At 44.0% G+C, this 60731-nt stretch overlaps 1 protein-coding gene across 1 annotated transcript; it reads right to left on the reverse strand.

The window, feature by feature from the left end:
- Window positions 1-21308: 21308 nt before the first annotated feature.
- cavin4a (caveolae associated protein 4a) lies at window positions 21309-31350 on the reverse strand. Its single transcript, XM_014139138.3, has 2 exons — window positions 30621-31350; window positions 21309-24751 (listed from the first exon to the last, which is right to left on the reverse strand). The coding sequence occupies exons 1-2, from the start codon at window positions 31026-31028 to the stop codon at window positions 24080-24082; spliced, it is 1080 nt and encodes a 359-aa protein (XP_013994613.1). The 5' UTR covers window positions 31029-31350; the 3' UTR covers window positions 21309-24079.
- Between the last annotated feature and the right edge of the window lie 29381 nt (window positions 31351-60731).

Consider the following 60731-nt stretch of genomic DNA (forward strand, 5'->3'; position numbering starts at 1 on the left):
AGAGCTCAAGCAAAGGGTCTGAATATTTATGTAAATAAGGTATTTCTGTTTTTTATTTTTAATACATTTGCAAACATTTCCAAAACATGTTTTTGCTTTGTCATTATGGGGTATTGTGTGTAGATTGCTGAGAAATTAGATTTATTTAATATGTTTTAGAATAAGGCTGTAACGTAACAAAATGTGGTAAAAGTCAAGGGGTCTGGATACTTTCCGAACGGTACTGTATATTTTGAATTCCCCTGCATATACTGTGCTATGTGTACATAAAATACATCATTTTTCCGTATGGGTGTGCTACAAGGGCACAGATAATACCAATTGTTCTCCTTGTGCAGCCCTTCAGGCCAAGAGCTGGTGAAATTACCCCCATTCCCTCCTCCTACTTCAAGTCCCATGTCACCTATTGTTTCAAGCTTCCATCCACCCCTGTTGCCTTTCCCTTGCATTCACTCCTCTTCCTTTGTTCCACCCACATTCTCTTTCATTGCACTTTCTTCACATGCTTTGTGCTTGTTTATGCTCATTTGCTGTGTTTTTGTGTTTATTTCATGCAAATGCCCATCCTACCCCTGCCTTTCGCTGCTGCAGATGCAGCACCTTTTCTCGCTTGAGAGCTCAGGGAGTAGCTAGTGCTTCAGGTCATTTTTGGGGAATTCTGAGCTGCCTGGATTTGTAACAGGTTGACTGGTGGTGGCTATGTGTAGATCATTTTCCATTTCCTTTTTCTATTGACCTATCACCACTGAGCTACCTCTTCCATAGAAACCTACATTTTCTTAAAGTGTGCAACAATAGACATAGAATGCTGTGCTTTTTCCAGGTTCTCCTCTGTCTCCTTCTCTCTCCCTCTCCCTCCCCTCTCTCTCTCCCTCTCTCTCAGATGAACTTATCTATTGGAGCATACAGTAACACACATGACCGCACATGATAGTATACAATCACACAGTCTCCAGCAGTGCCTTCACCAGACCTTGTGCTCTTTCCCACCCAACATGAACATATAACTGCAGTGCACCCACACACACACACACACACACACACACACCATATGTCAAAGGCAGGCATGGGGGGGGGGGCTTAGCTGTAAATAATTAATGTTTGCACACATACTCCCGTAGTGAGGCAGACCGTGCCAGATGAGAGGATGCGAGGCGTGTGTGTTTGATCTGCATGCTGGTCCATGTCTGCAATGCACGGACAGGTGCTCCCCCATGACTGACCTTTGAGTGACAGCATCTGTGTGAGAGAAACATTGCTGGGCCGCATGCATATACCGGTAGGCTGACTGCATCTGCAGATAAAGCTTTGCAGCACATTCAAATTAATTGTAATGTAAGTTTTAGTAGGGGAGTTCAGTGGATAGTGTCTTCTCCCATGTTGGAACTAATATTATTTAAGTCTTTTTAAGAATTGTTTGTGGTTGGTCCGGGATCTGAACCCATGCAATCATAATAAAGTGCATGTATGTGTTGAAGGTAGTGGCGTTAACCACTAGACCACTTTAGGAACAAATATTATGTTTGTGTTTGATGGACATCTCTAAATCTGACAACAGATCAAACTAATCAGAATCCAGGGCCAGAATTTGTTAGTAATGTGCAATAACAACAGCCTGCAAATTCAGTATTTCTCCTGAATCGGAGTTGAAGAACCTAGATTTTGTCTAAATGTAACTCCCATGGTGTGCATGTTGATAAAGAAACAAAACATTCTGGGATGAGAAGGCTTCAGGAAATGACTGGTCAGACTCGGAGGAACAGGACTGTTAAGGCGTCTGCATGCTTCCCATCAGGAACCGTCCGGAACAGTTTGTGCATTATATTATGACATTCTGTGATGTTTTGTCTTCTGCAAAGGTTTTGTCGGTTGTTCGTGCACAAAACATTTTTTCTCGAGGCAAGCCGAAGTCGGTAGCTGAAGTCTACGACTCTTCGTCGGTGATTGGTCAACAGAAGGGATTCTTCAATAAAGTGTGGTGGTCATTCAATGAAAGACGAATCGTTTTCCTGCAAAATCTTTGCACTTGATAAATACTGCACCAAACATCTTAGTTAGATGTAAAATTGCGCAACTAAGATCTCCTCGGCAAAAACGTCAAAATTAATAACAGATTTCTTAGGTTTGATTAATTCTGGCTATGGCGTCGGCTAGGCACCAGCCGAACTGAAGCATGCTGATGTCTTTAGAGTAGGCACTACACTAGGCACACAGTGGTGTGTGGCTGTTTGTGTTCATGCCTACGTACAGTATGTGTGTGTGTATGCTCATGTCTGTGTGTGTACATTAGTGCGGTCTTTGTCAGTGCAGAGGAATAATGTATTATTGCCCATACCATAGTGTTAACAAATATAGTTTTAAAAGACTCACCAGTCATTATACTGTGTCTGCTAACAGCGTCCATTGCATCCTATTCTACAGACTGAATAGCGGCCACACAAGACAGACAATGTAGTCTAGTCTTTGGATGTGTATGAATATACCTGTGACCATCCACACACCAGTCACTGTTTTCAGCACCATTAAACACACTGAAGAGCCTCATTTCCCCAACACTCTTTATTATAGGCTTTCTCCCGCCAGCAAAAAACATGTCAATTGCAGGCCTGCCCTCCTCGGCCCTGACAGTATTGTGGGGGCCGTTCCATAGAGAGGTAATTGGGAGGACAGACAGAGGTGGATCCACAGCTCAGCCTGACTGACACCCTAATGAGAACTCTCTGCTGAGATGCTAATGCCGTAGGGGCGGGAGGATACAGGAGAGGAATAGAGGGGATGGGGAAAAGGGGGTTGGTTTGTTCGCCGCTATACTCAAACCTCAAAGGGAGTCTTTCTGAAACCCTGAAATTGGTGTGGACTTTTATGGATCCTTCAGTGTCGGCCCAGCCAGTAAGCGACATAAGTGGTTGCTTAGGGCCCAGCGGCTGCTAGGGGGCCCCCAATTATATACTGCTCAAAAAAATAAAGGGAACACTTAAACAACACATCCTAGATCTGAATGAAAGAAATAATCTTATTAAATACTTTTTTCTTTACATAGTTGAATGTCCTGACAACAAAATCACACAAAAATAATCAATGGAAATCCAATTTATCAACCCATGGAGGTCTGGATTTGGAGTCACACTCAAAATTAAAGTGGAAAACCACACTACAGGCTGATCCAACTTTGATGTAATGTCCTTAAAACAAGTCAAAATGAGGCTCAGTAGTGTGTGTGGCCTCCACGTGCCTGTATGACCTCCCCATAACGCCTGGGCATGCTCCTGATGAGGTGGCGGACGGTCTCCTGAGGGATCTCCTCCCAGACCTGGACTAAAGCATCCGCCAACTCCTGGACAGTCTGTGGTGCAACGTGGCGTTGGTGGATGGAGTGAGACATGATGTCCCAGATGTGCTCAATTGGATTCAGGTCTGGGGAACGGGCGGGCCAGTTCATAGCATCAATGCCTTCCTCTTGCAGGAACTGCTGACACACTCCAGGCACATGAGGTCTAGCATTGTCTTGCATTAGGAGGAACCCAGGGCCAACCGCACCAGCATATGGTCTCACAAGGGGTCTGAGGAGCTCATCTCGGTACCTAATGGCAGTCAGGCTACCTCTGGCGAGCACATGGAGGGCTGTGCGGCCCCCCAAAGAAATGCCACCCCACACCATGACTGACCCACCGCCAAACCGGTCATGCTGGAGGATGTGGCAGGCAGCAGAACGTTCTCCACGGCGTCTCCAGACTGTCACGTCTGTCACATGTGCTCAGTGTGAACCTGCTTTCATCTGTGAAGAGCACAGGGCGCCAGTGGCGAATTTGCCAATCTTGGTGTTCTCTGGCAAATGCCAAACGTCCTGCACAGTGTTGGGCTGTAAGCACAACCCCCACCTGTGGACGTCGGGCCCTCATACCACCCTCATGGAGTCTGTTTCTGACCGTTTGAGCAGACACATGCACATTTGTGGCCTGCTGGAGGTCATTTTGCAGGGCTCTGGCAGTGCTTCTCCTGCTCCTCCTTGCACAAAGGCGGAGGTAGCGGTCCTGCTGCTGGGTTGTTGTCCTCCTACGGCCTCCTCCACGTCTCCTGATGTACTGGCCTGTCTCCTGGTAGCACCTCCATGCTCTGGACACTACGCTGACAGACACAGCAAACCTTCTTGTCACAACTCGCATTGATGTGCCATCCTGGATGAGCTGCACTACCTGAGCCACTTGTGTGGGTTGTAGACTCCGTCTCATGCTACCACTAGAGTGAAAGCACCGCCAGCATTCAAAAGTGACCAAAACATCAGCCAGGAAGCATAGGAACTGAGAAGTGGTCTGTGGTCCCCACCTGCATAACCACTCCTTTATTGGGGGTGTCTTGCTTATTGCCTATAATTTCCACCTGTTGTCTATTCCATTCGCACAACAGCATGTGACATTTATTGTCAATCAGTGTTGCTTCCTAAGTGGACAGTTTGATTTCACAGAAGTGTGATTGACTTGGAGTTACATTTTGTTGTTTAAGTGTTCCCTTTATTTTTTTGAGCAGTGTATATATTTTTTATTTGAATTCGAACAGTAGAATACACAAGTTGCAATTTCGAAATTTGGTAGTATTATGTCACTCACTAACAGACCATAGCAAGCTATTATCTACCAGGAGGCCCCCAGTGATTTGTTATAATGTTTAAAGGACAACTCTATACCCCAATTTTAGCCTTTGCTCAACGCTTTCATATAAAAAAAATGCATTCAGGTGAAAAGTTGTGAGTGGGGGGAATCGCTCATTAATATTCCGTTTTGGAGGATACGCCCAATTTCTATGTGGGTCAAATTTCTCAGTGTCTGATTGGCTCTGATATCTGCACTAAGTCAAAGATGGAGAGTGCTGGTGAGTCCGTGCAATCAAATGCAACCTTTGCGACTGTTCGTATGAGGTCGAGGACTTCTCTCAACCGGAATCCCCCAGTTCAATTGATGGCCAAGGCCCAGCTGGTCTAGAGACGTATCAGTTCGAACTGTTGGCACCGGCTCTAGCTCAACCTGACGCCAAAGACGGAGCGGCTGGAGTCAAGGCAATGGAGGAGGCAGAGAGGATGGGGGACGTGTCCGAGTGGTACTTTATTTAGGAGTCAAAATATTACAGCTGTAGTCACCCAAGCACTTCGTTTCCCCATAATATACAAATACATTTTTTAGAAGGTGTGCTTGTGGGCACTACAAAAAGCTGTAGGGAAGTCGCAAAGGTATGTTTGTAGACAACAGTGTACGTCTAAACCCAATTTGAGCCCCTGTATAATATGCTGATAATATCCATTCACTTCTCACTTCCCATGTCACGTCTACTCCTGCTCCTCCTCTCTGGCGCTCGTTTCGCCAGTTAACTCATTATTACGCACACATGTCACCATCGTTATGTGCACCTGCGCCTCATGAGACTCACCAGGACTCCATCACCTACCTGATTACCTTCCCTATATCTGTCACTCCCTTTGGTTCTTTCCTGAGGCGTTATTGTTTCTGTTTATATGTTTTATGTCTGACGCTACTCGTGTTTCTTGTTTTGTTCTATGTTCATTTATTTATTAAATTCACTCCCTGTACTTGCTTCCCGAATATTAGCGTACACATTACAGAATAACGCCTCACCAAAGGGAAGCAACAGGGATTTTTTACTAGTGATGTTGGGTCCAAGGGTGGCTGTTGAAGCAACTGGGGATGCCTCAGCTGGCTTCCATGCCTCAGCTGGATCGACAGGTTCACAAGCCTCGGTTGGCTCGTCAGGTTTCCATTGCCAAAGCTACCGGGGATGCCTCAGCTAACCCGTCAGGCTTCCATGCCTCACCTGGCTCGACAGGTTCTCAAGCCTCGGTTGACTCATTGGGCTCCTGCGCCTCAGCCGGCTTGACAGGCTCCCGCGCCTCAGCCGGCTCTACTGGTTCCCGTGCCTCAGTCGGCTCTGCAGGTTCCCGCGCCTCAGCAGAAGCAATTGGCCCGCTCCTGGTCCTCGAGACCGTCCCTCTGGTCGGTATCCTGCGGCTGAAGCCGTGCGTCAGGGAGGGGATACTGTCACTTTTACTCCCGCGCCTCAGCCGGCTCTACTGGTTCCCGTGCCTCAGCCGGCTCTACTGGCTCCCGCGCCTCAGCCGGCTCTACTGGCTCCCGCGCCTCAGCCGGCTCTACTGGTTCCCGCGCCTCAGCCGGCTCTACTGGTTCCCGCGCCTCAGCAGGCTCTACTGGTTCCCGCGCCTCAGCAGGCTCTACCGGTTCCCGCGCCTCAGCCGGCTCTACCGGTTCCCGCGCCTCAGCCGGCTCTACCGGTTCCCGCGCCTCAGCCGGCTCTACCGGTTCCCGCGCCTCAGCAGGCTCTACTGGTTTTGCGCCTCAGCCGGCTCTACTGGTTCCCGCGCCTCAGCTGGCTCTACCGGTTCCCGTGCCTCAGCCGGCTCTACTGGTTTTGCGCCTCAGCCGGCTCTACTGGTTCCCGCGCCTCAGCAGGCTCTACAGGTTCCCGCGCCTCAGCTGGCTCTGCAGGTTCCCGCGCCTCAGCAGAAGCGCTCGGCCCACTCCTGGTCCTCGGGACCGTCCCTCTGGTCAGTGTCCTGCGGCTGAAGCCGCACGTCAGGTAGGATATACTCCCACTCCTCCTCTCTGGCGCTCGTTATCACCAGTTTACTCATTATTACACACACCTGTCACCATCGTTACGCGCACCTGTGTCTCATGAGACTCACCTGGACTCCATCACCTTCCTGATTACCTCCCCAATATCTGTCACTGCCTTTGGTTCTTCCCTCATGCGTTATTGTTTCTGTTTCATGTCTGTACGCTACTCGTGTTTCTTGTTTTGTTCCATGTTCGTTTATTTATTAAATTCACTCCCTGTACTTGCTTCCCGATTCTTAGCGTACGTGTTAGATCCCCCGTGCTGCTCCCCCTATGGACATTCCCCAACAGACTCTTCCCCTGCCCCCATCACCCAACGATTCATATACAATTTTGAACCAAGCTTTATTAGCTACATCTTCGAGTCAAGCCATGTAGAGTCAAGTGCAGGCAGGCTGCCAGATTGGCTAGCCTATAGCTACTTAGTTGCAGAACACTTTTATAAAACTGAATAATCAAGTTGTGCCTTTATGCCATACAGGTGGTCGCACGCACGCACGCACGCACGCACGCACACACACACACACACACACACACACACACACACACACACACACACACACACACACACTTCTTGCAGATAAACATACCTCCTTTATGATTCACTGGGAAATCTGAAGTGGGTCTGGTTGTCAGGTCTCTCGAGTTGGGCACAGAGCACAGGAGGTTGGTAGCACCTTAAATTGGGGAGGACAGGCTTGTGGTAATGGCTGGAGTGAATGAGTGGAATGGTATCACACACATGGTTTCTATGTATTTGATGCCATTCCATTTGCTCCGTTCCAGCCATTATTAGGAGCTGTCCTCCCCTCAGCAGCCTCCACTGGTGCAGAGGTATTCAGGAATAGGCACCTTCTCCAACAGCTCCTGATATCTTGTGGAAGGCCACGCCCCTCTCGAAAATGCAGGTCCAGGAGGGTGTTAAGAGAAAGCAGAGTTGAGACATTTTCTTGTCATTGACATGCCATTTGTTATGACCACTGGTGTCAATAACAACTCACCGTAAGTTGGATGTCTCTTCAAGGCCTGCACAGTGTAGTCTCCCTGCTTGTATTTCGGGTACAAGATGGCGTATCGCAGTTCTCCTTTCAAGGTGGATGCATGGGCTCGCTCTGCATTGTCGTTATAATGCATCGCCGCCAGATGCAGTTTAAAGGGAAACACAGCAACCGCTGCAAAAAGCATTGTACTAATGGCCTTTGTTAACTGCAATGACCCTCTTATTACATACCTGCACAACATTCCAAGAAAGAAAAAGGCAAATTTTTTAGGAGCAAACTACAGAATAATGCTATGGAAGGTCTCTATGCATGAAGTCTGGTAATGTGGACTCATATTCTCGATGTCCTTCAGGAGTCTTGGTGCCAGGAGTATTGCGGTCAGCTTCTTACATGTGTCTGTACCTATTCCAAAGAAGACTAAAAGAGGCTGTCAATTTCTGTAAAAAAAATATTTTATATCATAATACAGAAGTACACAGGAAATTGAAAAACAGTACAACCGATTAAATGCAATGAATTTCTCTAAATTATACTTACTTGGCTTAAGCCAATGCATGGCCAGTTCACTTGGCCACTGCCTCCTTCCCTGAGATTGATGTTGAGGCTGACCAGTGAACCTGATTCACAACACTTTTCCTCCAAGGCCTTACTTCTTCACAGTTCTTCACCTTCGCCAGTCCATCAACTTTCTTACCTATCCCTTGACACCAAAAAAGAAAGAAATCACCAACTTCAAAGCAGAAGGGTATTAGGGGTCTAGTGGTTAGAGTGTTGGGCCAGTAAACGAAAGGTTGCTGGATTGAATCCCTAAGCTGACAAGCTAAAAATGTGTTGTTCTGTCCCTGAACAAGGCAATTAACCCACCGTTCCCCTGTAGGCCGTCATTGTAAATAAGAATTTGTTCATAACTGACTTGCCTAGTTAAATAAAGGTTAAAAAAATAATAATTAGCTCTTCGGGAAGGATTTTACAATGTGACAAATGGTAAACGGTACATTTGTGAATTTAATAGGAATGTACTTGATATTAGTCATATGAATGAGAAAACACATACCCTTAGCCAGATGCCATGAGTCATAGCACTGGCTAATCAAGGGTCTCTTCTCTCACATGAACTTCTGCACAGAGGGATGTCTGTCCGTAGCAATGGTCCTGATTGTGACTCCCCCTACTCTCAAGGACGGCGAGGCCACGCTCAAAGCCTGCCTTCTCCATCCGCTGGCTGTTTCCAACCTCGTTGCTCAACAGGACATAAATTAATGTTAAGAGTTATTGGTGAGTGATGATGCTATATCAAGTTCTCATTTTACATGCACTAGTTGGATGTCAAGGATTTTGTTGGCTTTTAGGTTCAGCATTGTGTAACTGTAATACTTTGCGCAATGTCCTAAAACACAATCATATGATTTCTGCACTATCAGTAATTTGACAGTGACAAGATTATCGTATGGAATAAAACATTTTAATCAAAAAAAAAAAAAAAAAACCTGGAGTGTCTAACCTCATATTGCCACCAAGAACCACATCTCCACCGTCAATTAGTAAGTTTACATGCACACTAATCATTTAATGTTAAACTGATTATGGGAGTAGGCAGATTATGCAATAGTAATACAAACACCTTACCCTGTTTATCTTAATCGGCCTAAGGTCAATATCGAAGTAAGTATGCCAATTAATACACCGCTCTGTAACAGCTGTCAAATGGAGTAGACCAAGGCGCAGCGTGGTTAGTGCTCATCATGAATTTATTACACTGAGAACACAATAAACAGAGAAACAAAAGATGACAGCCAAACAGTTCTGTCAGGTAAGATATACAAAACAGAAATAAACCACCCACCAAACACAATGAGAAAACCCCTACATAAATATGGTCTCTAATCAGAGGCAATGAGATTCAGCTGCCTCCAATTAGAGACCAACCCCAAACAATTCCAACACAGAAACAGAAAAACTAGATATTTAAACATAGAAATAGAATAACATAGATCAACCCAAAAACCCCAAAACACACAAAACAAACACCCCCTGCCACGCCCTAACCAAACTATAAACAAAATGACCCCTTACTGGTCAGGACGTGACACGCTCGAACACCAATTAAGGTGTTTACATGTCCTAATAATTAGAAAGACTTCTCAGAAAAAATTGGGTGTTTTAATCGGCATACTTACTTCGATATTGACTTCATGCCGATCTGAGCATATGCTAGCACCAGCCAAGCGAGCCTCCCTAACATAAGTGAAGTGTGTTCGTAACAACTGAATATGTGTGTCGGATATACACACTTTATACTGTATGTCCGAACTTTACTGTATGTCCGAACTCATAATAAAATATGCTTCCCAAAAATAACATGTTCGCTGTGGTAGAACGTTTATTTTGATTGCCGATTTGCCGTCAGGAATCCTGATTTCAGAGTCCATGTAAACAGGATTATTAGGGAAATCGTTCTTCTTGCAAAGCATGTACATATTTTAATCAAACTATTATATTAATCTGACTTTCCACAATAATCGCATTATTGTGTGCATGTAACAGCATTCAATGGTATGTTGGATCAGATTAGATGAGTTTATTAGTCACATGCACCGGTTCGGGGCGTAATCCCCGCTCCCCCCGCTGATCCCTGGAGGTTCTGGACTGCAGGCCGCCGCTGGAGGTTCTGGGCTGCAGGCCGCCGCTGGAGGCCCTGGGCTGCAGGCCGCCGCTGGAGGCCCTGGGCTGCAGGCCGCCGCTGGAGGCCCTGGGCTGCAGGCATCCGCTGGAGACTCTGGGCTGCAGGCCGCCGCTGGAGGCCCTGGGCTGCAGGCCGTCGCTGAAGACTCTGGGCTGGGGAACTTCTCAGGAGGTTCCGGACTATAGACCGTCTCAGGAGGTTCCGGACTGTAGACCGTCACTGCAGGCTCCGTGCCATGGATCACCACTACAGGTTTCGTGCCATGGATCATCACTGGAGGCTTCGTGCCATGGATCCTCTCTACAGGCTCCAGGCCATGGATCATCCCTACAGGCTTCTTGCCATGGATCATCTCTACAGGCTTCGGACCATAGATCATCACTGGAGGCTTCATTCGTGGAGCTGGAATAGGTCTCACCGGACTAGGGAACGTCTCACCGGACTACCCCTCCCTTAAGATGAGAATGGAGCACGTTTGCGAGGTACCTCCATGCCATGAATTTCAATGGCAGAGTTGAACCGCAAGGTGCAAAAAGAGCTCGATTTACTATTAAAAGACCAAAATATATCACTTTTGCAATGAACTGTTAAAATGAAGACCAGAATTGACGTGTTTCATCATAACTAAGCCTAAAACATTTGGTGTTTGTTTTTTAATGTTAGTTACTCTTTAAAGATGCACTATGCAGAAACTGTTCTGCCATTTCCTGGTGCCTAAAATTCTAATAGTTCACTTAATTTCAGTTTATGTGACAAAGCAAGCAAGTATAGTGTAGAGAATCACTCTACCCTCTAAACCTCTGTTGTAGAAAACTGAAAGTAAAAGACGCAAACACGAATCTAAGGATCCGCCCTTTTTTTCAATTTTCGCCTAAAATGAGGTACCCAAATCTAACTGCCTGTAGCTCAAGACCTGAAGCGAGGATATGCATATTCTTGATACCATTTGAAAGGAAACACTTTGAAGTTTGTGGAAATTTGAAATTAATGTAGGAGAAAATAACAGAATAGATCTGGTAAAAGATAATACAAAGAAAAAAACAACTGTTGTTTTGTATTTTTTTTTGTATCATCATCTCTGAAATGCGAGAGAAAGGCCATAATGTATTATTCCAGCCCTGGCGCAATTTCGATTTTGACCACTAGATGGCAGCAGTGTATGATCCAATGAACCATTGCATTTCTGTTCAAAATGTTGTATCAAGACTGCCCAAATGTGCCTAATTGGTTTATTAATAACTTTTCAAGTTCATAACTGTGCACTCTCCTCAAACAATAGCATGGCATTCTTTCACTGTAATAGCTACTGTAAATCAGACAATGCAGTTAGATTAACAAGAATTTAAGCTTTCTGCCATTATCAGATATGTCTATGTCCTGGGGAATGTTCTTGTTACTTACAACCTCATGCTAATCGCATTAGCGCACATTAGTGCACATTAGAGAATGACAGATCTATAACACATTTCTACGTGAATATGGTCAGTCGCCCAAAAAGTTACATACTGCAGTTTTAAGTCACTCTACACAAAATGTGTAGAATTGCAGAACATTTGCTTTAAAACTGCTAAATGATCCATGCACCCCATGGATAAATCTGTAGAATTGCAGGAAACATTTGATTTCTTACAGCAAAAAAAACAAAGCACCCCATTGCGAAATACACTGAGTATATAAACATTAGGAACACCTTCCTCATATTGAGTTTCACCCTCACCTCAGTTCGTCGGGTCATGAACTCTACAAGGTGTCGATAGTGTTCCACAGGGATGCTGGCCCATGTTGACTCCAATGCTTCCCACAGTTGTGTCAAGTTGGCTGGATGTCCTTTGGGTGGCGGACTATTCTTCATACACACGGGAAATTGTTGAGTATGAAAAACACAGCAGTGTTGCAGTTCTTGACAGCGCGCCTGACACCTAATACCATACACCGTTCAAAGGCACTTACAGGTCTTCCCAATTGTTTACACACTAAAACTGGCCCATGAGGCACAATGACCCAAACCCGCCACTCATTTAGCAGAACCATACACCAAATCTGCAATAATACTGGTACATGTTTTGCTTTACAATCAGATTGTAATTCTATAACAAACATTTTGGAAGAACACAACACACAATTCTCTCCCTTTGGCACAACTTTCACAACTAAAATCTATTGTGTGCAAATAAAAAGCAACACGCTTCAACAAGCTAAGCTCAATTACCAATTGATCACTTTCACTCTTCACATGTGCAAACACTAATTGTGTAAATGTTCACTTTGCAATCAGACCTTTGGTATGGATAAAAAGGCAACAGGAGAGTCCTCCTGTGTTTGGAGAACAATGGAAGCACACTTGGCAGAGGTAGATGTGGAGGTGGAGGTGGGGGTAGAGGTGGAGGTTGGGGTAGAGGTGGAGGTGGGGATAGATGTAGAGGTGGAGGTAGAGGTGGGGGTAGAGGTGGAGGTTGGGGTAGATGTAGAGGTGGAGGTGGGGGTGGAGGTGGAGGTGGGGGTGGAGGTGGAGGTTGGGGTAGAGGTGGAGGTGGGGGTGGAGGTGGAGGTGGAGGTTGGGGTAGAGGTGGAGGTGGAGGTGGGGATAGATGTAGAGGTGGAGGTGGAGGTGGGGTAGAGGTAGAGGTAGAGGTGGAGGTTGCGGTAGAGATAGAGGTGGAGGTGGAGGTGGAGGTTGGGGTAGAGGTGGAGTGGGGGTAGATGTAGAGGTGGAGGTAGAGGTGGGGGTAGAGGTGGAGGTGGAGGTTGGGGTTGGGGTAGAGGTGGAGGTGGGGGTGGAGGTTGGGGTAGAGGTGGAGGTGGGGGTAGAGGTGGAGGTGGGGGTGGGGGTGGAGGTTGGGGTAGAGGTGGAGGTGGGGGTAGAGGTGGAGGTGGAGGTGGGGGTAGAGGTGGAGGTGGAGGTGGAGGTTGCGGTAGAGGTGGAGGTGGGGGTAGATGTAGAGGTGGATGTAGAGGTGGGGGGTAGAGGTGGAGGTGGGGGTAGATGTAGAGATGGAGGTGGGGGTAGAGGTGGAGGTTGGGGTAGAGCTGGAGGTGGGGGTGGGGGTGGAGGTTGGGGTAGAGGTGGAGGTGGAGGTGGGGGTAGATGTAGAGGTGGAGGTGGAGGTGGGGGTAGAGGTAGAGGTGGAGGTTGCGGTAGAGGTAGAGGTGGAGGTGGAGGTGGAGGTTGGGGTAGAGGTGGAGTGGGGGTAGATGTAGAGGTGGAGGTAGAGGTGGGGGTAGAGGTAGAGGTGGAGGTGGAGGTGGAGGTTGGGGTTGGGGTAGAGGTGGAGGTGGGGGTGGAGGTTGGGGTAGAGGTGGAGGTGGGGGTAGAGGTGGAGGTGGGGGTGGGGGTGGAGGTTGGGGTAGAGGTGGAGGTGGGGGTAGAGGTGGAGGTGGAGGTGGGGGTAGAGGTGGAGGTGTAGGTGGAGGTTGCGGTAGAGATGGAGGTGGGGGTAGATGTAGAGGTGGAGGTAGAGGTGGGGGTAGAGGTGGAGGTGGGGGTAGATGTAGAGATGGAGGTGGGGGTAGAGGTGGAGGTTGGGGTAGAGCTGGAGGTGGGGGTGGAGGTTGGGGTAGAGGTGGAGGTGGAGGTGGAGGTGGAGGTGGGGGTAGATGTAGAGGTGGAGGTGGGGGTAGAGGTAGAGGTGGAGGTAGAGGTGGGGGTAGAGGTGGAGGTGGAGGTGGAGGGGGAGGTTGGGGTAGAGGTGGAGGTGGGGGTGGAGGTTCGGGTAGAGGTGGAGGTGGGGGTAGAGGTGGAGGTGGAGGTTGGGGTAGAGGTGGAGGTGGGGGTAGATGTAGAGGTGGAGGTAGAGGTGGGGGTAGAGGTGGAGGTGGAGGTTGGGGTAGAGGTGGAGGTGGAGGTAGATGTAGAGGTGGAGGTGGAGGTGGGGGTAGAGGTAGAGGTAGAGGTGGAGGTTGCGGTAGATGTAGAGGTGGAGGTGGAGGTTGGGGTAGATGGGGAGTGGGGGTAGATGTAGAGGTGGAGGTAGAGGTGGGGGTAGAGGTGGAGGTGGAGGTGGAGGTTGGGGTAGAGGTGGAGGTGGAGGTGGGGGTAGATGTAGAGGTGGAGGTAGAGGTGGGGGTAGATGTAGAGGTGGAGGTGGGTGTAGAGGTAGAGGTGGGGGTAGAGGTAGAGGTAGAGATGGAGGTGGAGGTTGGGGTAGAGGTGGAGGTGGAGGAAGACCATGAACAAGGAGAGTAATATCTGATGAAATTCAGGCGACTGTGGTGGACCATGTGGTCAACCATGGTTTGTCCTTGAGAGAGGCTAGGAAGAGAGGGCAGCCCAATCTGAGCCGCTTCACCGTAGCATCCATCATCCGGACGTTCCAAAATGAGAATAGGTACGTACTGCAGACATTGGACCTACAGTATCTAATACTTGACAGTAGTACAACATAAAGCACAGTAAAGACTATAGATTCCAATACATACTGTAAGGGGAAACAAAGTAAATGTTTCATGTATTACTGTATGTATGAAATTGGGAGCTATACTACTTTGTAACATGTTTATCTTGTATACTGTATTAGTGTAGTGTTTACCGTACTGCATGCTATTTTGTTTTTGTAGAACTGAACGCGTCTATTTACAGACGAACAGGAGTCTGCCATTGTGCAAATGGTAGTTGAAAATAATGCCATAAAACTGTGAGAAATCCAACAACAGATTATTGAAAACCCTGCATCCTTAAGAAACACCATCTTCGGATGAAGCAAATCTACGGAGTCCCATTTGAAAGGAATTCCCAAAGAGTGAAGGATAAACGGTCTGAATATGTGCAAGTAAGTAATGTGCTAGTATTATACTCTTGAAACATTACAGACTCATTGATGTTGCCAGTGAACTTTACTATACAGCAATTACAGTATTTATTGTCATTTCAGAGAATCATGGAGTTGGATGCAAGTACCATCCCTCAGGAACTCATATTCATATATTTTTATGTACATATTCGTATTCATTCCTTTACACTTGTGTGTACAAGGTAGTTGTTGTGGAATTGGTAGATTACTTGTTAGATATTACTGCATGGTCGGAACTAGAATCACAAGCATTTCGCTACACTTGCATTAACACCTGCTAACCATGTGTATGTGACAAATACATTTGATTTGATTTTCATAGATGAGGCTGGATACAATTTAGCGAAGACGAGGAGGAGATTTGATTTTCGCAATGGATCATTTGTTTCTTGACATGATTTAGATTTTACAATGTTTTTCACTGTTTCTTTATCTATTCTGTACAATTGATCTAACATACAATACAGTAATACAAATAGGCCTATTTTTCTTCCTTTGCATATGCAAAATATATTGACTTTATGTTAGCAATTTTACTGTATGTATGCTTACAGTATGCTGTTTGACATGTACTGAGTCTTGTTGAAATATAAAACATCGATTTTTGCATTTGTGTTCCTTTCTTGTTTGAGTACACACAAACAATATACATTATAACAACAAAATCTTAGTCTTTACACTGAAATAGGTTCTGATAGTAGTGTTTTGAATACAGACTAATGTAACATTAGTGTGATCTCGGTTGTCACTAAGTTTGATTCATTTGATGTCTAACTTGTAAGTTTCAAGTCATTGTAAATAATACTTTTTTTCTAAACTGACTTGCCTTGTTAAATAAAAAATAAAGAATATATAATGGAAAGAGCAACTGTTCTTATTGTTTTGTATACTCAGTGTACATAGAATTGGGGGTTTTTCGCAATGGTCGCGAGGTGGTTCACCACATTTAAGCTAGTGTATATTCCTCAACACGGATTTATGTTTATAAACTGTGAAATTAGCATTGAGGAGGTGTTCGTTGTCACATAGTCACATTAGAGCCAAGTTTATGTCTCAGAAAGAATTATCATAACTATTTTAATGCTCCATTTTATGACTTTTATAACCAAAAGCATATTGCAGTAATACTGTTTTTGGTGTTTTATGAAAGTGTCGCCAAGTAACCTCTTATCTCAATATAATTTGACATAGAAAGGGTGAGGATCATGAAATAAAAAATGTAGTATACCATACTACTATCCAATAATAGACTTGCATGACAGTTTAATTTCTTATCCTAAACAGACCTTTTGCTCATGAGAAGATGTATGCTTTACCATGACCCTGCAGAGGTGTGTGTGTGTGTGTGTGTGTGGTGTGTGTGTGTGTGTGTGTGTGTGTGTGTGTGTGTGTGTGTGTGTGTGTGTGTGTGTGTGTGTGTGTGTGTGTGTGTGTGTGTGTGTGTGAGACATCTACTGCTCTGTACAGACTACTGGCATTGATAACCCTGTAATAGATTAACAGCTCCTATTGTAACCTTTAAAAGGAATAGACCAACAATGCACTGATAATCAAGAGCTGATTAGAAGATAAGATATTTTTGTATTATTGTCTTTATATAAAGCCCTGCCACCACATCCTACATACTTGTTTGTCCTCTAGTCTAAACAGCACTGAAATGCACAAAAATGCCAAATTACAACTTGCAGTGGACGTTATCCGAAATTTTCCATGAAGTCCCTCAGATAGTGTTAATTAAATGAGGATTTTACATATTGCAAAAATACATTGTATGTGGTGCTTCGCAAGGTGCAGAATTGCTAACTTAAAGTGCTTACCGATCTATACTGAACAAAAATATAAACGCAACATGCAACAATTTCAAATACTTTATTGTGCTACAGTTCATATAAGCAAATCAGGCAGTTGAAATAAATACATTAGGCCCTAATCTATGGATTTCACATGGCTGGGCAGGGGTGCAGCCATGGGTGGGCCTGGGAGGGCATAGGCTCACCCACTGGGGAGCCAGGCCCAGCCAAACAGGATTATTTTTTCCCCACACAAGAGCTTTTTTCCAGACAGAAATACTCCTCAGCACCACCTCAGATGATCCCGCAGGTGAAGAAGCCAGATGTGGAGGTCCTGGGCTGGCGTGGTTACACATGGTCTGGGGATGAGAGGCCGGTTGGACGTACTGCCAAATTCTCTAAAACAACATTGGAGGCGGCTTATGGGAGAGAAATTAGCATTTAAATGATCTGGCAACAGCGCTGGTGGACATTCCTGCAGTCAGCACTCCAATTGCATGCCCCCTCAAAACTTCAGACATCTGTGGTATTGTGTTGTATGACAAAACCGCACATTTTAGAGTGGCCTTTTATTGTCACCGGCACAAGGTGTACCTGTGTAATGATCATGGTGTTTAGTAAGCCTCTTGATATGCCACACCTGTTAGGTGGATGGATTATCTTGGTAAAAGATAAATGCTCACTAACAGGGATGTAAACAAATATGTGGTCAAAATTTGAGAGAAATAATATTTTTGTTGCTTATGGAAAATCTCTGGTTTCTTTTATTTCAGCTCATGAAACAAGTGATCAACACGTTTGCGTTTATATTTTTGTTCAGTATGTTTAAAATATTTGTTGTCTTGTGCACTTCTAGTATGATTAGAAGTGGAAATTGTCAGGCTGATAGTGGCACATGCCTGATTGACAGCTTGACAGTGATCCTGTATATGCCCTCAGTGGAGTGTTCACTCATTGTCTGTAGGCATAAACAACCTTTTTACTGGCAAAACATAATCTTCATAGTGCTGCTATCAGAAACTCTATCACGAGGGTATAAAAACTTACACATGAAAACTGCATCTGACACTAGGGTTACTTACAGCCTCAAATACTCCAATGCCAGTGTTACACTTCTCTTATCCCATCTTATCCTTATCTTATTCTCTGACACCACAATATTCCAGTTAAGATCCCACTTCTGACACCAATGTTACATATTGCCCCAGATCCCACTTCTGACACCAATGTTATATGTTGTCCCAGATCCCACTTCTGACACCAATGTTACATGTTGTCCCAGATCCCAATTCTGGCACCAGTGATGATGGCATTGCAATAGGTTAGTAAGTGTTATGTCACCGGCTAGTCAAGACCCTTATACAGAGGTCAAAATCCCACTTCTGACACCACTAAAGACTTGCATTTCAAAGTGTAGTACTTAAAAAGAACATTTAAAAAAATATGTAACACATATGGAATCATGTAATAACCCCAACAAAATGTTAAACAAAATATAAATATCTTTGAGATTTTGATATTCTTCAAAGTAGCCACCCTTTGCCTTGATGACAGCTTTGCACACTCTTGGCATTCTCTCAACCAGCTTCATGAAGTAGTCACCTAGAATGCATTTCAATTAACAGGTGTAACTTATTAGAAGTTAATTTGTGGAATATCTTTCCTTTTTAATGCGTTAGAGACAATCAGTTGTGTTGTGACTAGGTAGGGTTGGTATACAGAAGATAGCCCTATTTGGTAAAAGACCAAGTTCATATTATGTCAAGAACAGCTCAAATAAGCAAAGAGAACAGTCCATCATTACTTTAAGACATGAAGGTCAGTTAATCCGAAACATTTCAAGAACTTTGAAAGTTTCTTCAAGTGCAGTCGCAAAAACCATCAAGCGCTATGATGAAACTGGCTCTAATGAGGACCGCCACAGGAAAGGAAACCCCAGAGTTACCTCTGCTGCAGAGGATAAGTTCATTAGAGTTACCAGCCTCGGAAGTCGGCAATTAACTGCACCGCAGATTGCAGTACAAATAAATGCTTCACAGAGTTCAAGTAACAGACACATCTCAACATCAACTGTTCAGAGGAGACTGCTTGAATCAGGCCTTCATGGTCGAATTGCTACAAAGAAACCAATACTAAAGGACACCAATAATAATAAGAGACTTGTTTGGGCCAAGAAACAAGAGCAATGGACATTAGACCGGTGGAAGTCTGTCCTTTGGTCTGATGAGTCCAAATTTTAGATTTTTGGTTCCAACCGCCGTGTCTTTGTGAGACGCAGAGTAGGTGAAAGGATCATCTCCGCGTGTGTGGTTCTCGCCGTGAAGCATGGAGGAGGAAGTGTGATGATGTGGGTGTGCTTTGCTGGTGACACTGTCTGTGATTTATTTTGAATTCAAGGCACAATTAACCAGCATGGCTGCCACAGCATTCTGCAGCGATATGTCATCCCATCTAGTTTGTGCTTAGTGGGACTGTCATTTGTTTTTCAACAGGACAATGACCCAACACACCTCCAGGCTGTGTAAGGGCTATTTGACCAAGAAGGAGAGTGATGGAGTGCTGCATCAGATGACCTGGCCTGACCTCAACCAAATTGAGATGGTTTGGGATGAGTTGGACCGCAGAGTGAAGGAAAAGCAGCCAACAAGTGCTCAGCTTATGTGGGAACTCCTTCAAGACTGTTGGAAAAGCATTTCAGGTGAAGCTGGTTGACAGAATGCCAAGAGTGTGCAAAGCTGTCATTGAGGCAAAGGGTGGCTACTTTGAAGAATCTCAAATATAAAACATATTTGGATTTGTTTAACACTTTTTTGGTTACTACATGATTCCATATGTGTTATTTCATAGTTTTGACGTCTTTACTATTATTCTACAATGTAGAAAATAGTCAATATAAAGAAAATCCCATAAATGAGTAGGGATGTCCAAACTGTTGACTGGTAGTGTATATATTTATATACTTTCCCATTTGAGTGAAGAACAGAAACAGGGTATCCTTCATCAGCATTTATTGTATTATTTGGCACACAAAAGTAAAATGCATTCTGTGTTGCAACTGCAGTCTATTGTGGTATTTTGGACTCAGTAATTGCAGAATAACTGCAGTGTACTAGTTATACTGCACTCTAACTGCAGTTACACTGCAAAATTACTGCAATCTTTTTTCGCAATTGGAAAGACCTAATTTAAGCATAAATGCCACATCGCTAGAGATTCTTTTTCCTTCTCAATACTTGAATCATCCAAGAGCATTTATTTTCTGCAGATTGTTTGAGGACTCTAAATGTGGTAGGTTAATGCATAATAAACAATTTGAACTGAATGCAATCACTCTAAGAGTGAACGCTCTCTCCTCTCTCTCATAACTATGTGGTAAATCAAAATTATAGCTTTTTCACAGTGCCTTACCGAAATAGAACAATAACTGTCTGGCAGGCCACCGGATTAGGACTGACTCAAAACAACACGTGCTTCAATAAATTCAAATTGACATCGCTTCATTTCACAGCTCTGACCTTTATCATTAAGCTGATGTTCTCAGTTGCTTTGACAACCGTGGAGCTGTGCAGCACAGGTGAGCAAAGGCTTCTATAATCAGTCATGAAAGTGCCGGCGGTGTCACCTTTCAGAGTTTGCGGGAGCTATAAAAAGAGCCAACTGAAATAAGACCGAGCAGCTGACTGAGAGCACAGCACACTGATGACGAATTCAAATCTCTCAACCCTCTTTGCTGTGTGCACCTCAGCAAAGCAGACACTGAGGGAAGATATAGCCCAACCTCGGTCATATCTGTAAGAAACCCTTTTTGAACGGTTTGAAAGCCGTGCCTGGACAAAAACAGGAAGACTGCACAGTCTGTATAAGATACCTTAGGTGACAGAATATATTGGATAATGCAGATTTGAGTTATATTGTCGATAGTCATGGATCAGCCATTAATCCACATTCACTAGAGAGTTTCCCCAGGATATAGGCTGTCCATCTTGTTAGGATCAGCAAGGATTGCATTGAGAATTGTGCCATTCCTGTACCACATGTACACTGTAGCCAGGAGTTTTTGTTAAGGGCAATATATTTACACTGACAAACTGCAACTTTGTCCTCTCACCACACAGAGGACTTGCCTGGTTTGAGTGGTATTTCATTTATAGCTCAATGCAAGGGCAGAAGTGAATCTTCAGGACATTGCTGACTGAGTTGACTGATTGAGCTTTGCTCGAGTCTACATCAAGTTAGTGATTTAATTTGAACTGTAGATGAGATCGACACGCTGTTATGGGTTCTAGCAAGTTATAGCAAGTGCCAAAGTCACTGAGGTACTGAAGTTCACTCTGTCTAGACGTTTGTGAAGATTGAACATTATGAACAACAGCCCACTCTCCTTTCACGAAGACAATGAAGTGATATTGTTTTGATTAATATAGGTGGCATTAGGCCTTTATTAATACAAAAAGAAAACAATCATGAATATATGTGATGCTGCTTGCACGTGTCACATACCACAATGCATATCAATGACAATTATTGTTTTCCATCAATATAGCATACCCATTCGACTTTCATCAACCCTATTTTTATCTAACAATAGCAGGCCACAGGAGAGGTTTTGGAGATCCAGTTGGCAGTTTTAATTCAATTGGTCTAACATTGGGCTACATTATCTAAATTAAGTAAGAGGTTGATTTAAAACACAAACTTACTTCTTATTCTTCATTTGCATAGTTACACATATGAATGAGAATTTCAATACAAAATACGCTAATGTACTTTCATCTAAAGTATATGTATCACTACACAGACAACAAACAAATAAACAAAATATTGGTGCCAACGAATAAAAGGATGTGCCTTATTGCAGGCTACAATCCCAGAATCAATGTAGCTGGTCATTTGCTAAGAACAGCGACAATGCCTGGATGGTGATCTCAAGAAAACATTGGCACTTTTAGGAAATATTTGGCAGGGGGTTTGGCAAAAGATAATAATAAAGTGACTACACATTTTTGTCAATTATGTAGCACACATACTTCAATGACAATATTTTCCTGTGAACTAGTAAGAAACAATTCAACTACCCACCACTACCTATTGTACTTCTCTTTACTCATTGACATCAATACATTGGGCTCAAATCAATCTAATCCACATTACTTAGGCTTAATGCAGTAGTATATTAACATACACTTTTCTTTGTGGTTGAACATGAATTACTGTAGGTCTACAATTTAGACTCAGCCCACAAATATGTGAGCACAGCAGAATGTACATTTCCCTTTGGATAGTTGATGCCATTATTAACATAACAAATGAAAGCAATGTATCTCTAGGTTATCAAAAGAAGGGCATAAACATGCTGTAAACTGTATTCAGAAAGAAATGACTTTGAAATGACTTTGAAATATTAGGTTGCTTTGTAATCTTTATACACGTGTTACCTTTTCTGTCGAAATTCTCACATTATTGCACAGAATTACATCAGTGCTCAAAACCTTCTAGTGCCATCAATGTTACAGGTACACCTAAAGCCATTTACATGACTTAATGCTTTCCTCAAATATATTTTTTTATTTTCTTAACACTAGTGCACTACACAATAATACACACTACGATCTAGTTATCTTCAGACCACTGAAATTAAATTCACAGCACATAGTTCATTTGAAAAATGACATTTAACTCTCAAGCTTTGCATAACCTCCTTGTAATAAAAAAGCATTTTATTCTAGGCTAAATAGTTAGTGTGCTTTTCACCATATGGTTACATTTTGATTCAACATAATCTTCAACTGTTATTACGATGCGTCTGCTTGTTAATGGCAAAATTAAAAGTAACCTACTGTATCTTGTCTGTAACCTTGCCACAGAACCCATTGTAACCAAATGGTCAATCCTTGTTGGATTTTGAAACACACAGAACCCAGTCTGTCATTCATAACTATACAGTAGTTTTGTATCTGTATAGCTTTACTTTTTCAAACCCTTCAGAGTCCAGCTGAGATCTGTGTTGACCAATATCATGATTACGGTTATGCTATGTACAACATTTTACATTCAGGTTTAAGATCAATATCATACACAAACTTCCTCAACATTCAGAATCATCTCCAAGGTACTTCGCAATCTCTCTTTTCTCCTTTCAGTTGAACTCTTTTCCCTTCCAAACACTTTGTGGAAATTCATTTCTAACTTGCGAGCGTTTTTTCTTGACTAGTCAAAGAAATCGGTTAGCAACCAAACATCTGGGAACAATTTGTTTTTGTGTGTACTTAACTTTAACGCCTAAACCAACTGCAAACTCAACATAGCAGTTCATGTACATTAGTTACCAATGTGCCCAATACTTATGTACTGATGCCCCAAACAACCCCTGACCTGAATTCATCCCAATATATCTTTCCATGAAAATGTTACATTTGACACATTTCTCTGTGTTCGTGTGTGAATGTGTCCACGTACATTACAACCCATATCATTAAAAACCATTCCAAAGTTGAAAATAATAACAGCCAATTTCAATGACATGTGACAGTGGGTCACTAACCTACAAACATCTGACACCCCAGAAACACAATCTTTATAGATTATCAGGTCAGTTACACAACTCTTTCCACTCCTCTGTAGAGCGGTCAGTATACACAGTACCAGTCAAAAGTGTGGACACACCTACTCATTCCAGGGTTTTTCTTTATCTTTACTATTTTCTACATTGTAGAATAATAGTGAAGACATCAAAACTATGGAATAACACGTATGGATTCATGTAGTGACCCAAAAAAGTGTTAAACAAATAAAAATATATTATATATTTGAGATTCTTCAAAGTAGCCACCCTTTTCCTTGATGACAGCTTTGCACACTCTCTCAACCACTTTCACATGATTCCATACGTGTCATTTCATCGTTTTGATGTCTTCACTATTATTCTACAATGTAGAACATTTTTAAAATAAAGAAAAACCCTTGAATGAATAGGTGTGTCCAAACTTTTGGCTGGTACTGTATATCCAACAGAAGTATCTCTTTGATTTTTAAACGGATTGATAATGTAAATTGTCTGTCGTCGATGTTGATTTGTCACAGACCATCTCTCTTGCAAGACACCGCAAGCTCTCTTCCTACCCGGCTTCACTTCCTATTTTGGTGACTTCTCGTTGTGTTGCGGCAACATGCTGGAGATCTACTTCCTGTCGTATTCGTCCTCCTTGCCTTCTTCCACTGCCTCCACAGTGAATTTCCCTACCTCCCCTATCCGGATGGCGGCCGGCTCCTCCACGGGACCCTCCCTCTTGGTTTCCCTTTCCGTTACAACCTCTGTGTAGGTTACTACCGGGGTTTTACTGACTTCCGGGCTTTTTCTTCCCTTGACTGGGGTCACCGCCTCATCGACCTCCCCGTCAGCCTCAGCTCCCTCCTGGCCCTCGGCCACGGTCCTCTCCTTCTTCAGCTTGATGCGGAAGGACTCCTTGGTGGGGGCCTTCTTGGCGATGTTCTCCTTCAGCCTCTCGCCAGAGTGTTTGATGCGCTCGCTGGCCTGGTGCATCTTCTCCCGTCTTTCGGGGGGCACCATTTTCTCGCCCATGTTGTGGAACTTGGTGCCCAAGTTGTCCTTGGTCTTGGTCATGGTCTCCTTGGAGAAGGCCTGCTTGATGCTTTCAATGCCCTTCATGCCTGACGCCTTCAAGCGGGCGGTTCTGGAGCCTCCTTCAGTCTCGTCCACTGTCATGTATTCCTCGTCTGAGGAGATGTCCTCGGGGACATCGTAGGTGTCTGGCTCGATCACCAGTCCCTCCATACCAACAGCTCCTTTTGGGGTCTTTGTCACAGCCACCGAAGGGATCTCATGTTCCCCCTAAAGAAAGGCAAATTAACTCTTTTAATGTACAATAATATGGGTTGGCTTCTTAAGTTATATAGCCAATGGTTGAGTGCACACCTGGGTTCAAATAGTATTAGTCTTTTTTTTTTTTTTACTTGATTACGTTTTTCTGGTGCAATGGAATAGTCCCAAAAATGCCAACCATGTGGCCTGAAACCAGGTCTGCTTGACTTTTCACTTTTTGGGCAATTATGGAGAACTTCTACAAGCTTTCTCTTCTCTCCCTATCAGACGTTTGGTTTTGTAACGGTTGCTACGTCTTTGAGTTTGCCCTTTGAGGTTGCAACAGTATATGTCCCGCTGGGCTATATATTACATGCCAGTAACCACTCAATACCGTGGCCAATTTTTCTACAGGGATCACAGAGGTTGGTGGAAAGATCAGTTTCTCAATGGTAGCCTAAACCACACTGTGTCATTGCAGTCCGCAAGATATGGACATATATGAGTGGGTGTTCTCAGCAAATAACTCAAGACAACTTAGCCCACAACATGAGAAACATATGAGAAACATGATCAATTATAAACCCAAGAATAGCATCGAAAGATGTGCCATTAACGAGTACTTCCAACAACCCTTTTAGTGTTAAAACTTACATTACTAGCACTATGTGATACAAGGCCTAATTCCTGAATCTCCCTGTCTATTATGCATTCCTAAAAAGTGGTAGTGACCCCCCTTCTGATGACTGGGAAACCTGCTGGGTTCTGCAGGTGACTTTGAATCTGAGACCCAATTAATTCTAATAAAGATTCAGCCACCTCCAACAATCACTCACATTAATCAAGAGGGTGAGTCGTCTGAACATGCCCAGACTCTGTGAATGACACAACAATTACACCACCAGGGAATGTGGGCCAGCATATTTTTTTCATTTTCATACGGGATGTTGCCCGACAATAATAATAGATTATTGGCTGACCGACATGGCAACCACCCATAAGATGACAGTCATTGGTCACAACCACATTGGGCTTGTGCTTCCGTCAACGGATGGTGTGCGTTCGATGCTACTTTATTCATGTTGAAATCTGACCTGATTGGTGCCTCTGTTGTCATGGTTACATAACAGCACATGGACGGATCAGGCTCACGGTACAGAGTAGGAGACTGCGCAATATGTTCTAAATTCTCTCTGTCAGTCCTACAGTAGCTGGTCATTCAGTGTCTGTATAAGATTGATGATGTCCATGTGATTGGCTTATCAGCCCTATAATGTATAACCCCAAAACAAGGGATAACGACAGCTTGACTTCTACAACAAAGACCTTGCTGCTATACAGAATACACATTACCTTGACAAATATGTTGTTACCTTGTGTTTGTTCATTCTAGCTTGGAATGAAAGTTTGGCTGTACATGCCCAATATCTATCCTCAAACAATGCCACCCCCAGAAAATCTACAGCCATTTATCTGTGTCCTATTACTGGCCCATACTGAGCTGTTGTGTCACATTTGTCAGGCTTGCCGTGCTTTGCCACTGGCAATGACTGTCTCTATAACAAACAGTGCTTGCTTCCTAGCTAAAGTTAAATGGCCATTGCAGCCATTGCTGCGTCAGAGGCAAAAGTACTATATTAGGAGATCTCTGCCCTGCTAGCCAGGCCCTCAGAATAACCGACAGCAAATCAGTCATCTGGAAATACTACACTCAGACTGTCCTATTCAGGCAAGAGGGAAATGAAGCCCCTCCTAGGGATCATCATAGAGGAAAGATGAGATTCACTAAACACTTATTGTAAAGTGTAGTATAACTATCATCTTCAGAAGCCATGTTTTAAAGTTGACTACAGAGACTGACAGGCATTTGTACTAATGGCCATTCACAATTCCCCTCAAATATTTCCATGAAAAGCTAGCCCCTAGGCCTTTAAAGATCAGTCATATATAATGATTTGCCATTACCCATAAGAGTATAAGCACTGTTTGATGAAAATGTTTATTTGGCCTTACTGATATTAGCCTATACAAACGCATTGCATAACAAACGCATTGCATAACAGATTCACTACATGGAACAACACATAGTCCCCCCAAAAAGTGTCTGTCCTCTTTCTTATATCTGAGATATAATAAAGATCAGGAAACATTTTTTTTAAACTTGTATTTAACCACTTATTTTTGGCACTAAACAGTCTCCATATACAGTACCAGTCAAAAGTTTGTATACACCTTCTCATTCAAGGATGTTTAATTATTATTTTTTACTATATTCTACATTGTATAATAATAGTGAAGACGTCAAAACTATGAAATAACACATATGGAATCATGAGTGTGCAAAGCTGTCATCAAGGCAAAGGGTGGCTACTTTGAAGAATCTTAAATATAAAATATATTTTGATTTGTTTAACACTTTTTTGGTTACTACATGATTCCATATGTGTATTTCATCGTTTTGATGTCTTCACTATTATTCTACAATGTAGAAAATAGTAAAAGTAAAGAAAAACCCTTGAATAAGTAGGTGTGTTTTGACTGGTACTGTATACTTCCATTCATTTTTTCAACTGGTACGGGGGACCCTCAAAATTAGTCTTGTGAAGCCTGTGGGCATCCTAGAGCAAAACAACCGACATGTACACTAAGTTTGGGATCACTTAGAATTGTCCTTGTTTTTGAAAGAAAATTTTAAAAAATGCCCATTAAAATAACATCAACTTGATCAGAAATACAGTGTAGACATTGTTAATGTTGTAAATGACTATTGTAGCTGGAAACAGATCATTTTTTATGGAATATCTACATAGGCGTACAGAGGCCCATTATCAGAAACCATCACTCCTGTGTTCCAACGGCGCGTTGTGTTAGCTAATCCAAGTTTATCATTTAAAAGGCTAATTGATCATTAGAAAACCCTTTGGCAATTATATTAGCACAGCTGGAAACTGTTGTCCTGATTAAAGAAGCAATAAAACTGTCCTTCTTTAGTCTAGTTGAGTATCTGGAGCATCAGCAAAATGGCCAGAAACAAATAACTTTCTTCTGAAACTCGTCAGTCTATTCTTGTTCTGAGAAATGAAGGCTATTCCATGTGAGAAATTGCCAATAAACTGAAGATCTCGTACAACGCTGTGTACTACTCCCTTCGCAGAACAGCGCAAACTGTCTCTAACCAGAATAGAAAGAGGAGTGGGAGGCCCCGGTGCACAACTGAGCAAGAGGACAAGTACATTAGACAGCAGGAGCGGTAGAGATACTCTCAATGATCGGCTATGAAAAGCCAACTGACATTTACTCTTGAGGTGCTGACTTGTTGCACCCTCGACAACTACTGTGATTATTATTATTTGACCATGCTGGCCATTTATGAACATTTGAACATCTTGGCCATGTTCTGTTATAATCTCCACCCGGCACAGCCAGAAGATGACTGGCCACCCCTCATAGCCTGGTTCCTCTCTAGGTTTCTTCCTAGGTTTTGGCCTTTCTAGTGAGTTTTTCCTAGCCACCGTGCTTTTACACCTGCATTACTTGCTGTTTGGGATTTTAGGCTGGGTTTCTGTACAGCACTTTGAGATATCAGCTGATGTAAGTGCTATATAAATACATTTGATTAGATTTGATTTGATTTGATTAGACTGTCTAGTTTGAGAAGTCCTCAACTGGCAGCTTCTTTAAATAGTACCCGCAAAACACCAGTCTCAACATCAACAGTGAAGAGGCGACTCCGGGATGCTGGCCTTCTAGGCAGAGTTCGTCTGTCCAGTGTCTGTGTTCTTTTGCTCATCTTAATCTTTTCTTTTTTTTGGCCAGTCTGAGATATGGCTTTTTCTTTGCAACTCTGCCTAGAAGGCCAGCATCCCGGAGTCGCCTATTCACTGTTGACGTTGAGACTGGTGTTTTGTGGGATGTCTCTTGGTCTGACAAACACAGCTCTAGCTCAGTCACCTTTCAACGCAGATGTGGAAGTGCGACATCGGTGGATGCAGTGGATTGAGATGCATCCAATGCTTAAACTAACAGATTTTGGGGGGATTTTTTATTGTTATGCTAATTAGATTTACGCATGGGTGCAGACATCAACTTCAGGGGGATTTAAAGCAATGGTGTTTCAAATGCCATGACTTATCTGAGAGCTAAAGGCCCCAGTAAAAATGGCGGCTTTCCAACATTGATCGCTACAGAGGAAATCACTACCGTCTTCATTCTTTGACAATAAATACATGTGACACCCACTGACTGCTGATATCAGTTTCTCGTTAGTCTAGTAAGAGGTTGCCCCAGAGCGGGGTCACGTGATTGGCAGACCCTCGTTCTTCAGATTGGCCCTAACAGTCTGCTGCCACATAAGAAGGCAGTTTATCGTGTCCCCATTGGCAGCGGGGAGCATACCATTCTCCCAGAATAGGACTCTCTGTCACGGCCACACAGCAGCTGCTTCTTTCAGTGGAAAGCACACAGAGCTTTCATTGCCCCCGGAAGTCCCTTTAACGGGAGCTATATGTCCTATTAATACAGAAGGCTTGAAGTCTCTTTTAGGCTGCCTAGTATCTATTTTCATCAAAGATATATACTATAACTTCACTCATGCCAATGTCTTAGAGTGGGGCATGTTTTTTTCCTGACTGTCCCTATGCTCTTAACTGCTAGGCTACCTGGCAGTAGTACTTGAAGGCCCTTAAATGGTACCCATTTCTCAATGCATCTAACTCGTACTTAACAGAGTCAGCGCTTTAATTTGTTACTGTCTTGAAATTGCTCTAATATCTACCAATGAAGATGTGAACCCTCTCTAATTTGCTTAAACTGTATCTAATATCCAGCGACTTAAAACTGACCTAGTACAGTATATCTTCACTGACTCGCACCACTGGCCAATAAATAGACTTGCTCAGATGATAGTTCGCTGATGTATCATTAATACTTTATACACACATAGTATCAATTGTTTATAGAGCATATTAGACCACTGAGCATAGTTTTGTTGCAACTTCTGGTACACCCATGGTGTACAATACTCACCTGCTCTGCATGAGTGCATTTGCATATTCGCCAGGTCAGAACCTGCCCGAACTTGTTGTATGCATTAGCATATCTCCCCCCGGCGCACCTTTGCCTGTTGTTTCATTACTAAACGTAAGTTTGTACATGTGTGCGTTCATACAACAGTAAGCACCGTATCATATTTTCTTAATTGCATATTGTGTCATGTTGTTTGCTATTTTAGCACACAGAGTTAAATTATTTTCTATTACTCATTGAAGCCTAATGCCCTGTAATTGGTATCTGTATAGAGAACGTGTACAGTGTTTATTCCTTTAGTGTAACCTCGGCCACGCAAGGTCTTATTACCACAAGGTATTATTTCTATAGGCTTTATGGTATCCTCTTTCGTTCATGTGCTCAGGTACATTTTTCCATTAGTTCTGTAACTTGTATGCTAATCACAATGGAGAATTGCTAGCTGTTGCTCATCATCATGGCCCTTTGGCCTGTGTATCATTGGCCTCTTTATTTGTAGCTCTGCCCTACATCCTTGTGGAGCTTTTCAGTTACGGTTTCCTTATGTAACCTAATGGTGCATTCTACAGCTGATTGTGAATGTTATCAGTTATTATTATTGCAGCTTATTATATTACTTCATGGTAATATTGTAGCACTGCATCCTGGTATTGTTTACATTGCATACTAATTACTCTTTTTATTCTGTTATTTCAGAAAACCACAAATCGTTATTGGACCTGGAGTTGCTGACATCTTTTGTCACCAAATATTGGGGCTAGCTTTTTTTGACTAGCAACATTTAGTGAACGCACACTCCACACTCCTTTTCACAGTGCATTTTTTTGACTACCCAGTTCACTACCAAGTGCAACCCAATGGTGAACACGGTTACCTGATAAATGATGACTCGGAACTTGTTACGGGTCAGCAGCTCTTCCTGTGTGGTCTCCACCTTCTTGACGCGCAAGTTCTGCTTCTCCACGCGCGTGCGCACCTCCTTGACATTGGAGCTGACCTTACGCGTCTTCTGGAGGAGCTTCTCCACGGTGCCACTGGTGGTGGTGTGGTCTTTGGCCAGCTTCAGGACATCACCCTGGATGGTCTTGATGTTGGTCTCCAGGTCCAGCTGTTGCTCCTCCATGCGCTGCTGGCCAGCCTGGACGTTGTCGATGATGCCTGCCACACGCTCCAGCAGCGACAGGATGGTCAGGGCACTGATGGGATTGCCCGCATCGTCCTCCACCCCCAGCACCTCCAGCTTGTCCTGCACGCCCGCCATGCGGTACTTCGACTGATCCATGGAAGCGTTCCTGGAAAGGCGAAAGGGAAACTTGGATGTTGGGTGAAGAAGCCGAGTGAACAACGCTGAAGTGCTGAAACTTTGATGCAAGTGCAGAGAACTTGAGGATATCTGGTTAGACTTGAGGTTTTTTGGATAGCTCCAAGACCATTGAGGTACCACCGACTACGAGACAAGAGAGGTGACTCCCTACCACAGTGACCCAACTCAGGTCTGGTGAAAAAGAGGAAGCAGACTTCTCCTACCCTTTTAGAATAGGCTGCAGGATCAAGAGGGGACCTGCAAAACAAGCGCTCAGAGGGCAGGAGATAGACTGAAAGGGGTGTGGCGTAGCCAGCTCGCACCACATAGATATAAATACTATTTTGGTAAGGTGACACTGACATTTTGGGAAGATGCAAAGCAGGGGGATGGATGGAAATCCCCTCTAGCCCACTCTGTTACTCCCCGATTAATTTATAATTTTCCATTCAACAAATGGTTGAATGGATCTATCTAGGCATCGCTTGACGATGCAGCTGTATGTCAAATTATGACTCATTTGTAGTGACAGATGGAAAGACAACGCTTTGGTCATCTGCCTTGAGTACCCATCCCAGGAATGTTGAGAGGAGTAAACATAGTAGAGCTGCCCTTTTTGAGTTCCCCAGGGCAACAAAGTCCACACATTGAGTGGCAATGAGATCAGGAGCCATTTATGTTGTCTACCAGCAACATTGTATTGTAGTGAGTGTCAAAGTGGCGCCATATCGGAATTATGAGCATTGAGCAGCTGTTGAAGTGAAGTACTTGTCTGTTACTTACTGTTCCCCTATTGATTTGTTAATGTGCTGAAATCCAAATTGTGTGCTGTTGCAAATCCCTTATTTAATCTATATTATTTGTTTTCAATATTACAATGAACACAAATCACAATGAACAACCTTATCCTATACTTGGCAAATGACTTAGCAAATGGGAAATCTTGGTGAATGGGGAATCTTTTAAGCATACAATACCACCAAATGAGAGTTTCTGTGTATGACAACATTTCCTCTACTGTCTGGTGCACTGTTCTATCATTTCATCTAAATTCCTGTGGCAGCAAAGCCCTGACAATAATAAACAGTAGCACTTTTGTCCTGCCTCTGCACCACCTGATCTCCGTACTATCCCAACTCTTCCTATGCTTCATTATATGTAGTCCCCATTTCCATGGAGGTCCAGCATCCATTGATTTCTTCTCAGAACAGTAAGAAGTCCGATAGTCACGGCCTTGCTACCTCCCGAAACCAGTGGGCTGAGACTGCCTTGAGGATCAACCTCCCTCTCCACCTCCCTTTCCCAATCAGGGTCTGGTCCCATTTACTCTCATCCCTTGGGGAGTGTGCCGGGGGGGGGCTGCTGAATCGCCTCAACTGATGCCAGCAGCTGCTTCTGCTCTCGAAAACCCCCACCCCCACCACAGCTTCTCCACTGTCTATAATTACACAGCAGCATAGTGGCTGAGCCAGTGAGCCTACCACCACCCTCAATCTCCCCTTCCATATTAGAGTACCCCTCCACCACCCTTCTGAAATGTATGCCCACGCATTGGTTTATTTTCACGAGGAGAAGCTCTGACCTCTGCTCCCATTCTGGGCTTCGGCAGACGAGCAGTTTTTAATTTGATTTGAGTGCCAATTAATGATCCAATCCCCCTCCCACTGTGGTCGGAACTACAAATTAATGGTGAGGGGGTTTCTGATGACATCGCTGGAGGCCATGTTCATCCTTGCACACAAAACATCACCTCAGGGTTGTGTTCAGCACCCGGGTCATGTTCAGTATGCACGAAATGGAAGAAAACCGTCCCAAACGGAGAGAAACTGGGATGTACAACCTGAACTTTCATTTTACATTGCAAAACTAAAAGATGACACCCAGAGTTATTTTGTGTCTTTGTGGGGGTGGCACACTGATTTGTAGCCTGTGTCTGTATTGACCAGAATAACAGGAAATCAACCTAAGTCTATTGTGTGTGTGTGCAAACAGGGAAGCAGAGTCTCTGGTGGGCAGTCACATGGGTAGAGAGAAGGTCATCTCATTCATCTCTGTCACTGCTACCATTCTACCATACACATGCACAAACACACACAAACAAACACGCATACACAAACAAACACCCATGCACAAACTCCAAATGCATGCATTCACACCAATTGCACAGCACATTTGCTTAACACATTAAACACATTTGCTCTCAATCTCACTCATATGCTCACTTGCATACACAGATACTCATTAACCCCAGTGACATAGTAAAAAACCTAAACGCATCGTGGCCCCTTTTATATGGCATCAAATCAGCCTCTAAAGTCCACTGCGCCCGAAGATGGCGCTGTCGAGCAAGATCCTTGAGAAAGCAAGCACTGAGACGACAGCGCATAGGATGGGTCTCACGAGTGCCCAGGCAGGGGGGGCCAGTGCCCCTGTGACAACAATTTTGGACCCCCTTGTGGCCACCCTAAATGTGGAGTATGAAATAATATTTACATAACTAATTTTTGCTATCGTTCTTTTTTTACATCCGTTATTAGACAGTGGCAACGCGGAACACTAATTATTATGAACATGGTCTTTTGCCTGCTAATGCCTGCAATGCAGTGAAGAAAACGATATGACAACAATAATGTCTAATGTAACTGGCCCCTCTAACAGTACAACTGGCCCCAGCTTGGCCCCCCCAGTTGAAAAGGTCTAGAACCGCCACTGGGGAGGTGGGGGTGCAAATTAAACCTGAGTTGCAAGTGTGACTTTGAGAAAACAGAACATCATTGTCGCATGCAAAATATTAATTTGAGAGCAGAGATTTTTGTTTTGTTTTGCAGAGATAGTTTTTATTTTATTTTTGTTCACCTTTATATAAATAGGCTATGGTGGCAAATTAATTACAATGTAGCAATTAAACACTGGAATGGTAGATGTGCAGAAGATGAATGTGCAAGTTGAGATACTGTTGTGCAAAGGAGCAAGATAAATAAATAAATACAGTATGGGGATGAGGTAGATTGGATGGGCTATTTACAGATGAGCTATGTACAGGTGCAGCGATCTGTGAGCTGCTCTGACAGCTGGTGCTTAAAGCTAGTGAGGGAGATATGAGTCTCCAGCTTCAGTGATATTTGCAGTTTGTTCCAGTCATTGGCAGCAGAGAACTGGAAGGAGAGGCGGCTAAAGGAAGAATTGGCTTTGGGGGTGACCAGTGAGATATACCTGCTGGAGCGTGTGCTACGGGTGGGTGCTGCTATGGTGACCAGTGAGCTGAGATAAGGCAGGGCTTCACCTAGCAGAGACTTGTAGATGACCTGGAGCCAGTGGGTTTGGCGACGAGTATGAAGCGAGGGCCAGCCAACAAGAGCATACAGGTCGCAGTGGTGGGTAGTATATGGGGCTTTGGCGACAAAACGGATGGCACTGTGATAGACTTCATCCAATTTGTTGAGTAGAGTGTTGGAGGCTATTTTGTAAATGACATCGCCGAAGTCGAGGATCGGTAGGATGGTCAGTTTTACGAGGGTATGTTTGGCAGCATGAGTGAAGGATGCTTTGTTGCAAAATAGGAAGCCGATTCCAGATTTAATTTTGGATAAATGTGAGTCTGGAAGTAGAGTTTACAGTCTAACCAGACACCTAGGTATTTGTAGTTGTCCACATATTCTAAGTCAGAACCGTCCAGAGTAGTGATGCTGGACGGGCAGGCAGGTGCGGGCAGCGATCGGTTGAAGAGCATGCATTTAGTTTTACTTGCATTTAAGAGCAGTTGGAGGCCACGGAAGGAGAGTTGTATGGCATTGAAGCTCATCTGGTGGTTAGTTAACACAGTGTCCAACGAATGGCCAGAGGTATAAAGAATGGTGTCGTCTGCATAGAGGTGGATCAAAGAATCACCAGCAGCGAGAGCGACATCATTGATGTTTACAGAGAAGAGAGTCGGCCCGAGAATTGAACTCTGTGGCACCCCCATAGAGACTGCCAGAGGTCCGGACAACAGGCCCTCCGATTTGACATACTGAACTCTATCAGAGAAGTAGTTGGTGAACCAAGCAAGGCAATCATTTGAGAAACCAAGACTGTTGAGTCTGCCAATAAGAATGTTGTGATTGACAGAGTCGAAAGCCTTAGCCAGGTCGATGAATACGGCTGCACAGTAATGTCTCTTATCGATGGCGGTTATGATATCGTTTAGGACCTTGAGTGTGGCTGACCAGCTCTGAAACCAGATTGCATAGCGGAGAAGGTACGGTGAGATTCGAAATGATCAGTAATCTGTTTGTTAACTTGGCTTTCAAAGACCTTAGAAAGGCAGGGTAGAATAGATATAGGTCTGTAGCAGTTTGGGTCTACAGTGTCTCCCCTTTTGAAGAGGGGGATGACCGCAGCAGCTTTCCAATCTATGGGAATCTCAGATGATACGAAAGAGAGGTTGAACAGGCTAGTAATAGGTGTTGCAATAATTTTGGCAGATCATTTTAGAAAGAGAGGGTCCAGATTGTCTAGCCCGGCTGATTTGTAGGGGTCCAGATTTTGCAGCTCTTTCAGAACATCAGCTATCTGGATTTGAGTGAACTTGCAGACTTGTTTACATGCTGCTGTGCGTTTTGTTGCTAACTTTACTTTGCTACCTGACAACTTTACGGCTTTTACTTTTTAATTATGTTATATTTTTAGTTTTTCCCTCACTCAACTTTTTTTCATTCAACTTTTTCACTCCGGACGCTTTATCTGGACATGGTTCGTCAGGACCTCCAAAGCTAAGTAGTAACATTAACTTGATGCCTTCTAATTGCAGTCGCTGTACTCATATACAGGAGAACGATCGCCTTACGGTGAGGATAGCTGTGCTGCAAGCCCAGCTTCAGCTTCAGTTAGGCAAGGGTAATTTCAGTGTAGGAAAGGATGAAACAGCGTCTGTGCCACCAGTAAGTACAGATAGTAGTATAAATCCCCTCGCACGGTCCCCGCAGCCGGACAACTTTCTCATGGCTTCTGGAGGGAAATGCTGTAGGAATGCTCAACCGGTGTCGCTCATTCAGTCGACAGAAACTTTCAACCGGTTCTCCCCATTAAGCAGCGAGTCGGAGTCAGAGGCCAAGTCTTCTCTGGTCTCTACTCCTCCCGTTACGGGGTCTGAGATGCCGAAGTTTCCCACCATTACCCGCAGTATTAGACTTAAAACGAATCATCCAGCGATCATACACTGTTTACCAGGGGGCAGGGCTACCGATGTTAAGGCTAATCTGAAGATGGTGCTGGCTAAAGCTAAAACTGGCGAGTGTAGAGAGTATAGGGATATTGTTATCCACGTCGGCACCAACGATGTTAGGATGAAACAGTCAGAGGTTACCAAACGCAACATAGCTTCAGCGTGTAAATCAGCTAGAAAGATGTGTCGGCATCGAGTAATTGTATCTGGCCCCTTCCCAGTTAGGGGGAGTGATGAACTCTACAGCAGAGTCTCACAACTCAATCGCTGGTTTAAGACTGTTTTCTGCCCCTCCCAAAAGATAGAATTTGTAGATAATTGGCCCTCTTTCTGGGACTCACCCACAAACAGTACCAAGCCTGGCCTGTTGAGGAGTGACAGACTCCATCCTAGCTGGATGGGTGCTCTCATCTTATCTATGAACATAGACAGGGCTCTAACTCCCCTAGCTCCACAATGAAATAGGGTGCAGGCCAGGCAGCAGGCTGTTAGCCAGCTTAGTGGAGTCTGCCACTAGCACAGTCAGTGTGTAGTCAGCTCAGCTGTCCCCATTGAGACCGTGTCTGTGCCTCGACCTAGGTTGGGCAAACTAAACATGGCGGTGTTCACCTTAGCAATCTCACTAGAATAAAGACCTCCTCCATTCATGCCATTATTGAAGGAGATCGTGATACCTCACATCTCAAAATAGGGCTACTTAATGTTAGATCCCTCACTTCCAAGGCAGTTATAGTCAATGAACTAATCACTGATCATAATCTTGATGTGATTGGCCTGACTGAAACATGGTTTAAGCCTGATGAATTTACTGTGTTAAATGAGGCCTCACCTCCTGGTTACACTAGTGACCATATCCCGCAAAGGCGGAGGTGTTGCTAACATTTACGATAGAAAATGTCAATTTACAAAAAAAATAACAGACGTTTTCGTCTTTTGAGCTTCTAGTCATGAAATCTATGCAATCTACCTGGGCCATATACAGCGTTCCTCACTGAGTTTCCTGAATTCCTATCGGATCTTGTAGTCATAGCAGATAATATTCAAATTTTTTGTGACTTTAATATTCACATGGAAAAGTCCGCAGACCCACTCCAAAAGGCTTTCGGAGCCATCATCGACTCAGTGGGTTTTGTCCAACATGTCTCCGGACCTACTCACTGCCACAGTCATACTCTGGACCTAGTTTTGTCCCATGGAATAAATGTTGTGGATCTTAACCTGTTTAGGATAGGGGGCAGTATTTTCACGGCCGGATAAAAAACGAACCCGATTTAATCTGGTTACTCCTGCCCAGAAACTAGAATATGCATATATGCATATAATTTGATTTGATTTGGATAGCAAACACCCTAAAGTTTCTAAAACTGTTTGAATGGTGTCTGTGAGTATAACAGAACTCATATGGCAGGCCAAAACCTGAGAAGATTTTATACAGGAAGTGCCCTCTCTGACCATTTCTTGGCCTTCTATAGCCTCTTTATCGAAAACAAAGGACCTCTGCTGTAACGTGACATTTTCCAAGGCTCCCATAGGCTCTCAGAAGGCGCCAGAACGGGGAATGATGACTCTGCAGTCCCTGGGTGAAAAACAGTAGCGCATTTGGATAGTGGTCGATCTGAGAACAATGAAACGGGCCGCGCGTGCACGTGAAGAGTCCATTTTACATTTTCAGTCTTTGAACGAAAACAACGTCTCCTGGTCGGAATATTATCGCTATTTTACGAGAAAAATCGCATAAAAAATAATTTTAAACAGCGTTTGACATACTTCGAAGTACGGTAATGGAATAGTTTGAAATTTTTTGTCACGATATGCGCCGGCGCGTCACCCTTCGGATAGTGTCTTGAATGCAAGAACAAAACGCCGCTATTTGGATATAACTATGGATTATTTGGAACCAAAACAACATTGGGTGTCAAGTACAAGTCCTGGGAGTGCATTCTGACAAAGAACAGCAAAGGTAATCCAATTTTTCTTATAGTAAATCTGAGTTTGGTGAGTGCCAAACTTGGTGGGTGTCAAAATAGCTAGCCATGATGGCCGGGCTATCTACTCAGAATATTGCAAAATGTGCTTTCACCGAAAAGCTATTTTAAAATCTGACATAGCGATTGCATAAAGGAGTTCTGTATCTATAATTCTTAAAATAATTGTTATGTTTTTTGTGAACGTTTATCGTGAGTAATTTAGTAAATTCACCGGAAGTTTTGGTGGATATGCTAGTTCTGAACATCACATGCTAATGTAAAAAGCTGGTTTTTGATATAAATATGAACTTGATTGAACAAAACATGCATGTATTGTATAACATAATGTCCTAGGAGTGTCATCTGATGAAGATCATCAAAGGTTAGTGCTGCATTTAGCTGTGGTTTTGGTTTTTGTGACATTATATGCTAGCTTGAAAAATGGGTGTCTGATTATTTCTGGCTGGGTACTCTCCTGACTTAATCTAATGTTTTGCTTTCGTTGCAAAGCCTTTTTGAAATCGGACAATGTGGTTAGATAAAGGAGAGTCTTGTCTTTAAAATGGTGTAAAATAGTCATATGTTTGAAAAATTGAAGTTTTGGGATTTTTGAGGAGTTTGTAATTCGCGCCACGCCCTATCATTGGATATTGGATCAGTGTTCCGCTAGCGGAACATCTAGATGTAAGAGGTTAATGTTTTTCCTCATAATCCTGGACTATTGGACCACCATTTTATTACATTTGCAATCGCAACAAATAATCTGCTCAGACCCCAACCAAGGAGCATCAAAAGTCGTGCAATAAATTCTCAGACAACCCAAAGATTCCTTGATGCCCTTCCAGACTCCCTCTACCTACCCAAGGACGTCAGAGGATAAAAATCAGTTAACCACCTAACCGGGGAACTCAATTTAACCCTAGATGCAGTTGCACCCCTAAAAACTAAAAACATTTGTCATAAGAAACTAGCTCCCTGGTATACAGAAAATACCCGAGCTCTGAAGCAAGCGTCCAGAAAATTGGAACGGAAATGGCGCCACACCAAACTGGAAATCTTCCGACTAGCTTGGAAAGACAGTACCGTGCAGTATTGAAGAGCCCTCACTGATGCTCGATCATGCTATTTTTCCACCTTAATTGAGGAAAATAAGAACAATCCAAAATTTATTTTTGATACTGTCGCAAAGCTAACTAAAAAGCAGCATTCCCAAAGAGAGGATGGCTTTCACTTCAGCAGTAATAAATTCATGAACTTTTTTGAGGAAAAGATCATGATCATTAGAAAGCAAATTACGGACTCCTCTTTAAATTTGCGTATTCCTCCAAAGCTCAGTTGTCCTGAGTCTGCACAACTCTGCCAGGACCTAGGATCAAGGGAGACACTTAAAACACACAAGTGTTTTAGTACTATATCTCTTGTCATGACGTTGCCCTCTTTGAGTACAGCGAGCACAGTTGACCCCCTCCCCCTCTACCATCCCCCTACTTCTGCACCATCTCCCTCTGTCTCCTACACCCAGGCTGCTGTGGTCAGAAGGTGGTCGTAAATTCCAAAGGGAATGTCCTGCCTCATGGCCCCAGTTTTGAGACCGAGTGAGGTTTCATAGAGAGACAAAGGAATTCTTCCACCTTACAGGACAGGGGAAGCGAACGACATTTATGTTCTGGAGAAGGTATAAACGATCGGTGAAGAATCCAGCTACGAACTGGTCCGTTTGGTACAATTTTATGAAACTCATGAGAGACAATATGGCCATATTACCATAATAATGTTTATATAATAGCCTCAGCTATGGGACACATCTAAATGGTTGTATCACCTGAATGAATAAGGATAAAGCTATTTGGAATATGTTGAGATGCTATGTACTGATGTTAACCTCTCTAGGGTATGTGGGACGAAACAGCTAGTGGAATCCCGTGGCGCGTTATTCAAATACCTTAGAAATGCTATTACTTCAATTTCTCAAACATATGACTATTTTACACCATTTTAAAGACAAGACTTTCGTTAACCTGTTAGGGCTAGGGGGCAGTATTGACACGGCCGGAACTCATATGGCAGGCAAAAACCTGAGAAGATTCTGAACAGGAAGTGGCCTGTCTGACAAGTTGTTGTTCATCTTGGCTCTTTTTATTGAAGACTGAGGATCTTTGCTGTAACGTGACACTTCCTACGGCTCCCATAGGCTCTCAGAGCCCAGGAAAAAGCTGAATGATATCGAGGCAGCCCCAGGCTGAAACACATTATCGCGTTTGGATAGTGGCTGGTCAGAGTACTCTGAGACTCAAGCTCGTGCACGAGATGTTTTTATTTTCTCTCTCTTTGTACGTATACACGCTTTCCCGGTCGGAATATTATCGCTTTTTTACGAGAAAAATGGCATAAAAATTGATTTTAAACAGCGGTTGACATGCTTCGAAGTACGGTAATGGAATATTTACAAAAAAAATTGTCACGAAATGCGCCATGCTCGTCACCCTTATTTACCCTTTCGGATAGTGTCTTGAACGCACGAACAAAACGCTGCTATTTGGATATAACAATGGATTATTTGGGACCAAACCAACATTTGTTATTGAAGTAGAAGTCCTGGGAGTGCATTCTGACGAAGAACAGCAAAGGTAATAACATTTTTCTTATAGTAAATCTGACTTTGGTGAGTGCTAAACTTGCTGGGTGTCTAAATAGCTAGCCCTGTGATGCCGGGCTATCTACTTAGAATATTGCAAAATGTGCTTTCACCGAAAAGCTATTTTAAAATCGGACATATGGAGTGCATAGAGGAGTTCTGTATCTATAATTCTTAAAATAATTGTTATGTTTTTTGTGAACGTTTATCGTGAGTAATTTAGTAAATTCACCGGCAGTGTTCGGTGGGAATGCTAGTCACATGCTAGTCACATGCTAATGTAAAAAGCTGGGTTTTGATATAAATATGAACTTGATTGAACAAAACATGCATGTATTGTATAACATAATGTCCTAGGGTTGTCATCTGATGAAGATGATCAAAGGTTAGTGCTGCATTTAGCTGTGGTTTGGGTTTATGTGACATTATATGCTAGCTTGACAAATGGGTGTCTGATTATTTCTGGCTGGGTACTCTGCTGACATAATCTAATGTTTTGCTTTCGTTGTAAAGCCTTTTTGAAATCGGACAGTGTGGTTAGATTAACGAGAGTCTTGTCTTTAAAATGGTGTAAAATAGTCATATGTTTGAAAAATGGAAGTTTTTGCATTTTTGAGGTATTTGAATATCGCGCCACGGGATTACACTGGCTGCTGAGTAGGCGTCCCACCTAGCCCATAGAGGTTAATCTAACCACACTGTCCGATTTCAAAAAGGCTTTACAACGAAAGCAAAACATTAGATTATGTCAGCAGAGTACCCAGCCAGAAATAATCAGACACCCATTTTTCAAGCTAGCATATTTCGGTGTTCCTCGAGGTTCCGTTTTAGGACCACTATTGTTTTCACTATATATTTTACCTCTTGCGGATGTCATTCGAAAACATAATGTTAACTTTCACTGCTATGCGGATGACACACAGCTGTACATTTCAATGAAACATGGTGAAGCCCCAAAATTGCCCTCGCTGGAAGCCTGTGTTTCAGACATAAGGAAGTGAATGGCTGCAAACTTTCTACTTTTAAACTCGGACAAAACAGAGATGCTTGTTCTAGGTCCAAAGAAACAAAGAGATCTTCTGTTGAATCTGACAATTAATCTTGATGGTTGTACAGTCGTCTAAAATAAACTGTGAAGGACCTCGGCGTTACTCTGGACCCTGATCTCTCTTTTGACGAACATATCAAGACTGTTTCAAGGACAGCTTTTTTCCATTTACGTAACATTGCAAAAATCAGAAATGTTCTGTCCAAAAATGATGCAGAAAAATGTATCCATGCTTTTGTGACTTCTAGGTTAGACTACTGCAATGCTCTACTTTCTGGCTACCCGGATAAAGCATTAAATAAACTTCAGTTAGTGCTAAATACGGCTGCTAGAATCCTGACTAGAACCAAAATATTTGATCATATTACTCCAGTGCTATCCTCCCTACACTGGATTCCTGTTAAGTCAAGGGCTGATTTCAAGGTTTTACTGCTAACCTACAAAGCATTACATGGGCTTGCTCCTACCTATCTTTCCGATTTGGTCCTGCCGTACATACCTACACGTACGCCACGGTCACAAGTCGCAGGCCTCCTAATTGTCCCTAGAATTTCTAAGCAAACAGCTGGAGGTAGGGCTTTCTCCTATAGAGCTCAATTTTTATGGAATGGTCTGCCTACCCATGTGAGAGACGCAGACTCGGTCTCAACCTTTAAGTCTTTATTGAAGAATCATCTCTTCAGTAGGTCCTATGATTGAGTGTAGTCTGGCCCAGGAGTGTGAAGGTGAACGGAAAGGCACTGGAGCAACGAACCGCCCTTGCTGTCTCTGCCTTTCTGGTTCCCTTCTCTCCACTGGGATTCTCTGCCTGTAACCCTATTACAGGGGCTGAGTCACTGGCTTACTGGTGCTCTTCCATGCCGTCCCTAGGAGGGGTGCATCACTTGAGTGGGTTGAGTCACTGACGTGGTCTTCCTGTCTGGGTTGGCGCCCCCCCCCCCCCCCCCTTGGGTTGTGCCGTGGCGGAGATATTTGTGGGCTATACTCGGCCTTGTCTCAGGATGGTAAGTTGGTGGTTGAAGGTATCCCTCTAGTGGTGTGGGGGCTGTGCTTTGGCAAAGTGGGTGGAGTTATATCCTGCCTGTTTGGCCCTGTCTGGGGGTATCATCGGATGGGGCCACAGTGTCCCCTGACCCCTCCTGTCTCAGCCTCCAGTATTTATGATGCAGTAGTTTATGTGACGGGGGGCTAGGGTCAGTCTGTTATATCTGGAGTATTTCTCCTGTCTTATCCGGTGTCCTGTGTGAATTTAAGTATGCTCTCTCTAATTCTCTCTTTCTTTCTTTCTTTCTTTCTTTCTTTCTTTCTTTCTTTCTTTCTTTCTTTCTTTCTTTCTTTCTTTCTTTCTCTCTCTCGGAGGACCTGAGCCCTAGGACCATGCCTCAGAACTACCTGGCATGATGACTCCTTGTTGTCCCCAGTCCACCTGGCAGTGCTGCTGCTCCAGTTTCAACTGTTCTATGGAACCCTGACCTGTTCACTGTGATTACTATTATTTGACCATGCTGGTCATTTATGAACATTTGAACATCTTGGCCATGTTCTGTTATAATCTCCACCTGGCACAGCCAGAAGAGTACTGTCCACCCCTCATAACCTGGTTCCTCTCTAGGTTTCTTCCTAGGTTTTGGCCTTTCTAGGGGGGTTTTCCTAGCCACCGTGCTTCTACACCTGCATTGCTTGCTGTTTGGGGTTTTAGGCTGGGTTTCTGTACAGCACTTTGATATATCAGCTGATGTAAGAAAGGCTATATAAATACATTTGATTTCATTTGATTTGAAGGAGAAGTGGGGGAGGTTTGGGCGAGTTGCTGTGGGGCTGTTGACCGGGGTAGGGGTAGCCAGGTGGAAAGCATGGACAGCCGTAGAAAAATGCTTATTGAAATTCTCAATTATTGTGGATTTATCGGTAGTGACAGTGTTTCCTAGCCTCAGTGCAGTGGGCAGCTGGGAGGAGGTGCTCTTATTCTCCATGGACTTCAGTGTCCCAGAACTTTTTTGAGTTTGTACTACAGGATGCAAATTTCTGTTTGAAAAAGCTATCCTTAGCTTTCCTAACTGCCTGTGTATATTTGTTCCTAACTTCCCTGAAAAGTTGCATATCACGGGGGCTATTCGATGCTAATGCAGAACGCCACAGGATGTTTTTGTGCTGGTCAAGGGCAGACAGGTCTGGAGTGAACCAAGGGCTATATCTATTCCTAGTTCTACATTTTTTGAATGGAGCATGCTTATTTAAGATGGTGAGGAAGGCACATTTAAAGAATAAACAGGCATCCTCTACTGACGGGATAAGGTCAATGTCATTCCAGGATACCCCAGCCAGGTCAATTAGAAAGGCCTGTCCGCAGAAGTGTTTTAGGGAGCGTTTGACAGTGATGAGGGGTGGTCATTTGACCGCTGACCCATTACGGATGCAGGCAATGAGGCAGTGATCGCTGAGATCTTGGTTGAAAACAGCAGAGGTGTATTTGGAGGGCGAGTTAGTTAGGATGATATCTATGAGGGTGCCCGTGTTTACGGATTTGGGGTTGTACCTGATAGGTTCATTGATCATTTATGTGAGATTGAGGGCATCAAGATTAGATTGTAGGATGGCCGGGGTGTTAAGCATGTCCCAGTTTAGGTCACCTAGCAGCACGAGCTCAGAAGATAGATGGGGGGCAATCAATTCACATATGGTGTCCAGGGCACAGCTGGGGGCAGAGGGTGGTCTATAGCAAGCGGCAACGGTGAGAGACTTGTTTCTGGAAAGGTGAATTTTTAGAAGTAGAAGCTCGAATTGTTTTGGTACAGACCTGGATAGTAATACAGAACTCTGCAGGCTATCTCTGCAGTAGATTGCAACACCGCCCCCTTTGGCAGTTCTATCTTGACGGAAAATGTTATAGTTTGGGATAGAAATGTCAGGGTTTTTGGTGGTTTTCCTAAGCCAGGATTCAGACACGGCTAAGACATTCGGTTGGCAGAATGTGCTAAAGCAGTGAATAAAGCAAACTTAGGGAGTCAGATTCTAATGTTAACATGCATGAAAGCAAGGCTTTTACGGTTACAGAAGTCAACAAATCAGAGCACCTGAGAAGTAGGATTGGAGCTAGGCACTGCAGGTCCTGGATTAACCTCTACATCACCAGAGGAACAGAGGACAAGTAGGATAAGGGTACGGCTAAAGGCTATAAAAACTGGCCGTCTAGCACGTTCGGAACAGAGAGTAAAGGGAGCAGGTTTCTGGGCACGATAGCATAGATTCAAGGCATAATGTACAGACAAAGGTATGGTAGGAAGAGTGTACATTGGAGGTAAACCTAGGCATTGAGTAATGATGAGAGAGATATAGTCTCTAGAGACGTTTAAACCAGGTGATGTCATCGCATATGTGGGAGGTGGAACAACATGGTTGGTTAAGGCATATTGAGCAGGGCTAGAGGCTATACAGTGAAATAAGACAGTAATCACTAACCAGGACAGTAATGGACAAGCATATTGATATTAGGGAGAGGCATGCGTAGCCAAGTGATCGTATGGGTCCAGTGAGTGGTTGGGCTGGCTGGGGACACGGCGATTCAGACAGTTAGCAGGCCGGGGATAGCAAGCTAGCAGTTAGCAGGCCGGGGCTAGCAAGCTAGCATAAGGGCCTTAGAGGGACGTTGCGATGGGGGAAAGTCTGTTTTTGCATCCTCGTGCGGTGACGTCGATAGACCAGTCATGGAATTAGTAGGGTTCCAAGTAGAAGAGGGGTCCAAGTCCAATTGGCAAAATGGGTATAGTGGTCCAAGAAACTGGCCGATGGATCAGCTAACAGTCCAATATGCTATAGATAGCTATAGATATTACATGTCAAGACTCAGAAGTTACTGCGCTCTCACATATACACCACATCTCCGCATAGATTTCTCCTCAAACACCAAAAAATCTTACTCTCGCAAACTATAATTTTATTACAGGTGAAAATTCGAGGCAATGAATATGGTTGTCACTAGTTAACACAGCCACAAAGTCGTTATTATTATGTCTACACCCTGTCTATTTCTACAATTTATCTTCTTAAAATCAGATTTTAAACCTCACCCTAACCTTAACCACACTGCTGACCTTATGCCTAACCCTAACCTTAAATCAGGTTTTCATTATTTTTATGATACAACCAATTTTGACTGGATGTGGATGTGTTATCTAGTGGAAACCAGATTTTAACGGTGGTAGTGAAGTAGGGACGATCGCCAAGGATAAAAAGGTAAGCTCTATAGTTTTTCAGTAAGAACCTAACCAACCAACTAATCAACTATGATTACAGAACTGAAATTGAAGTAGGTAGTTATTTGGTATTCTGTTATTAGAGCTGGCTATTGATTTGTCAGCTAGTAGCTAGTTAGGAAGCTAACTACGTTTAACCACATATAAAAATGACCAGGATCTTTGGTTTAACCAAGAGCATTGTAGCTAGCTAGCTAAGTTAACGACCTACTGGGCACACTGGTTGAATCAATATTGTTTCCAAATCAAACCAACGTGGAATAGACGTTGAATTGATGTCTGTGCCCAGTGGGGAAGGGTTAGTAGAGAAGGAGGAGTTGGAAGACCAGCATGACTGGGAGGGAATGAAGGAGGAGGGAGAGGCAAAGTGAGAACAGACAGGGAAGGCCCTCACTGGGGAAGATGCCCTTGATTGAGATTAGATGAGGGGGGCCAAGAGACTGATTAAACTCAGAACTAAATAGCCAATATTGTAAACCTCTAACTGCATACCTTTAGATACAGTCTATTTGAAATACATATTTGATTACTTTTACTCTGGCAGTTTTTGTGCAGTTACAATAGAAGAGAATGACCTCTAACTGTTTCTCTCTCTCCGTCCCTCTCTTCATGCAGGCCGACTTTCACTATGTGGTAGGGAAGTTGTTCTTTGCTTAGCTGACAGAGATAGGAGATACAGGAGTCCACTCTGTTCCAAGTACCTTGGTCCTCCTCTATTCAAAGCACTATGTGAACTTCCTGCAGGTAACCATGACTTTTGTCAAACACCCTCGTAACTTAATCATTAGTGGTACTGAGAGCTCCTCTAATTGCTTTGACACTGTCTCGAAGCATTGTTATTAGGACATTTGTCACGTAGAGAGGAAGACTTGTTATTGACTGTGACAAACTGCTATTTATTTGGTTAGAAAGGTGCTTCTATATAGAGGATGGTTCTATACAGAATGTGTACAAATAGGTTAGGTAAGGGATGAAGTGAAAACCTATAGGAGGATAGCTCTCCATGATGAGGATTGGGCATGAAATGACAGCAGGCTGTTCAATACTGAGCATAATGACTGACGAGTGGCGTGGATTGGTACAGCTCAGCTCCACATGGTATGTTATCAATTATTTGGTTAAATGATTATCCATAGTTCAATGCATTTCTGTATACACTAAGATGTTAAAACTTTTTCTAAAGTTAAAAACTATTTCCTGACATCATATTTTTACTCTCTCACACTGCAGTTGTTCTCAGGAGACGGGTCAGTGTGTGAAGAAAACATATGTCTGACAAAGTGGAGTCAGGCTTCTACTTCATCGTCCTGGACCACTACACCTACGAGGCTGAGGACACCGAGATTGGACCTGTGAGTCACCTTTGACCTTGACATAACTTTCTTCTAAGCCTTTTGGAGTCATGGGTGTTCCCTAACTTATCTTGTGCCTTACACATTAAGAACACTAACACTAATACTAACATTGAGTTAGCCCATGTTGACTCCAATGCTTCCCATAGTTGTGTCAAGCTGGCTGGATGTCCATTGCATGGTGGATCATTCTTGATACACAATCGCAGTTCTTGACACAAACCAGTGCGCCTGGCACCTACTACCATACCTCGTTCGAAGGCACTTAAATCTTTTGTCTTGCCCATTCACCCTCTGAATGGCACAAATACACAATCCATGTCTCAAGGCTTAAAACTCCTTCTTTAACCTGTTTCATCCCATTCATCCACACTGATTGAAGTGGATTTAACAAGTGACAACAATAAGGGATCATAGCTTTCACCTGGATTCACCTGGTCAGTCTATGTCATGGAAAGAGAAGGTGTTCTTAATGTTTTGTACACTCAGTGTACATATCCCTCCACCTTCCTCAGTGGAGTTCTGGCTAGGTTATCAAACTCCAATGTATATGTACCTGTTATGTTGGTAAAGTTACTGGACCAGTGAGAGGAGGTGTTGATGGCAGTGATGCATCCCAGTGTGATCTAAACATATGATACTGGATATATATCATATATCCACATGGATATCATAAGGTGAATGCACCATTTTGTAAGTCGCTCTGGATAAGAGCGTCTGCTAAATGACTTAAATGTAATGTAAATGTAATCTAAACAAACACCTGTTGTGTCAACACTATTCCTGATGACGACAACCAGATGATATTCTTCCACCCCAGTAAACACACACTTAGTCTCTCTCCTGGTGTATGTTTGTTCTGTGTGAGAGGATGAGTAATGAGTCTGTATATGCAAGTGTGTGTGTTGTGTAGGATATACGTTTTGTGTATATGTGATCGACCACCTTGATTTGGTCGTATGTAGCAAAATTTGAAAATGTGTTTTTTACATTGGATAAAAGTAGAGACTCAAGTGCTAGAAAATGGTATATCATACACTGCAGTTAAGATACAAATGGGAAAGTAATTCTGCTTTGAAAGTTGATAAACTTTTGAGGAAATGGGCCTTGAATGTTTTGGGACACTTACTGGAGAGCTCTTCTTTGTCTACACCCATTCAGCATCGTTCACACTCTCTTAAGCCTTAGACACACCCATCTCTTTAAGGATTCAGATGTGAGGCCATGTGATAAGCAGTGAGTATGGTAGTGTACAACCAAAGATTAGTTCATACTACTTCTATCGACATGTCTGTATACAATTGTCGCAGTGACAGTTGTATACAGACGTTCTCGTTATGAAAAAGTATGAACACTAAAATGACAGGATGAATGATATCATCAGCCTGGGTATCCAAAATAGCATAACTGGTGCATTTTAATACCAATAAATCCATCCGTTTAAAAATGAATTTAGTGTTTGTCAATCTAGCAAACAAGCCAACTAAAAGCAACTTTCTTGAGCACTCTCAAACTTCCCATCATTCTGATTACGGTGGTCATTTTGTCACCCTCATCATGGCAAAGACACGGAGAAATGCATATGATGCAGCGTTCAAGTTGAAGGCGATTGATCTGGCTGTTGGAAAAGGAAATAGAGCTGCTGCACGGGAGCTTGGTCTTAATGAGTTGATGATAAGACGTTGGAAACAGCAGCGTGAGGAATTGACTCAGTGCAAAAAGACAACTAAAGCTTACTGCTAATTTTTAATTTTTTGTTACAAGCAGTGTTTCGTTAAAGCCTATTTATTTTTGTTACAAGCCGTGTTTCGTTAACCTGTTATGGCTAGGGGGCAGTATTTTCACGGCCGGATAAAAAACGTACCCGATTTAATCTGATTATTACTCCTGCCCAGAAACTAGAATATGCATATAATTATTAGCTTTGGATAGAAAACACTCCAAAGTTTCTAAAACTGTTTGAATGGTGTCTGTGAGTATAACAGAAGTCATTTGGCAGGCCAAAACCTGAGAAGATTCCATGCAGGAAGTGCCCTGTCTGACAATTTCTTGCCCTTCTTGATTATCTCTATCCATTACAGAGGATCTCTGCTGTTACGTGACACTTCCTACGGCTCCCATGGGCTCTCAGAAGGCGGCAAAAAGCTGAATCGTGGCTTTGCAGGCTCTGGCTGAAAAAAAGTTGCGCGTTTGGATAGTGGCTGGTTACAGTACTGTGAGACTCAGGCTCGTGCCCGAGTCGACCCCGTGCTTTATTTTATTTCGTCTGTTTACCTAAACGCAGATTCCCGGGCCGGAATATTGTCGCTTTTTTACGAGAAAAATGGCATAAAAATTGATTTTAAACAGCGGTTGACATGCTTCGAAGTACGGTAATGGAATATTTAGAAATCTTTTGTCACGAAATGCGCCATGCTAGTGACCCTTATTTACACTTCGGATAGTGTCTTGAACGCACAAACAAAACGCCGCTATTTGGATATAACAATGGATTATTTTGAACCAAACCAACATTTGTTATTGAAGTAGCAGTCCTGGGAGTGCATTCTGACGAAGAACACCAAAGGTAATCAAACTTTTGTAATAGTAAATCGGAGTTTGGTCAGGGCTAAACTTGGTGGGTGTCTAAATAGCTAGCCGTGATGGCTGGGCTATCTACTCAGAATATTGTAAAATGTGCTTTCACCGAAAAGCTATTTTAAAATCGGACACCTGGATTGCACAAAGGAGTTCTGTATCTATAATTATTAAAATAATTGTTATGTTTTTTGTGAACATTTATCGTGAGTAATTTAGTAAATTCACCGGAGGTTTGCGGGGTGTATGCTAGTTCTGAGCGTCACATGCTAATGTAAAATGCTGGTTTTTGATATAAATATGAACTTGATTGAACAAAACATGCATGTATTGTATAACATAATGTCCTAGGTGTGTCATCTGATGAAGATCATCAAAGGTTAGTGCTGCATTTAGCTGTCTTCTGGGTTTTTGTGACATTATATGCTAGCTTGAAAAATGGGTGTCTGAGTATTTCTGGCTGGGTACTCTGCTGACATAATCTAATGTTTTGCTTTCATTGTAAAGCCTTTTTGAAATCGGACAGTGTGGTTAGATTAACGAGAGTCTTGTCTTTAAGAACTCTGCTGCACCAGGGAGCTAAAGTTATGGCACCGTGCTCCCAAAAGTCATGCATGACTTCTTAAATGTCCTTACACATACTTGTATGCTCATTTATGTGTTTCTTAACTAAAGGTCTAAGGAAGGTTTCTTATAGCTCAATAATCACTGGGCAAAAAGGGTCAATATCAGGGGTTATCTTTAACTATACATGTCACGTCCTGACCAGTAAAGGGGTCATTTTTGATATTGTAGTTTGGTCAGGACGTGGCAGGGATGTGTTTGTTTTGTGTGTTTTTCGAGGTTTTGTTGTATTTTCTATTTCTATGTTCCATTCTATGTTGTGTATTTCTTTGTGTTGGCCTGGTATGGCTCTCAATCAGGGACAGCTGTACACCGTTGTCGCTGATTGGGAGTCATACTTAGGTAGCCCTTTTCCTACCTGTCTTTTGTGGGAAGTTGATTTTGCATTGCTGTGTATGTAGCCTGCAAAACTGTCTAGCTGTCGTTCGGGTTCTTGTTTTTGTTTAGTGTTCAATAAAAGTTAAAGATGAGCACTCAACCCGCTGCGCCTTGGTCCATTCACTACGACGGCCGTTACAATACATTTCTGGATATCTGACATTTTATTAGATATAAGGAGTAGACATGCTCCAGACACACGTCCTTAATTTCATATACGGCGCTAGGATATTCTCTGTATTGAGACAGTTTCTACATGTATCCAATCTGGACCTCCGAAATCTCAAATTATTGAGCATGTGCTGAAAACTCAGAAATGCATCAGAAATCGTCATATGCTATGAATACAGTATTTGTCAATATGAAGATTACTAAAATTACAATAAAACATGTTTTTCTCAGTTAAAGGTTTGGTGAATGCATGGTGTTGCTTTGTCCTCAGTCCTCCTTTGAATGCTGTGTGTAACATGATGACATGTTAACCTGAGTTTAGCTGGTTAATCCTATTAATGTCAGATTACATTCTATTATTTGGCACTGGTTATGTACTGTTAATGTAGCAGGTTCTTCCTTTCATGTGTCCCTCCTGTACTCCCTGTTCACCCATGACTGCGTGACCAAGCAAGACTCCAACTCAATCATCAAGTTTGCAGACGACACAACAGTAGTAGGCTTGATTACCAACGAGGACTAGACAACCTACAGGGAGGAGGTGAGGGCTACAGGGAGGAGGGGAGTGTGGTGCCTGGAAAACAACCCCTCACTCAACGTAAATAAAACAAAGGAGATGATCGTGGACTTCAGGAAACAGCAGAGGGTGCACCCCCTATCTACATCGATGGGACCGCAGTGGAGAAGGTGGAAAGCTTCAAGTACCTCAGCGTTTACATCACGGACAAACTGAAATGGACAACCCACACACAGTGTTGTGAAGAAGGCGCAACAGAACCTCAGGAGGCTAAAGAAATTTGACTTGTCACCTAAAACCCTCAAACTTTTACAGATGCACAATTGAAAGCATCCTGTCAGGCTGTATCACCGCCTGGTACGGCAACTGCACCATCCGCAACCGAAAGGCTCTCTAAGGGGTGGTGCGGTCTGCCCAACGCATTACCGGGGTCAAACTACCCGCCACTGAACACTAGTCACTTTAATAAGGTTTACATATCTTGCATTACTCATCTCATATGTATATACTGTATTCTATACTATTCTACTGTATCTTAGTCCATTCCACTCTAACTTCGCTCGTCCATATGTATATAGTCTTATTTCATTCCTTCTTAGATTTGTGTATTGGGTATATGTTGTGTAATTTGTTAGATTTATTTTTAATTTTTTTAATTTATTGAATATTGAAAACATACAATATACTTGCAGTGAAGCCGCTCAATAACTACATCATACCAGTCATCCAACAGACTCCCATTCAAAGAGACACACAGAAGCATCCAGGGTCAATAACTACATCATACCAGTCATCCAACAGACTCCCATTCAGAGTGACACACAGAAGCATCCAGGGTCAATAACTACATCCTACCAGTCATCCAACAGACTCCCATTCAGAGTGACACACAGAAGCATCCAGGGTCAATAACTACATCATACCAGTCATCCAACAGACTCCCATTCAGAGAGACACACAGAAGCATCCAGGGTCAATAACTACATCCTACCAGTCAGCCAACAGATTCCCATTCAGAGAGACACACAGAAGCATCCAGGGTCAATAACTACATCATACCAGTCATCCAACAGACTCCCATTCAGAGTGACACACAGAAGCATCCAGGGTCAATAACTACATCATACCAGTCATCCAACAGACTCCCATTCAGAGAGACACACAGAAGCATCCAGGGTCAATAACTACATCCTACCAGTCATCCAACAGACTCCCATTCAGAGTGACACACAGAAGCATCCAGGGTCAATGGCATGTTGACCGATCTACCACCAGGCCAAAAAACGTGAACCCGAACCCTCCAAGATCCCCCCACAGTTCCCCAATAGCTGTCCCTCAACCATTCGAGACCCCTCCCACAGTCCCCCCCCCCCAGGAAGATAAATAAAATAAAAAATAAAAAATAAATTCCATTCCCCACCCCCAAGAACCCCCCAATGCAACAACAACTAAGAGAATGAACTAAAGAGAAAAAAGGAAGACAGAAGAAAACAGCAAACAACAATGCAAAAAAATAAATAAATAAATGTAAAACAAAGGACATCAAGGACAACTAAAATCATAACAACAATGCCAACTGTAAATGTTTGTGTGCATGTCTGGCACTATTACACATGTATGTGTGTGTTCTTGTATGTGTTTATTTGAATGAGAGTGTGTGTATATGCATGTGTACAAACACCTGCACGGCATCAGCCTCAGGCAAACCGGCATTAGTTGTAAAAACACTGCCACTTAGTGTCATTCAAATGTACTTTTTATTATGTTTTATTTTTAAGAACTCTACTGACCATCATTCTATCTCTCACACAGCAACTCCACTCCCACTTGTCTCCAATTCCACATACCAACCCTCAGCTTCCCTCAGCCCATTCCTTCTATCTTTGCTGGCCACCCACTTCGGGTTTCTAAGCAACACATCTTTCAACTATGCTGTGATGTTTAACGTTGTCACGACTTCTGCCGAAGTCGATGCCCCTCCTTGTTCGGGTGGTGCTCGGCGTTCGACGTCACCGGTCTTCTAGCCATCATTGATCCATTTTTCATTTTCCATTGGTTTTGTCTTGTCTTCCTACACACCTGGTTCCAATCCCATTCATTACATGTTGTGTATTTAACCCTCTGTTTACCCTCATGTCCTTGTCAGAGATTGTGTGTTTGTTATGTGCTCGTGTATTTTGTATTCGTGTGCGGCGGGTTTATTTTACCCATTTTATTTATCTATGTTAGTTTTGGAGTTTGCTTTTATTTCTTTATTAAACTACTCCAGTTATACCAAGTTGGTTTCTCCTGCGCCTGACTTCCCTGCCACCTACACACACGACGATGACAGAATCTCTGACCAACCATATGAAGTCAGCTGGAGAAGGTACCCCGGACATGGAGGTGGAGGAGCACGTCCAGGAGCATGCGGAGAAGCTTCACCATCTATGCGCCGCTATGGATCACGTTGTCCAGAATATGGACCGCTGGGAGAGACAGGGAGTTCTTCCAGCGCCTCCACCAGCCCAACCGGGGTCTATCATGAGTGCCCCTTTTCAACCTGAACCCAAGTGGCATCCGTCTATCCATGCCTCAGGGGTACGACGGAAGTGCTGCCAACTGCCAGGGTTTCCTACTCCAATTAGACCTTTATCTGGCCACGGTCCACCCAGTTCCATCTGACCGTGAGAAGAGTTTCGCCCTCGTCTCGTGCCTCAGCGGGAGAGCCCTGGAGTGGGCCAGCGCTGTGTGTGGAGGGAGAGATGCGGCGTTGGACCATTATGAGGAGTTCACCCACCGTTTTCGGGCAGTCTTCGACCACCCACCCGAGGGCAGAGCGGTGGGTGAGTGCCTCTACCATCTGAGGCAGGAGACGAGGAGTGTCCAGGATTTTGCCCTGGAGTTCAGGACCCTGGCAGCCGGTGCGGGATGGAATCACAGGGCCCTGATCGACCATTACCGCTGCAGTCTGAGTGAGGACGTCCGTCGGGAGCTGGCCTGCAGAGACACCACCCTCACCTTCGACCAGCTGGTGGATCTGTCCATTCGGCTGGACAGCCTGCTGGCTGCTCGCGGACGTCCAGATCGGGGTCTGGTGGTTATCATCCTCCCGCACCCCCTCTCCTATACCCATGGAACTGGGGTTCACACTCCTGCACCATCTGTGGCCGCAGAGGTCACACTGCTGGTCGGTGCCGGGTAGGTTCCTCTGAGAATCGAGGTAGCAGGCAGGGCGCTCTGGCGCCACCCCAGTTGAGTAGGCACCACTCTCATCCAGAGCCCTCTATTGCACATATATTTGTGTCTGTTACTTTTCCAGATTTCTTTTTCTTCCCCCCCCCCCCCCCCCCCCGCGTTCCCAGCATAAGGCGCTAGTGGATTCAGGCGCGGCTGGGAATTTCATTGATCAAGCTTTTGCTCATAGTTCAGGGATCCCCATTGTACCCAGCACAGCACAGAAACAAAATGTATGGAATGTATGAAATGAAATGAAATGTATGCATTCACTACTGTAAGTCGCTCTGGATAAGAGCGTCTGCTAAATGACTAAAATGTAATGTAAATACCCGTGGATGTGCCTTTCCCCGTTCACACCTTAGATAGTCGACCATTAGGGTCAGGGTTGATCAGGGAGGCCACAGCTCCTTTGAGTATGGTGACGCAGGGGGGTCACAAGGAAAAAATGTGTATTTTCCTTATTGACACTCCTGCGTATCCCGTGGTGCTGGGCCTACCTTGGTTAACTAGTCATAACCCCACTTTTTCTTGGCCACAGAGGGCTTTCACGGGGTGGTCGCGAGAGTGCTCAGGTAGGTGTGTAGGGGTTTCCGTTGGTGCTACTACGGTGGAAAGTCCAGACCAGGTCTCCACCTTGCGCATTCCCCCCGAATATGCCGATTTGGTTCTTGCCTTCTGTAAAAAGAAGGCGACTCAATTACCACCCCATCGACAGGGGGATTGTGCGATAAATCTCATGGTAGATGCTGCACTTCCCAGGAGTCATGTGTGTCACCTGTCGCAAGCGGAGACGGTGGCTATGGAGACATATGTCTCCAAATCCCTGCGTCAGGGGTACATTCGGCCCTCCATTTCACCCGTCTCCTCGAGTTTCTTTTTTGTGAAGAAGGATGGAGGTCTGCGCCCTTGCATTGATTATCGAGGTCTCAATAAAATCACGGTGGGGTACAGGTACCTGCTACCTCTGATCGCCACGGCAATTGAGTTAATGCACGGGCGCGCTTCTTCAATAAACTGGATCTCAGGAGTGCGTACAACCTGGTGCGTATCCGAGAGGGAGACGAGTGGAAGACAGCCTTTTGTACCACCTCAGGGCATTATGAGTACCTCGTCATGCCGTACGGGTTGAAGAATGCTCCATCAGTCTTCCAATCTTTTGTAGACAGGATTTTTAGGGACCTGCACGGGCAGGGTGTAGTGGTGTATATCGATGACATTCTGATATACTCCGCTACATGCACCGAGCATGTGTCCCTGGTGCGCAGAGTGCTTGGTCGCCTGTTGGAGCATGACCTGTATGTCAAGGCTGAGAAATGCCTGTTCTTTCAACAATCCGTTTCCTTTTTAGGGTATCGCCTATCCACGTCAGGAGTGGAGATGGAGAGTGACCGCATTGCAGCCGTGCGTAATTGGCCGACTCCCACTACGGTGAAGGAGGTGCAGCGATTTTTAGGGTTTGCCAATTACTACCAGAGGTTAATCCGGGGTTTTGGTCAGGTAGCTGCTCCCATTACCTCACTGCTGAAAGGGGGTCCGGTGCACTTGCAGTGGTCGGCTGGGGCGGACAGGGCTTTTAGGCAACTGAAGGCTCTGTTTACCTCGGTTCCTGTGTTGGCTCATCCGGATCCCTCTTTGCAAATCATAGTGGAGGTGGACGCGTCCGAGGCTGGGATAGGAGCTGTGCTCTCTCAGCGCTCGGGTACGCCACCTAAGCTCCGCCCCTGTGCCTTCTTCTCTAAGAAGCTCAGCCCGGCAGAGCAAAACTATGATGTGGTGGACCGGGAGCTGTTGGCTGTCGTCAAGGCTTTGAAGGCGTGGAGACATTGGCTTGAGGGTGCTAAACACCCTTTTCGCAACAGGACTGACCACCGATATCTGGAGTACATCCGGGAGGCGAGGAGACTGAATCCTCGCCAGGCAAGGTGGGCCATGTTTTTCACCCGTTTTGTGTTTACCCTCTCTTACAGACCAGGTTCCCAGAATGTTAAGGTAGACACACTGTCCCGGCTGTAAGACACAGAAGAGCGGTCCATGGAGCCCACTCCCATAATCCCAGCCTCTTGTTTGGTGGCACCGGTAATGTGGCAGTTGGATGCACACATTGAGCGCGCGTCACGTGCAGAGCCCGTTCCCCCTCAGTGTCCAGCTGGATGTCTGTACGTTCCGTCTGCTGTCCGCGACCGATTGATCTACTGGGCTCACACGTTACTCTCCTCTGGTCATCCTGGGATCGGTCGGACGATGCGCTGTCTTAGTGGGAGGTACTGGTGGCCCATTTTAGCTAAGGACGTGAGGATTTATGTTTCCTCCTGCTCAGTGTGCGCCCAGTGCAAGGCTCCTAGACACCTACCCAAAGGTAAGTTACAACCCTTACCCGTTCCACAATGGCCGTGGTCGCACTTGTCGGTGGATTTCATAACTGATCTTCCACCTTCACAAGGTAACACCACGATCCTGGTCGTTGTGGATCGTTTTTCTAAGTCCTGTCGTCTCCTCCCTTTGCCCGGTCTTCCTACGGCCCTACAAACTGCGGAGGCTCTGTTTACACACGTCTTTCGGCACTACGGGGTGCCTGAGGATATAGTGTCTGATCGGGGCCCCCAGTTCACGTCAAGGGTCTGGAAGGCATTCATGGAACGTCTGGGTGTCTCGGTCAGCCTTACCTCGGGTTTTCACCCTGAGAGTAACGGGCAGGTGGAGAGAGTTAACCAGGATATGGGTAGGTTTCTGAGGTCTTATTGCCAGGACCGGCCGGGGGAGTGGGTGGCGTTCGTGCCTTGGGCAGAGATGGCCCAGAACTTGCTCTGCCACTCCTCCACTAACCTCTCTCCCTTTCAGTGTGTGTTGGGGTATCAGCCGGTTCTGGCCCCTTGGCATCAGAGTTAGACCGAGGCGCCTGCGGTGGACGACTGGTTCCGGCGCGCGGAGGAAACCTGGGACGCCGCTCACGTCCACCTTCAGTGCGCCGTGCGGCATCAGAAAGTTGGCGCAGACCGTCACCGCAGTGAGGGCTCTCGACCAGAAACCTGCCCCTCCGCCTGCCCTGCCGGAAGCTGGGTCCACGGTTTGTGGGGCCGTTTAAAGTCCTGAGGAGAGTGAACGAGGTATGTTATAGGTTAAAGCTTCCCCCCCATTACCGCATTAACCCCTCGCTCCATGTGTCTCTCCTCAGGCCGGTGGTGGCTGGCCCGCTCCAGGAGGCAGAGGTGCGGGAGGTTCCTCTGCCTCCGTTGGATCCATCCTGGATTCGAGACGTCGGGCGAGGGGCCTTCAGTACCTCGTGGACTGGGAGGGGTACAGTCCGGAGGAGAGATGCTGGGTTCCGGTGGAGAATGTGTTAGATCCTTCCCTGCTGCGAGAGTTCCATCGTCTCCATCCGGATCGCCCTGCACCTCGTCCTCCGGGTGTCCCCGAGGGGGGGGGGGGGTACTGTCGCGACTTCTGCCGAAGTCGATGCCCCTCTTTGTTCGGGTGTTGCTCGGCATTCGACGTCACCGGTCTTCTTGCCATCATTGATCCATTTTTCATTTTCCGTTGGTTTTGTCTTGTCTTCCTACACACCTGGTTCCAATCCCATTCATTACATGTTGTGTATTTAACCCTCTGTTTACCCTCATGTCCTTGTCAGAGATTGTATGTTTGTTATGTGCTCGTGTATTTTGTATTGGTGTGCGACGGGTTTATTTTACCTATGTAATTTTATTTATGTATGTTGGTTTTGGAGTTTGTTTTTATTTCTTTATTAAACTACTCCAGTTATACCAAGTTGGTTTCTCCTGCACCTGACTTCCCTGCCACCTACACACACGATGACAAATGTACAATTTCAATCTATCTAATCGACTAGAATCCACAGATTGCGAGTTGAAGATAAATACTTTTACTAAGAGTATTAGTAATTGACTGACCCGGTCTCTCCAGATCTCCTAACAGTACTATTTCTAGGGTCAATTTTAGATCAATGCTATGCATTTTCAGCCATTCCTGAACCTGAGACCAGAAACAGGCTACCTGAGAGCAATACCAAAATAAATGGTCTATTGATTTTGTATCCTCGCAACAAAATCTGCAGAGCTTCGATGATTTTATGCCCCAAATATTCAACATTTTGTTGGTGGCAAGAATTCTATATAATAATTTTAGATGAAAAGCGCGAAGTCTTGAACCTTGCGTTGTTTTATATCAACTCATACACCTTGTACCATGGAATCGGTACATCAAAAATCTCTTCCCAACTATTTTGCAATCTGTATGGCACAGTTGTCAACATCCTGGCCCTCAAATAAAACTGATATACTTTCCTATTTATGCTATTTTTATTTCTCCACCAGTTTTGATCATTTATATGGGGCAGACAGACCAGTTCCCTACCTCCTCCCGCTGCCACCTGCCTCCTCCATTTTTGGGGCAATGCTGTAATCAATTGGTTGTACCCTTGGATTGAGCAGACCTTTCCATAATTTGTTAGATATTACTGCACTGTCGGAGCTATAAGTACAAGTATTTCGCTACACCCGCAATAACATCTGCTAATCACGTGTATGTGACCAATAACATTTTATTTGATATAATTCAAAATCAAATGAAATTTGATTTGTCACATGCGCCGAATACAACAGATGTAGACCTTACAGTGAAATGCTTACTTATAAGCCCTTAACCAACAATGTGGTTAAGAAAAATAAGTGTTAAGTTAAAAAATAATCAATGGTGGAAATGGTACACAATTGTCAAACTTGAGTAAAAGTAAAGATACCTTAAAAGAAAATTACTCAAGTAAAAGTGAAAGTCACCCAGTAAAATACTATTTGAGTAAAAGTCTAAAAGTATTTGGTTTTAAATGTACTTAAATATCAAAACTAAATGTCTTCGCTAAAATATACTTAAGTATCAAAAGTAAAATTATTAATCATTTCAAATTCCTTATATTAAGCAAACTAGACAGCACCATTTTCTTGTTTTTTATTTACTTACGGATAGCCAGGGGCACGCTCCAGCACTGAGACATCATTTACAAACGAAGCATTTGTGTTTTGTGAGTCCGCCAGATCAGAGGCAGTAGGGATGACCAGGGATGTTATCTTGTGAAGTGCATGAATTGGACCATTTTCCTATCCTGCTGAGCATTCAAAATGTAACAAGTAATTTTGGGTGTCAGGGAAAATGTAAGGAGTAAAAAGTAAATTATTTTCTTTTGGAATGTAGTGAAGTAAAAGTAAAAGTTGTCAAATCTAAATAGTAAAGTACAGATACCCCCCAAAACTACTTAAGTACAACTTTAAAGTATTTTTACTTAAGTACTTTACACCATTGCAAATAATTAAAGAGCAGTAAAAAAACAGTAGCGAGGCTATATACAGGGGGTGTCGGTAATAAACAGAGTAGCAGCAGCGTAAAAGAGGGGTTGGGGGGATAATACAAATAGTCTGGGCGTAACGTGGAGTCGGGAAGCAAATACACGGAGTGCAAATGTAATAATAAATAAAACATGGAACAAACTACAAACACGAATAGCATACAGACATGAAACAGAGTCAATAACACCTCAGGAAAGAACCAAGGGGAGTGACAGATATAGGGGAGGTAATCAGGAAGGTGATGGAGTCCAGGTGAGTGTCATGAGGCGCAGGTGTGCGTAACAATGGTGGCAGGTGTGCGTAATGAGACAACTGGCTATGTCGAGCACCAGAGAGGGGGAGCGGAAGTAAACATGACAGTGCCCCCTCCATGATGCACGG

Source organism: Salmo salar, chromosome 14 (assembly GCF_965601325.2).
Source record: "Salmo salar chromosome 14, fSalSal1, whole genome shotgun sequence".
Lineage (NCBI taxonomy): Eukaryota > Metazoa > Chordata > Actinopteri > Salmoniformes > Salmonidae > Salmo > Salmo salar.

Coding starts and splice junctions, on each gene's coding strand:
- cavin4a (XM_014139138.3), bottom strand. CDS start 31,028: ATGGATCAGTCGAAGTACCGCATGGCGGGCGTGCAGGACAAGCTGGAG. Junction 24,752..30,620: donor TCCGAGTCATCATTTATCAG/GTAACCGTGTTC, acceptor GCCTTTCTTTAG/GGGGAACATGAGATCCCTTC.